The 72,089-nt window shown below is 34.5% G+C and overlaps 2 protein-coding genes across 3 annotated transcripts; both read right to left on the bottom strand.

Annotated features, from left to right (window-relative positions):
- Positions 1-31,962: 31,962 nt before the first annotated feature.
- LOC139883811 (nudix hydrolase 19, chloroplastic) lies at positions 31,963-35,211 on the bottom strand. Of its 2 annotated transcripts, XM_071867942.1 has the most exons (7): positions 34,573-35,211; positions 33,960-34,100; positions 33,756-33,860; positions 33,460-33,559; positions 32,639-32,731; positions 32,305-32,531; positions 31,963-32,216 (listed from the first exon to the last, which is right to left on the bottom strand). In XM_071867942.1, exons 1-7 carry the CDS (start codon positions 35,197-35,199, stop codon positions 32,211-32,213), a joined length of 1,299 nt encoding a protein of 432 aa, XP_071724043.1. In that variant the 5' UTR covers positions 35,200-35,211; the 3' UTR covers positions 31,963-32,210. The 2 variants fall into 2 exon arrangements, with proteins under 2 accessions (XP_071724043.1, XP_071724037.1); XM_071867936.1 differs by lacking the exon at positions 31,963-32,216 and having other exon boundaries at positions 32,223-32,531.
- Positions 35,212-41,421: 6,210 nt separating this feature from the next.
- On the bottom strand, positions 41,422-42,917 carry LOC139847206 (zinc finger CCCH domain-containing protein 39-like). Its single transcript, XM_071836848.1, has 2 exons — positions 42,320-42,917; positions 41,422-41,654 (listed from the first exon to the last, which is right to left on the bottom strand). Exons 1-2 carry the CDS (start codon positions 42,915-42,917, stop codon positions 41,422-41,424), a joined length of 831 nt encoding a protein of 276 aa, XP_071692949.1.
- Positions 42,918-72,089: the final 29,172 nt, after the last annotated feature.

Below are 72,089 nucleotides of genomic sequence, written 5' to 3'. Positions count from 1 at the left end.
TAATATTAATATATAATATATTTAATTTATATAATTAATTATATATTATATTTGTAGCGACCCGACAAAATCGTCATTGACGGCGCCGTCTACTTAGATCCCGTTACGTGGTCATAAGTCTTTAAAACAACGTTTGACCAAAAGTATGTCGCATTCATTTCAAAAGTAAAGATGTTTCAAGGTTTACAAAGTAGTTCGACAACTAGTTACATAACAAAGTGTAAAGTACAATTGAAACATATGCGACACAATTTAAAAGTAGCCAAAAGACGCTCCACGTATACATGTATACTCGACATCTAAGCAAGTATCAAAAGTAATGAGCGGAAGCATGTATCACAAAACGTTCAAGGACCTGAGAAAAACATAGAAATCCGTTAACGAAAACGTTGGTGAAATCATAGGTTTAAGTAAGTAAGTACAAGTGAACCACAAGATTTGTAACATTGATATAATAGTAATACATTCCAAAAGTTAATATTCACGAGCACCCAATTATCAATGCTTAACATTCCTTCCATAGAACCCCATCACAATAGTGTTAGAACATACACTGTTTCTCGAAAATATATTCCATTCGTAAACGGTAGCGAACCGTCTGAATGAGGGTTTGTCAAACCCATATGGATCCATACAACATAAGTTCTCGCTTACACCCGGTAAGTGTAACTTATGATAATCGAATTGAGGATTTTGTTCTAAACTCGTATGTAGAATGTTTGTTTTCCTGTACTTGTGTTCACTTAGTAAAAAGAAACGTTTATGTTTTCTCATCCCAAATGTAAGTTCAAAAGAGTAAAAGTGAGACTATGATCTCACCTTGAGTGCACGTATGTAAAAGTACTTCAACAAGTAAACTTGTGCAAGAACGAATGCTAGTCTTGACCTAAACAAGTAGGTTTGTATCAATAATGGTAACACGATAGGTCAAAGATGTTCAATTAGTCCTATGGCTCGTTACGACTCGGTTATATAGCATGTGAAATCAAATTGTCAAGTTTCATGCAAGATACTAGTATAGAAGCATGTTAGGACGATTGCACAAACATTTGGTTAAGTTTGATTAAAAGTCAAACTTTGGTCGGGTCAAAGTCAACGAAAAGTCAACAGTTCGGGTCGGGTCCCGAACTATTTTTCTGAGGTTTTTAATCATATATGAGCATGTTAGAACAAGTTACATGTGATTCGGAGGTGCGTAGCATAGCAAACATTTTTCTAAAAATTGTAAAATAAAACAGAAATTGGCAGTGTAACTGGATGGCATCCAGCATTGAAGGCCTGGACAGTGTCCAATAATCTGGACGGTGTCCAGATTGGTATGCAGACCCTGTTTCTGCTGCAATAACAAATGCACGAACCAAACTTCAAACATTCCCAATTTATGACCCGCAAACAACCAAAACATGTATCTTATATCATCGGGAAGGTATTTTGAGGAGGAAAACAACTAAACACATTTCAACAAACAATTCAATACTTGCAACAACCCAATTCACATTCAATGCTCATCATTTAATGCATTCAAGTTCATAAATGCAATTTAATGATTCGAGCAACCAATTTACACGAAAGATGTGTCGTTTCGAAGATAATTAAACACGCAATACAACTAAACACTTACTAATAACATCTCATGTCATTCAAAGCATCAAAGGTTCATTTCAAGTTCATCAAACCCTAACCCAAATCCACCAAAATCAATAATCAAGTTTATGAAGTTTTCTAAAGCAACCTACACATCAAATTGAAGCTAGTGATACTAGGAACACATTTAATACTTGCACTTTCTGATAACAACAACATTAAATCATCCAAAACTCAAAATCAAACACACACTTTTCATGTTCATGCTAGTTACACTAAAACAACGAGATCGAGCATATAAATCATATATTCATGTTAGACTTGAGCCATAGACACTAACTAACAACTTTAAAAGTTAAAAACATCAAGAACACAAAATATAGTGATTTTAGAAAGTTACCCAAATGTAATGAAATCGGTATGGAATCGAAGAGGAAGTTGCAAGGATTCCAAAAATGCACTTTGTTTTGATGGACACTTGCTAGAACGAAAATAGATAATGAATCTTTGGATTTGGAGTTTGAGAGAAAATGGAGGAAGTAGTAGAGAGAAAGAGATGGATGAATGGATGAGAATGAATATTGACCACTTTGACCTAGTAACATCTTTGGTCATTTGGCAAGTCTAGTCCCTCTAGTTTCATTCGGGTGCGTGAATTACCTAAACGAGATAATTTAAAACGCGTATTAGCGGGATATGTTATAAATATATAACGGACTTTAAAATGAATAAACGAAAAGTAAACGAAAAAAGGCGGGATGTTACATTACCTACTCCTTAAAAGAAATTTCGTCCCGAAATTTAAGTAGGCGTAGTAGTCGTTGTTTCTTCCTCGGGATTTTGCGTTTCCAAATTCGAGAATAGATGAGGATACTTCCTTTGCATTTGATCTTGTCTTTCCCAAGTAAACTCGGGTCCCCTTTTGACTTTCCAACGGACCTTGACAATTGGAATTCGGCTTTGTTTTAACGTTTTGACTGAGGTGTCCACAATTTCAACCGGTTCCTCCACGGAATGAAGTTTGTCATCAATGGTATGCTCCTGGAGAGGGATGAAGATATCGGGTTCGGCAAGGCACTTTTTCAAGTTGGATATATGGAAAGTAGGATGAACGGAGCTCAATTGAGGCGGAAGATCTAAACGATAAGCAACGGTTCCAACACGCTCCAAGATTTCGAAAGGACCAATATACCGCGGATTTAGCTTCCCCCGTTTCCCGAAACGAATTACACCTTTCCAAGGCTCGACTTTTAACATTACGCGGTCACAGACCTAAAATTCAAGGTCGTTGCATCATTTGTCAGTATAGCTCTTTTGACGACTTCGGTCCGTCCTAAGCCTATCTCGGATTTGAACGCTCTTCTCGGTTGTTTCATGAATGATTTCGGGTCCAGTGATTTTTGTGTCGCCTACTTCGGCCCAACAAAGAGGTGAACGACATTTTTGGCCATATAAAGCTTCGAATGGTGCGGCGTTAATACTCGCGTCATAACTATTGTTGTAGGAAAATTCGGCGAGAGGCAAGTGCTTATCCCAAGCTTTTCCAAAGTCGATAACACAAGCTCGTAGCATGTCTTTCAAAGTTTGAATTGTGCGTTCGCTTTGTCCGTCGGTTTGTGGATGATATGCTGTGCTCATGTCTAAACGCGTTCCTAACGCTTCTTGTAAAGTACGCCAAAATCTAGAAACAAAACGGCCATCTCGGTCGGAGATAATCGATAAGGGTACACCGTGTCGGGCTACGATTTCTTTAATGTAAAGTTGTGCGAGTTTCTCCATATTGTCGGTTTCCTTCATGGCTAGGAAGTGCGCGGATTTGGTGAGACGGTCAACAATAACCCAAATAGTATCATAACCGCCAACCGTCCTTGGTATTTTGGTGATAAAATCCATCGTTATCCTTTCCCACTTCCATTGCGGGATTTCGGGTTGTTGAAGTAGTCCGGACGGTCTTTGATGTTCGGCTTTGACTTTGGAGCAAGTTAGGCACTTTCCAACATAAGTAGCAACGTCCTTTTTAATGTTCGGCCACCAATATTGTTCTTTGAGGTCGTGGTACATCTTATTAGCACCGGGGTGAATCGAATATCTTGACTTATGGGTTTCGTCTAAAATAAGGCTTCGCAAGTCCCCATAACTAGGCACCCAAATTCTTCCGGAGAAATATCGGAGTCCGGTTTCTTTAACTTCGAATCGAGAGGTGAGGACGTTCAAGTGTTCGAGAGAGATGTTTTCATCCTTGAGAGCCTCGTCTTGGGCTACACGAATTTGACTATTGAGGTTGGTGTGAATGGTGATGTTTAAAGCTCAGACACGAAGAGGCACCGCTCTTTTCTTTCGACTTAAGGCATCGGCTACTACGTTTGCCTTCCCGGGATGGTAACGAAGCTCACAATCGTAATCATTTAAAGTTTCAATCCACCGTCGTTGTCTCATGTTTAGTTGCTTTTGATCGAAAATGTGTTGAAGGCTTTTGTGATCGGTGAAGATGGTACTTTTGGTTCCATAAAGATAGTGTCTCCACATTTTAAGTGTGAAGACAACGGCTCCGAGTTCGAGATCATGTGTCGTGTAGTTTCGTTCATGAATTTTGAGTTGTCGAGAGGCATAAGCAATGACTTTCTTTCGTTGCATCAACACGCACCCAAAACCATGTTTTGAGGCATCGCAATATACAACAAAATCATCATTGCCTTCGGAAAGAAACAAGATAGGAGCGGTGGTTAGCTTTGTCTTCAAGATTTGAAATGCAGATTCTTGTTCGGTTGACCAAATGAATTTCTTTCCCTTGTGAGTTAACGCGGTTAGAGGACGAGCAACCAAAGAGAAATCCTTGATGAATCTACGGTAGTATCCGACGAGACCCAAAAATTGACGAATGTGAGTAGGAGTAGTAGGAGTCTCCCATTTACTAATGGCTTCGATTTTCGTGGGATCGACTTTAATACCTTGATCACTTACAACATGACCAAGAAATTGAACTTCCTTCAACCAAAATTCACACTTGGAGAATTTGGTATAGAGTCGTTCTTGTCTCAAGAGCTCAAGCACAAGTCAGAGATGTTGTTCGTGATCTTCTTCGCTTTTAGAATAGACCAAGATGTCATCGATGAACACAATAACGAATTTATCGAGATACGGTTTGCACACGCGGTTCATAAGATCCATGAACACCGCCGGTGTGTTAGTGAGACCAAATGGCATACCAAGAAATTCATAACTACCATAACGAGTCCGGAAAGCGGTTTTGGAGACATCTTCCCCCTTAACCCTTAATTGATGATAACCCGAGCGGAGATCGATTTTTGAATATACACAAGACCCTTGTAGTTGATCAAAAAGGTCATCGATGCGAGGGAGAGGATATCAATTCTTAACCGTCAATTTATTTAGTTCACGATAATCAATGCACATTCGTAGGGATCCGTCTTTCTTTTTAACAAACAAAATTAGAGTGCCCCATGGTGAATGGCTAGGTTGGATAAAATCACGGTCAAGTAGTTCTTGGATTTGACTTTGCAATTCTTGCATTTCGGAGGGGGCAAGTGTAGTGACCCGAACTTTTCCATGTTTATATATATTAATTGAGATTGATATTTACATGATTAAATGTTTCCAACATGTTAAGCAATCAAACTTGTTAAGACTTGATTAATTGAAATATGTTTCATATAGACAATTGACCACCCAAGTTGACCGGTGATTAACGAACGTTAAAACTTGTAAAAACTATATGATGACATATATATATGGATATATATATATAGTTAACATGATACTATGATAAGTAAACATATCATTAAGTATATTAACAATGAACTACATATGTAAAAACAAGACTACTAACTTAATGATTTTTAAACGAGACATATATGTAACGATTATCGTTGTAAAGACATTTAATGTATATATATCATATTAAGAGATATTCATACATGATAATATCATGATAATATAATAATTTAAAATCTCATTTGATATTATAAACATTGGGTTAACAACATTTAACAAGATCGTTAACCTAAAGGTTTCAAAACAACACTTACATGTAACGACTAACGATGACTTAACGACTCAGTTAAAATGTATATACATGTAGTGTTTTAATATGTATTTATACACTTTTGAAAGACTTCAATACACTTATCAAAATACTTCTACTTAACAAAAATGCTTACAATTACATCCTCGTTCAGTTTCATCAACAATTCTACTCGTATGCACCCGTATTCGTACTCGTACAATACACAGCTTTTAGATGTATGTACTATTGGTATATACACTCCAATGATCAGCTCTTAGCAGCCCATGTGAGTCACCTAACACATGTGGGAACCATCATTTGACAACTAGCATGAAATATCTCATAAAATTACAAAAATATGAGTAATCATTCATGACTTATTTACATGAAAACAAAATTACATATCCTTTATATCTAATCCATACACCAACGACCAAAAACACCTACAAACACTTTCATTCTTCAATTTTCTTCATCTAATTGATCTCTCTCAAGTTCTATCTTCAAGTTCTAAGTGTTCTTCATATATTCTACAAGTTCTAGTTACATAAAATCAAGAATACTTTCAAGTTTGCTAGCTCACTTCCAATCTTGTAAGGTGATCATCCAACCTCAAGAAATCTTTGTTTCTTACAGTAGGTTATCATTCTAACACCAGGTAATAATCATATTCAAACTTTGGTTCAATTTCTATAACTATAACAATCTTATTTCAAGTGATGATCTTACTTGAACTTGTTTTCGTGTCATGATTCTGCTTCAAGAACTTCGAGCCATCCAAGGATCCGTTAAAGCTAGATCCATTTTTCTCTTTTACAGTAGGTTTATCCAAGGAAATTAAGGTAGTAATGATGTTCATAACATCATTCGATTCATACATATAAAGCTATCTTATTCGAAGGTTTAAACTTGTAATCACTAGAACATAGTTTAGTTAATTCTAAACTTGTTCGCAAACAAAAGTTAATCCTTCTAACTTGACTTTTAAAATCAACTAAACACATGTTCTATATCTATATTATATGCTAACTTAATGATTTAAAACCTGGAAACACGAAAAACACCGTAAAACCGGATTTACGCTGTCGTAGTAACACCGTGGACTGTTTTGGGTTAGTTAATTAAAAACTATGATAAACTTTGATTTAAAAGTTGTTATTCTGAAAAAATGATTTTTATTATGAACATGAAACTATATCCAAAAATTATGGTTAAACTCAAAGTGGAAGTATGTTTTCTAAAATGGTCATCTAAACGTCGTTCTTTCGACTGAAATGACTACCTTTACAAAAATGACTTGTAACTTATTTTTCTGACTATAAACCTATACTTTTTCTGTTTAGATTCATAAAATAGAGTTCAATATGAAACCATAGCAATTTGATTCACTCAAAACGGATTTAAAATGAAGAAGTTATGGGTAAAACAAGATTGGATAATTTTTCTCATTTTAGCTACGTGAAAATTGGTAACAAATCTATTCCAACCATAACTTAATCAACTTGTATTGTATATTATGTAATCTTGAGATACCATAGACACGTATACAATTTTTCGACCTATCATGTCGACACATCTATATATATTTCGGAACAACCATAGACACTATATATGTGAATATTGGAGTTAGCTATACAGGGTTGAGGTTGATTCCAAAATATATATAGTTTGAGTTGTGATCAATACTGAGATACGTATACACTGGGTCGTGGATTGATTCAAGATAATATTTATCGATTTATTTCTGTACATCTAACTGTGGACAACTAGTTGTAGGTTACTAACGAGGACAGCTGACTTAATAAACTTAAAACATCAAAATATATTAAAAGTGTTGTAAATATATTTTGAACATACTTTGATATATATGTATATATTGTTATAGGTTCGTGAATCAACCAGTGGCCAAGTCTTACTTCCCGACGAAGTAAAAATCTGTGAAAGTGAGTTATAGTCCCACTTTTAAAATCTAATATTTTTGGGATGAGAATACATGCAGGTTTTATAAATGATTTACAAAATAGACACAAGTACGTGAAACTACATTCTATGGTTGAATTATCGAAATCGAATATGCCCCTTTTTATTAAGTCTGGTAATCTAAGAATTAGGGAACAGACAACCTAATTGAGGCGAATCCTAAAGATAGATCTATTGGGCCTAACAAGCCCCATCCAAAGTACCGGATGCTTTAGTACTTCGAAATTTATATCATATCCGAAGGGTGTCCCGGAATGATGGGGATATTCTTATATATGCATCTTGTTAATGTCGGTTGCCAGGTGTTCACCATATGAATGATTTTTATCTCTATGTATGGGATGTGTATTGAAATATGAAATCTTGTGGTCTATTGTTACGATTTGATATATATAGGTTAAACCTATAACTCACCAACATTTTTTGTTGACGTTTAAAGCATGTTTATTCTCAGGTGAATACTAAGAGCTTCCGCTGTCGCATACTTAAATAAGGACGAGATTTGGAGTCCATGCTTGTATGATATTGTTTAAAAACTGCATTCAAGAAACTTATTTTGTTGTAACATATTTGTATTGTAAAACATTATGTAATGGTCGTGTGTAAACAGGATATTTTAGATTATCATTATTTGATAATCTGTGTAAAGCTTTTTAAACTTTTATTGATGAAATAAAGGTTATGGTTTGTTTTAAAATGAATGCAGTCTTTGAAAAACGTCTCATATAGAGGTCAAAACCTCGCAACGAAATCAATTAATATGGAACGTTTTTAATCAATAAGAACGGGACATTTCAGTTGGTATCAGAGCGTTGGTCTTAGAGAACCAGAATTTTGCATTAGTGTGTCTTATCGAGTTTGTTAGGATGCATTAGTGAGTCTGGACTTCGACCATCTTTACTTGAAAAATGATTGCTTAACAAATTTTGTTGGAAACTATATATTTTTAACATGTGAATATTATGTGATATATTAATCTCTTAACGTGTTTGATATTATGTGATAGATGTCTACCTCTAGAACAAGTCCCATTGACTCACCTAATAATAATGAAGAGTCAAATGTAAATTGGAATGATTCGTGGACTGATTCACAAGTTCTCGAAGAGGAACCGGAAGAAGAGTCAGAACCGGAAGAAGAATCAGAACCGGAAGAGGAGGAACCAGAGGAGGAAATAGAACCGGTGGGGGAAATAATAAAACAGTTAAGTAAAAGAAAATCCTCATCCAACCGACCAAGGTTAATTATGGTCAACGGTGTTTTCGCCAAGGAAGCAAAATATTGGGAGGATTACCAATTCTCCGATGAATCGGATTCCGACGAGAATTCCGATGATGTTATAGAAATTACCCCAACTAAATTTAAAAAGGCAAAAGAAAATAATCAGGTAAAGGGCATAAAAATAGAGAAATCTAATTCCAACCCCGATGAACTTTATATGTATCTTCAACCTCCGAAGCCCTTAAGTTGTAACAATGACCCGGGAACCTCTAAACCACCAGGTTTTTCTAAACCAATGTGGAAAACGACGGCTCGTATTAGGGGAACATCATATATCCCTAGAAACTTGGCAAAACGAACCAAAACCGAAGAAGAAGAAACGAGCGAGTCGGAATAAGATAGTTGTATTCGTGTGGTGTAATATATGTAATATAGTGTGCTTATGCTTTATGATATATGTAAAAATTGCTTGTATTAATAAGTAATTTTTTTATGAATCTAACTCTTGTCTATTTTACAGTTTAAAAACACAAAATGGATAGACAACCCAATATTTTAAGAGACCTACCCGGAGACATGATTGATGAAATCTTGTCTAGAGTCGGTCAGAATTCCTCGGCACAACTATTTAAGGCGAAATCGGTTTGTAAGACATTCGAAGAACGTTCCAAGAATGTCTTGGTTTATAAGAGACTTTCGTTTGAAAGATGGGGGATATCACATTGGGAAACCCATAAGTTACGATGTGTTTACTTTGACGCATATATTGCGGGGAACCCAAATGCTATTTTACGCAACGGGTTAAGAAATTATTTTGACTCAATATATCCGAATATTGGACTTCGTGATTTAGAAAAAGCGGCTAACATGCAACATAAAGAAGCATGTTATGCTTACGGATTAGTAATGTTCGCTTCTCACCAAAGTGAGAACAAGAACATCGGGCTACAACTATTAAACAAAACGTTCCCACAAGTGACGGAGTCGGTAATTGGGGTAAGAAATGAGGTTTTTAGACTGTTACGGGACTGTTGGACATTATGTAACCCTCGTCCCTTTGACGACGTTACAACACGCTGTCTTATCAACAGCCATAACGGTTATGTTCCACAAGACCAAGGATGGGAAGTAATCCTAGTAAAACCAGAATGCATGACTTGTTTCTGGACGTATGAATTACGTGTCTTTATTGCCTTTGCTGAACGACTTGTGTACTAGCTAGAATTATCTTCACAACCATCTTGTATCAAATTTATTGTGTGCTATATTTCATGCTATATGTAAAATAAGTGGTATTGTAAGTTTGTAAAATATTGTGTAAAAGTTTGAACGCGAAATATTATTATAATCAGTTTTTCATATAGAATTGTAGCAGTTGAATTGTATATTAGCTACTAAGTATGAACTTAACGGGTAGGTACTACCCGAATTTAAACTTATAAAACGCTAATATGAAGAAAAAGCTTTTATAAATGAGTTCATATTATGCTATGAAATACTATTAACTACTCTTAATATTCTGTATGATTAACTTGTTCCATTTGACTATTTTGAAGGAAATGGCACCGACTACTCGACACACTGTGAATATGAATGAAGAGGAATTCCGTACTTTTCTAGCTTCAAACATAGCCGCAGTACAGGCTGCGCTACATACCAACAATAACCTTGGATCTACCAGTACAGGAAATCGTGTAGGATGCACCTACAAAGAATTCACTGCCTGTAAACCTTTGGAATTTGATGGAACCGAAGGACCGATCGGATTGAAACGGTGGACTGAGAAGGTCGAATCGGTGTTTGCCATAAGTAAGTGTACTGAAGAGGACAAAGTGAAGTACGCTACGCATACCTTCACAGGTTCTGCGTTAACATGGTGGAATACCTATCTAGAGCAAGTGGGACAAGATGATGCGTACGCACTATCGTGGTCAGCATTCAAGCACTTGATGAACGAGAAGTACCGTCCCAGAACCGAGGTCAATAAGCTCAAGACAGAACTTAGAGGGTTACGAACCCAAGGATTTGATATTACCACGTACGAAAGACGATTCATAGAATTGTGCCTATTGTGTCCGGGAGCGTTCAAAGATGAGGAAGAGAAGATCGACGCGTTTGTGAAAGGATTACTGGAAAGAATCCAAGAAGATATAAGTTCACACGAGCCCGCCTCCATACAACAGGCATGTAGAATGGCTCACAAACTAGTGAACCAGATTGAGGAAAGAATTAAAGAACAGACGGCTGAAGAGGCTAATGTGAAGCAAGTCAAAAGAAAGTGGGAGGAAAACGGTGATAAGAATCACCAATACAACAACAACAGCAATTACAATAATAATCGCAACAATTATCCCAACAATCGCAACATCAATCGCAACTATAACAAACGGCCCAACAACAACAACAACAACAACAACAACTACAACAATCATCCCAACAACAATAACAACCGCAACAACAACAACAACAACAACAACAATCAGAAGCAGCTATGCCAAAGGTGTGAAAAGTATCACTCGGGGTTCTGCACCAAATTTTGCAACAAGTGTAAAAGAAATGGTCATAGCGCGGCGAAGTGTGAGGTCTACGGACCAGGGGTTAACAGAACGAAAGGAACAAATGGTGTCGGAACGAGTAATGGCGGAGCAAGTAGTGTCGGAGCAAGTTATGCCAATGTAGTTTGTTATAAATGTGGAAAACCGGGCCACATTATTAGAAATTGCCCGAACCAGGAGAACACGAATGGACAAGGCCGCGGAAGAGTTTTCAATATTAATGCGGCAGAGGCACAGGAAGACCCGGAGCTTGTTACGGGTACGTTTCTTATTGACAATAAATCTGCTTACATTTTATTTGATTCGGGCGCGGATAGAACTATATGAGTAGAGATTTTTGTGCTAAATTAAGTTGTTCATTGACGCCTTTGGATAGTAAATTTTTACTCGAATTAGTAAATGGTAAATTAATTTCAGCAGATAATATATGTCAGAATCGAGAAATTAAACTGGTTACCGAAACATTTAAGATTGATTTGATACCAGTAGAGTTAGGGAGTTTTGATGTGATAATCGGTATGGACTGGTTGAAAGAAGTGAAAGCAGAGATCGTTTGTTACAAAAATGCAATTCGCATTATACGAGAAAAAGGAAAACCCTTAATGGTGTACGGAGAAAAGGGCAACACGAAGCTAAATCTTATTAGTAATTTGAAGGCACAAAAACTAATAAGAAAAGGTTGCTATGCTGTTCTAGCACACGTCGAGAAAGTACAAACTGAAGAAAAGAGCATCAATGATGTTCCCATTGCAAAAGAATTTTCCGATGTATTTCCGAAAGAATTACCGGGATTACCCCCACATCGATCCGTTGAATTTCAAATAGATCTTGTACCAGGAGCTGCACCAATAGCTTGTGCTCCTTACAGACTCGCACCCAGTGAGATGAAAGAACTGCAAAGCCAATTACAAGAACTTTTAGAGCGTGGTTTCATTCGACCAAGCACATCACCGTGGGGAGCTCCTGTTTTGTTTGTCAAGAAGAAAGATGGTACATTCAGGTTGTGTATCGACTACCGAGAGTTGAACAAACTTACCATCAAGAACCGCTACCCACTACCGAGAATCGACGACTTATTTGATCAACTACAAGGCTCGTCTATTTATTCAAAGATTGACTTACGTTCCGGGTATCATCAAATGCGGGTGAAAGAAGATGATATTCCAAAGACTACTTTCAGAACACATTACGGTCATTACGAGTTTATGGTCATGCCGTTTGGTTTAACTAATGCACCAGCTGTGTTCATGGACCTTATGAACCGAGTGTGTGGACCATACCTTGACAAGTTTGTCATTGTTTTCATTGATGACATACTTATTTACTCAAAGAATGACCAAGAACACGGTGAACATTTGAGAAAGGTGTTAGAAGTATTGAGGAAGGAAGAATTGTACGCTAAGTTTTCAAAGTGTGCATTTTGGTTGGAAGAAGTTCAATTCCTCGGTCACATAGTGAACAAAGAAGGTATTAAGGTGGATCCGACAAAGATAGAAACTGTTGAAAAGTGGGAAACCCCGAAAACTCTGAAACACATACGCCAGTTTTTAGGACTAGCTGGTTACTACAGAAGGTTCATCCAAGACTTTTCCAGAATAGCAAAACTCTTGACTGCATTAACGCATAAAGGGAAGAAATTTGAATGGAATGATGAACAAGAGAAAGCGTTTCAGTTATTGAAGAAAAAGCTAACTACGGCACCTATATTGTCATTGCCTGAAGGGAATGATGATTTTGTGATTTATTGTGACGCATCAAAGCAAGGTCTCGGTTGTGTATTAATGCAACGAACGAAGGTGATTGCTTATGCGTCTAGACAATTGAAGATTCACGAACAAAATTATACGACACATGATTTGGAATTAGGCGCGGTTGTTTTTGCATTAAAGACTTGGAGGCACTACTTATATGGGGTCAAAAGTATTATATATACCGACCACAAAAGTCTTCAACACATATTTAATCAGAAACAACTGAATATGAGGCAGCGTAGGTGGATTTAATTATTGAATGATTACGACTTTGAGATTCGTTACCACCCGGGGAAGGCAAATGTGGTAGCCGATGCCTTGAGCAGGAAGGACAGAGAACCCATTCGAGTAAAATCTATGAATATAATGATTCATTATAACCTTACTACTCAAATAAAGGAGGCGCAATAAGGAGTTTTAAAAGAGGGAAATTTAAAGGATGAAATACCCAAAGGATCGGAGAAGCATCTTAATATTCGGGAAGACGGAACCCGGTATAGGGCTGAAAAAATTTGGGTACCAAAATTTGGAGATATGAGAGAAATGGTACTTAGAGAAGCTCATAAATTCAGATACTCAATACATCCTGGAACGGGGAAGATGTACAAGGATCTCAAGAAACATTTTTGGTGGCCAGGTATGAAAGCCGATATTGCTAAATATGTAGGAGAATGTTTGACGTGTTCTAAGGTCAAAGCTGAACATCAGAAACCATCAGGTCTACTACAACAACCTGAAATCCCGGAATGGAAATGGGAAAACATTACCATGGATTTCATTACTAAATTGCCAAGGACTGCAAGTGGTTATGATACTATTTGGGTAATAGTTGATCGTCTCACCAAATCAGCACACTTCCTGCCAATAAGAGAAGATGACAAGATGGAGAATTTAGCACGACTGTATTTGAAGGAAGTCATCTCCAGACATGGAATACCAATCTTTATTATCTCTGATAGGGATGGCAGATTTATTTCAAGATTCTGGCAGACATTACAGCAAGCATTAGGAACTCGTCTAGACATGAGTACTGCCTATCATCCACAAACTGATTGGCAGAGCGAAAGGATGATACAAACGCTTGAAGACATGCTACGAGCATGTGTTATTGATTTCGGAAACAGTTGGGATCGACATCTACCGTTAGCAGAATTTTCCTACAACAACAGCTACCATTCAAGCATTGAGATGGCGCCGTTTGAAGCACTTTATGGCAGAAAGTGCAGGTCTCCGATTTGTTGGAGTGAAGTGGGGGATAGACAGATTACGGGTCCGGAGATTATACAAGAAACTACCGAGAAGATCATACAAATTCAACAACGGTTGAAAACCGCCCAAAGTCGACAAAAGAGCTACGCTGACATTAAAAGAAAAGATATAGAATTTGAAATTGGAGAGATGGTCATGCTTAAAGTTGCACCTTGGAAAGGCGTTGTTCGATTTGGTTAACGAGGGAAATTAAATCCAAGTTATATTGGACCATTCAAGATTATTGATCGTGTCGGACCAGTAGCTTACCGACTTGAGTTACCTCAACAACTCGCGGCTGTACATAACACTTTCCACGTCTCGAATTTGAAGAAATGTTTTGCTAAAGAAGATCTCACTATTCCGTTAGATGAAATCCAAATCAACGAAAAACTCCAATTCATCGAAGAACCCGTCGAAATAATGGATCGTGAGGTTAAAAGACTTAAGTAAAACAAGATACCAATTGTTAAGGTTTGATGGAATGCTCGTAGAGGACCCGAGTTCACCTGGGAGCGTGAAGATCAAATGAAGAAGAAATACCCGCATTTATTTCCAGAAGATACGTCAACACCTCCAACTGCTTAAAATTTCGGGACGAAATTTATTTAACGGGTAGGTACTGTAGTGACCTGAACTTTTCCATGTTTATATATATTAATTGAGATTGATATTTACATGATTAAATGTTTCCAACATGTTAAGCAATCAAACTTGTTAAGACTTGATTAATTGAAATATGTTTCATATAGACAATTGACCACCCAAGTTGACCGGTGATTCACGAACGTTAAAACTTGTAAAAACTATATGATGACATATATATGGATATATATATATATATATATATATATATATATATATATATATATAAATATAGTTAACATGATACTATGATAAGTAAACATATCATTAAGTATATTAACAATGAACTACATATGTAAAAACAAGACTACTAACTTAATGATTTTTAAACGAGACATATATGTAATGATTATCGTTGTAAAGACATTTAATGTATATATATCATATTAAGAGATATTCATATATGATAATATCATGATAATATAATAATTTAAAATCTCATTTGATATTATAAACATTGGGTTAACAACATTTAACAAGATATGCTAACTTAATGATTTAAAACCTGGAAACACGAAAAACACCGTAAAACCGGATTTACGCCGTCGTAGTAACACCGCGGGCTGTTTTGGGTTAGTTAATTAAAAACTATGATAAACTTTGATTTAAAAGTTGTTATTCTGAGAAAATGATTTTTATTATGAACATAAAACTATATCCAAAAATTATGGTTAAACTCAAAGTGGAAGTATGTTTTCTAAAATGGTCATCTAGACGTCGTTCTTTCGACTGAAATAACTACCTTTACAAAAACGACTTGTACCTTATTTTTCCGACTATAAACCTATACTTTTTCTGTTTATATTCATAAAATAGAGTTCAATATGAAACCATAGCAATTTGATTCACTCAAAACGGATTTAAAATGAAGAAGTTATGGGTAAAGCAAGATTGGATAATTTTTCTCATTTTAGCTACGTGAAAATTGGTAACAAATCTATTCCAACCATAACTTAATCAACTTGTATTGTATATTATGTAATCTTGAGATACCATAGACACGTATACAATGTTTCAACCTATCATGTCGACACATCTATATATATTTCGGAACAACCATAGACACTCTATATGTGAATGTTGGAGTTAGCTATACAGGGTTGAGGTTGATTTCAAAATATATATAGTTTGAGTTGTGATCAATACTGAGATACGTATACACTGGGTCGTGGATTGATTCAAGATAATATTTATCGATTTATTTCTGTACATCTAACTGTGGACAACTAGTTGTAGGTTACTAACGAGGACAGCTGACTTAATAAACTTAAAACATCAAAATATATTAAAAGTGTTGAAAATATATTTTGAACATACTTTGATATATATGTATATATTGTTATAGGTTCGTGAATCAACCAGTGGCCAAGTCTTACTTCCCGACGAAGTAAAAATCTGTGAAAGTGAGTTATAGTCCCACTTTTAAAATCTAATATTTTTGGGATGAGAATACATGCAGGTTTTATAAATGATTTACAAAATAGACACAAGTACGTGAAACTACATTCTATGGTTGAATTATCGAAATCGAATATGCCCCTTTTTATTAAGTCTGGTAATCTAAGAATTAGGGAACAGACACCCTAATTGACGCGAATCCTAAAGATAGATCTATTGGGCCTAACAAGCCCCATCCAAAGTACCGGATGCTTTAGTACTTCGAAATTTATATCATATCCGAAGGGTGTCCCGGAATGATGGGGATATTCTTATATATGCATCTTGTTAATGTCGGTTACCAGGTGTTCACCATATGAATGATTGTTATCTCTATGTATGGGATGTGTATTGAAATATGAAATCTTGTGGTCTATTGTTACGATTTGATATATATAGGTTAAACCTATAACTCACCAACATTTTTGTTGACGTTTAAAGCATGTTTATTCTCAGGTGAATACTAAGAGCTTCCGCTGTCGCATACTTAAATAAGGACGAGATTTGGAGTCCATGCTTGTATGATATTGTGTAAAAACTGCATTCAAGAAACTTATTTTGTTGTAACATATTTGTATTGTAAACCATTATGTAATGGTCGTGTGTAAACAGGATATTTTAGATTATCATTATTTGATAATCTATGTAAAGCTTTTTAAACCTTTATTGATGAAATAAAGGTTATGGTTTGTTTTAAAATGAATGCAGTCTTTGAAAAACGTCTCATATAGAGGTCAAAACCTCGCAACGAAATCAATTAATATGGAACGTTTTTAATCATCAGAACGGGACATTTCAGCAAGTCTATATGGTGCACGTGCTATGGGTGCGGCTCCCGGAATAAGATCGATTTGGAATTCTACAGGTCGATGAGGTGGAAGACCCGGCAATTCATCGGGAAATACATCGAAAAAGTCACTAACAATTGGCACATCATCGATATGCTTCTCATCGGACTCGACTTTCTTAACGTGGGCAAGGATCGCAAAACAACCCTTACGGAGTACTTTTCTAACTTTAAGGCACGAAACGAGGTTGAGTCCGGTGCAACTCTTATCGCCATAAACAATCAAGGGTTCACCATTCTCGATAGGAATTCGGATTGCGTTAAGATCATAAAGGATGTAAGATTTCGTTTTGGCTAACCAATTCATACCGATTATTACATCGAAGCTTCCTAGTTCCATGGGTATCAAGTCAATTTCAAACTCATTACCCAAAATATTTAACGTACACCCCCGGTAATATGTGTCGGCACTCAATAGATTCCCGTTGGCTACTTCAATGGTATAAATAGTATCTAATGGAAGTGGGAGAGTGCTAAAAGAATGGGTCAAAGTCTTGGATACAAAGCATTTATCGGCACCCGAATCGAATAAGCAAGTAACAAAAGTGTTGTTGAGAAGAAACGTACCCGTGACTAATTCATTGTCATCTCGGGCTTCCTCGGTGTTGATGTTGAAAGCTCGGCCGCGCGTGTTGGGGTTATCTTTCTTATTCGGGCATTCATTTCTATAATGGCCCGTTTGGCCACATTCGTAACAAGTGCCCGTCTTTGGTGCATTGGGCCCCTTTCGAGTGATGGGGGTGACACTTTTACATACGTTGGCCTTATGACCAACTCCTTGGCACCGATGGCAAATTAGCTTGCCACATTCACCAAAGTGGTGCTTGTTGCATTTGTTGCAAAGAGGTAGGTTTCCGGCATAACCCTTCTTGCCGTCGGAGGTGAAAGGCTTCTTGGCAAAGTTGTTGTTGCTTGATTGAGGGGATTCCCATTTTATTTTGTTGTTATTCGACTTGTCCTCGGCTTTAGGTGCCGGCACTACAATTTCGTCCACCGTTTCTATCAATTTGCGGGCCATGTTCAAAGCTTCTTGATGATTAGTGGGTTTGGATGACATTACCCCGTGTTTGATGCTCTTTGGAAGACCATCCATGTAAAGTTCAACCCTTAAAGCTTCGGGGTTCACAAGGTTTGAGCACATCAAGGCTAGTTCGGAAAATCGTTGATTATAGGCCTTGAGATCGTTTTCAACCGCCTTTAAAGTTCTTAGCTCTTGTTCGAGCCTTCGGGTTTCTTCACGAGGGAAATATTCGACGATCATTTTTTCCCTTAAGTCGGCCCAAGAGAGGGCGTGAGCTTCATCGGTACCCACCGATTGTACATAGGTGTTCCACCATGTGAGGGCGACACCGGCGAAAGTGTGAGTGGAGTATTTGACCTTATCTTGGTCCTGACAACCGCTTATGCTAAAAACGGCCTCCGTTTGTTCGTACCATCGAGTGAGAGTAACCGGTCCCCTGGTCCCATCAAAAGTATGAGGTTTGCACCCCATGAAGGCTTTGTAGGAGCACCCTTCGCTTGAGTTACCGGCCCCTTGATTGTTGTTGTTGTGGTTGTTGTTATTGTTGTTGTTGGAGGAATGACCGGCCATGGCCGCATCCACGGCGGTGGCTATCATCTGTTGAAGGGCTTGTTCGAGAGTCTCGTGGCGTGGTACACGGCAAGGAGGCATTGTTCCTTCAAAACACAAGGATACCGTTGATTAGTATTTTCAATAATACTAATCATGATATGGAATAAGGATAAAGAGAAAAATTTTCCTTCACTCGCCTTAAATTCTTTGTGTCATAATGTCGGAACGTTCATATGAGTCACCGTAATATAATCCCGGAAATTATATTACCCTAATTCATATGTGCATTCGACATTATTTCACTAAGTCAAGGTGGCGCGTTAATCAAATTAAACATCGTGGGATTAAGATGAAATAAGAGTAGATATGAGTAGAAACGTTCGAGTATAAATGCACAAGTAGTCAAGTAATTCCTACTTCAAGTCTATATGCCGGTTGTAGTCTAGACTCACTAATGTACCCTATGACTCGGGGTTGACACCAATGAACTCTAAATCCCTACAACCAACGCTCTGATACCATCTGTAGTGACCCGACAAAATCGTCATTGACGGCGCCGTCTACTTAGGTCTCGTTATGTGGTCATAAGTCTTTAAAACAACGTTTGACCAAAAGTATGTCGCATTCATTTTAAAAGTAAAGATGTTTCAAGGTTTACAAAGTAGTTCGACAACTAGTTACATAACAAAGTTTAAAGTACAATTGAAACATATGCGACACAATTTAAAAGTAGCCAAAAGACACTCCACGTATGCATGTATACTCGACATCCAAGCAAGTATCAAAAGTAATGAGCGGAAGCATGTATCACAAAATGTTCAAGGACCTGAGAAAAACATAGAAATATGTCAATGAAAACGTTGGTGAAATCATAGGTTTAAGTAAGTAAGTACAAGTGAACCACAAGATTTGTAACATTGATATAATAGTATACATTCCAAAAGTTAATATTCACGAGCACCCAATTATCAGTGCTTAACATTCCTTCCATAGAACCCCATCACAATAGTGTTAGAACATACACTTTTCTCGAAAATATATTCCATTCGTAAACGGTAGCGAACCGTCTGAATGAGGGTTTGTCAAACCCATATGGATCCATACAACATAAGTTCTCGCTTACACCCGGCAAGTGTAACTAATGATAATCGAATTGAGGATTTTGTTCTAAACTCGTATGTAGAATGTTTGTTTTCATGTACTTGTGTTCACTTAGTAAAAAGAAACGTTTATGTTTTCTCATCCCAAATGTAAGTTCAAAAGAGTAAAAGTGGGACTATGATCTCACCTTGAGTGCACGTATGTAAAAGTACTTCAACAAGTAAACGTGTGCAAGAACGAATGCTAATCTTGACCTAAACAAGTAGGTTTGTATCAATAACGGTAACACGATAGGTCAAAGATGTTTAATTAGTCCTATGGCTCGTTACGACTCGATTATGTAGCATGTGAAATCAAATTGTCAAGTTTCATGCAAGATACTAGTATAGAAGCATGTTAGGACGATTGCACAAACATTTGGTTAAGTTTGATTAAAAGTCAAACTTTGGTCGGGTCAAAGTCAATGAAAAGTCAACACGTTCGGGTCGAGTCCCGAACTATTTTTCTGAGGTTTTTAATCATATATGAGCATGTTAGAACAAGTTACATGTGATTCGGAGGTGCGTAGCATAGCAAACATTTTTTGAAAAATTGTAAAATAAAACAGAAATTGGCAGTGTAACTGGACGGCGTCCAGATTTGCTGGACGGCGTCCAGCATTGAAGGCCTGGACGGTGTCCAATAATCTGGACTGCATCCAATAATCTGGACGGCGTCCAGATTGGTATGCAGACCCTGTTTCTGCTGCAACAACAAATGCACGAACCAAACTTCAAACATTCCCAATTTATGACCCGCAAACAACCAAAACATGTATCTTATATCATCGGGAAGGTATTTTGAGGAGGAAAACAACTAAACACATTTCAACAAACAATTCAATACTTGCAACAACCCAATTCACATTCAATGCTCATCATTTAATGCATTCAAGTTCATAAATGCAATTCAATGATTCGAGCAACCTATTTACACGAAAGATATGCAGTTTCGAAGATAATTAAACACGCAATACAACTAAACACTTACTAATAACATCTCATGTCATTCAAAGCATCAAAGGTTCATTTCAAGTTCATCAAACCCTAACCCAAATCCACCAAAATCAATAATCAAGTTTATGAAGTTTTCTAAAGCAACCTACACATCAAATTGAAGCTAGTGATACTAGGAACACATTTAATACTTGCACTTTATGATAACAACAACATTAAATCATCCAAAACTCAAAATCAAACACACACTTTTCATGTTCATGCTAGTTACACTAAAACAACGAGATCGAGCATATAAATCATATATTCATGTTAGACTTGAGCCATAGACACTAACTAACAACTTTATAAGTTAAAAACATCAAGAACACAAAATATAGTGATTTTAGAAAGTTACCCAAATGTAATGAAATCGGTATGGAATCGAAGAGGAAGTTGCAAGGATTCCAAAAATGCACTTTGTTTTGATGGACACTTGCTAGAACGAAAATAGATAATGAATCTTTGGATTTGGAGTTTGAGAGAAAATGGAGGAAGTAGTAGAGAGAAAGAGATGGATGAATGGATGAGAATGAATGTTGACCACTTTGACCTAGTAACATCTTTGGTCATTTGGCAAGTCTAGTCCCTCTAGTTTCATTCGGGTGCGTGAATTACCTAAACGAGATAATTTAAAACGCGTATTAGCAGGAGATGTTATAAATATATAACGGACTTTAAAATGAATAAACGGAAAGTAAACGAAAAAAGGCGGGATGTTACAATATTATATTTACGTACATAGTTAACTTGTAAATTTAATTCCAAAGACTCGTACGTTGACACACGACTATAGTCTCGGTTTCGGTTTCTCGAACGCATTTTCGTACGTTTAGAAAACTAATACTTTATGTTTCGTATAGTGTACCTTTATACATAACAAGACTTAAATCAATGAAAAACAATCCAACTCAAAGTGTAACTTATTCATTTGAGTGTTTAGTTCGTTTGCTTCTTTAAATCGTCGTTTCGATATATATACATATATATATATATAATAGTATCAAAACGTTTATATATTAACGTTAATATTATATTTAATCATTTTGTAAAATATATATATATATATATATATATATATATATATATATATATATATATATATATATATATATATATATATATATATATATTACATACATATTCATTTAGAAAAATTAATTTATATATATTAGGAATATTTATTTAATAATATAATATTTAGTTTTTCAAATACTAACTATATTTCAAGGTATAATTTAGATCGTTTACATAATAAAAATCATTATATCATATAATGTTTTCATTTTAAAACTTAATAGATATAATTCATTTATGTACTAACATTTTAAATATCAATCGCATCACTAAGCGAGTGTTACTATCGTGTTCTTAACTAAATTGAAAACATATATATTTAATGAACACGTTTTAAATACACGTTGCAAGTTATCTATATATATTTAATTCTAACAATTAGCATTTCGACTTATTGTATATATTCAAATTCATTCTTTAAAAGATTTCAGCTATGTCATAAAACGTTTTCAATATTATGAAAACTAATAATTGTTTTATCAAAAGACTCGAGGAAATCATTGTGTTGAAAGTTAATCTCTACTAACCTTTGTCCAGTTATCGTTAATTAACCTATTTGTTCTTAGAGGGTGTTTGGGAATGCGATTTGAAGATGATTTTTCGATTATTGCGTTTTCAAGATGCAAATAATCAATTTATAGTGCTTGGTAAAATAAGTTTTATAATCAATTATTCACGTTTTGAACATATGAAAACGCAAATATGGAGAAGTCAGTCATGGGTTACTGCAAGAAAACGGCGTTTTAATTTATTAGTTGTGTTCACAAAGAATTACCGAGATGCCCTTCTTTCTTGGTTACTCACGCTTTACTGTTTTACACATAACAAAGCACGTATGGACTTTGCCTACCTGACGTATATTATTATTTATTTACTCATATGTTTTGTATTAAAATTTCTAATTAGAATTTGATAATAAAGCCTTGTATTATAACTCCAAATAATAACATAATGTGTACGAATTGATTCATTTTAAAAATTAATCATAAACATTCACACCCCTTAATAAATTACTACGGTAATAAATAATACTCCCTGTATGTTCAAAAGGTTTATTTTGGCGGAGAAACCCTGACTCCGTGTGACTATGTCACCCATACCGCCCACCCCGCAAGGGCTAAGTAAGCCGTGTAAGACACCTCCCCCTAATACCCAACAGGAAGTTGCAAGCCGAGATTCGAACCTGCACCTCTCAGTATTCAATAAGGCCCTCCTGCGGGCCCAGGGATCATAAGCGACGGGTACCACTGAAGCACTGCTTCGTTGGTACTCCCTGTATGTTAAATGAACGTATATGTGAAAGAAATATAATTCTTTACCAGTTAACTTAATTATAACATAACATGTCTATTTTAGTCATTTTATCAAATGAGTATTAGATAATATGATTTTTCCAAACACTCAAAAAATCGATTATTTGATTATTGCGATATCAAACTGCATAATCTAATCCAAACACTATTAATTTACACCACATTTTAATGTAGCTGATTATTTGATTATAATTATCTAAAACGCATAATCAATTTTAAAAATGCAAATCCAAACACCCCCTTACTTGTAAATCACTTTACCATTTTTCCGAATATTGTTAAAATGGAAAGATTTCTCAAATCAATGTGGACCTCACAACAGAGACTCGTAACCATATCACATTATATCTGATAATTCAATCATTTGATATTTTTATCTCATCGATAAATATATTAAACATATATTGAAACAAATACGTTTATGTAAAGTATTATACATCTAATACTTTGTTAACGTTTTCAAGTTAATATATATATATATATATATATATATATATATATATATATATATATATATATATATATATATATATATATATATATATATATATACATACATACATACATATATAATTATATCCATTCATTTATTGGTTCGTGAATCGTCGAAATTTGGTCGAGGTTAAATGAATGTATGAACACAGTTTAAAATTCTTGATATTTAACTTAACAAACTTTGCTTATCGTGTCGGAATAATATAAAGATAAAGTTTAAATTTGGTCGGAAATTTCTGGGTTGTCACATCTTTGGACGAACTTGAAACGAATACTTACATTAAAGTACTATAATAACTGGGTTCTAAGTGTTCGTTAGTTGTGTGTGCTTATTTATAGTGTTTGAATCATGTATAAATTTTAGAGGGTAAAAGATGTATATCACGCACACATCATGTTAGGAATTATGGACCCAAACAAGACCGGTGATCTAAACCAATCACCAAACCCACAACGACAAACAATAAAATAAAGAATGAAACGATAAATAAACGACACGAGATTTAACGTGGTTATATCCCAACTCCAAAACACGGAGAAGGGTTTACTCCACGGGCGCAAACCAGAGATTCTTCACTATAATTTTCGTGCACACATGTTAGGGTTACAATATAGGCAAGGAAACAACTTAGGGAACAAGAAAACTTGATTCTAGATTTTTCAGCCCGTCAGGCCCTAGACGCGCCGCGCCCAGGAAGGGCCGCGCCGCGCCTCCACGACAAAATCCAAATCAGCCTTTTTTATCTTCTTTTCCTTGTTGTTTTGATATCCTTCACACATCCAACAATCTCCCACTTGAAGGATGATCTAAACACAACCTTCGCCAACCCGTCACTATGTTTCTTCAACAACCCACAATAACTCCAGATTAGCCGATTACCAACTCCTTTTGATACCGCCGGATGAGACACCCGAACCACGCCGCACTTCACTCGTTATCCTACGAGCAAGTGAAGTCTTTCGACACCAAAAACACCGCTGAGCGATAATCCAATCTCTTAGTTACTAGCTTGAGCCATCTCGGTTTCTTTTGCCACCATCTTCTAACACGAAGATCATCTTCTTACACTAAAAGACCAACTGAAGTATGCGACTCTTCAGTTATAAGATTCTTCATGAGACTACATCGCCTCACCAATCACTCTAGACATGTCCAATCCTGAACACACATGTCAATGATCACCCTCGTACAGGATTTCACCGTCTATCTATGATTTTCCTTTCCAGCAATCAGAAAATCCAACAGACGCCCTCGTAGACTCTTCATCAAGGCTCTAGTGAGAACACAGTCACAACCTCGAAATCTACTAACTTTTCAACTTTCCGCTTTCTCGCTGATACACTAACTTCCTCATAGCTATGAATTTCACAAACCCATCTTCTCATCCCAAGCACGCTCCCACTGTACGAGTAAGAAATAAAACCGCGGCTACTCGAGAAGAAACTTGGTTCGTACCACCAGTCAGTCGTAAATTTCTTTGCCATCGGAGAGTAAAACAAGTACTCGAAGCCCTAGTGTTACCCGGAATCATCACACTAATCTTGAGAACTTTGAAGAATAACGTCGCACAAACACAGTGGCGATTCCAGAAACAAAATACAATGGGGTCCTGATTTTTTTTCTAGTACCAATTATATTTGAATGTTATTTCAATAGTTGTTTACTTTTAAAAAATTACAAATTCAAAGTATATATGAGATCCGATTAGTTAAATTTAGTGGTATTCTATAGAGTTTAAAGGAAATACAATAAATTCGAAAAATATATGGGGTCCTGTAGTTAAATTTAGTGGTGTCCTATACAACTTGAATGGTATTTTTCAAACAAAATTTTTAAACTAGTGGTGTCCCGTGACCCCACGGGCCAAGCTATAGACTCGCCACTGCATAAACATCTCCACAACTATACTAGTTGACTAACTCCCACTACCTCGATAACTTCCGTCGATTACTAAACTCAACCGAGTTCCCGACACCCTCAACGATCCTAGAAAGCTCAAGTTCCATAATATCCCAATCATCTTGGAATATCCGACCATACGCTTGGTCACCCAGTTTCATAACCACGCAAGTAACAAACTTCCCCGATAACTCCCACTGTCAACTTCGACTCGATGCATCTTGTTCGTTATCCAACTGCTCTAACCCGAGATAAAAACAACCTCCTGAGCTCCCATAACAAACCCACATCCCCGAAAAACACAGGTCGTATCGCTCGAAGTTTCACGAGACAAAAAAAAAACCGTCTCGCACTCGCGTCATCAAACCCGAAAAAGTTCAACCCTGAAACTTTTCAAATTCGAAAAATCATATCTGAAAACCCAACGGTCCGATCAGTCTGGAATTTTTACCACCACTAGATCTATGTGTGTAGAATCACCAGCCCAAAAATCAAGTCGATCCAACGGTAGACGAACCCACAAGTAATTTTTTCGCACAGCTGCGCAAACAAACCCTAAAAGGGTTTTTCCTGGCGGCTGCAAAATTCAAAAAAATATAACTCCAAATTGAACGGTCCGATCGTTACGAATTTTGGATATGTTTTAGAACTGCATGTCTACCACCTACAGAAAAATTTCAAGATGATCCGACGGTTAACGAACCCTCTATGAATTTTCGGCCACAGCTCTGCAGTTAAACCCTAAATCGAGTTACTGCAACTTCGGAAAATTGTATCACCCAATCCAACCGTCTGATCACTTTCAAATTTGGTACACGACCAGATCTATGAGTCTTCCACCTACGGTTAAAATATCATGGAGATCCAACGGTTAACGAAACAGCTACGAATTTTCTACCACACCTGCGCCAGAATTCCGAATTTTTGAAAAAATCTCTCTTCTACAACAAAACCTATCAATTCGACCACCGACCATGTTACCGCCGCGAACCACCACGATAACCTATTATAACCATAGACCAATTTAATAGATTATCTCAAGAGTATATAGACATACCCGTGAGTTCTTCGCGATCTCTTCAACTAAGCCCTATGATCTCAATACATGTTGTACAAAACCCGTCGTTCGTTCACCATGCTTTCGAATCGCCATCGCTCCCACTCGAAACAATGAGCTCTTGATACCACTTGTTAGGAATTATGGACCCAAACAAGACCGGTGATCTAAACCAATCACCAAACCCACAACGACAAACGATAAAATAAAGCATGAAACGATAAATAAACGACACGAGATTTAACGTGGTCATATCTCAACTCCAAAACACGGAGAAGAGTTCCTTCCACGGGCGCAAACCAGAGATTCTTCACTATAATTTTCGTGCACACATGTTAGAGTTACAATGAGATGTTTATATAGGCAAGGAAACAACTTAGGGAACAAGAAAACTTGATTCTAGAATTTTCAGCCAGTCAGGCCCTAGCCAACACATCAAAATCCAAATCAGCCTTTTTTTTTCTTTCTTCTTTTCCTTATTATTTTGATATCCTTCACACATCCAACACATCAACAACCGGTTTGATGAGTTTCCCTCTCCACCCATAAGTAAACGAAAATTTCATGACATACTGATATGGCTAATGATTGCTATCAATACATTTCGATTTATTGAGCTTCCCCTACAGGACGAAAACTCCACCTTGCATACATACATGACATATTGGACATGCTCGTAAGTCATAACGAATTATAACTATCAATCTTTGTGATTCATTCCAAGATATAATCTTTAATGCAATAAGTCGAGGATTATTCATAATGAGACTATCATTTCTCTCAAATCTGTAAATTAAATATATGGACTTATAACCTAAAACTTTAATATAACAAGAAAATATTGATATTCCAAGATATAATCTTTAATGCAATAAGTCGAGGATTATTCATAATGAGACTATCATTTCTCTCAAATCTGTAAATTAAATATATGGACTTATAACCTAAAACTTTAATATAACAAGAAAATATTGACATGTACTGAATATACACTACGGAGTATAATTTACTTAAAGGTTGGACCTTTAATGTGTAAAGAAAGAAACTAGGGATTCTTTGTACATCAAATCTTTAACAGGCTGATAAACTAAAGTAACAAAAAGCAAAGATCATATGATTCATTCAACACAGCAATCGTGAAGCACAAAAAAAAAAAAACAAAAAAAACAAAAAAAAAAAAAAAAAAAAAAAAATTTTAAGAACAAACAGCAAATATATTGATATTTCTGTATTAATTATAATGTTTACATTCCAAAGTACAACTCTCGATGCATGAAGATATAAATTATTCAAATTGGGGACTCTTTTGACACACTCAGAAATTGGAGAGAAGAAAGAATTGTATACACAAACAATTACATCAACAAAAAATACACAAAAGAAACTATAATTCCACATAGCATGATTCTTATAAGTCCCAAACCCTATATATTTATGTCCATGTACAAATTAACATAACATAGATGTATAGAGATATAAAAATATAGAGATGTATCCCACAAAAACTAATCTAAAAGTATAAAAAAAGGAAAAATAATATTGACCCACAAATTTCAAAGTACCAATAGGATGCAATTTAAGACTCTAGTTGGCACCCAAATCAAGAATCTTAACAAGATTATGATTTGTGGGTTGCTTTTGATTTGTGCTTTTGGGTTGTGTTGTTGGTTTTAACTGGCTTCCCAAACATTGCACAACAACCAGAAACTTTAGGTGATGGTGGATCAATAGTGGATTCAACTTCAATAGATTTATATGGTTTTGGTTCTGATCTTTGTTGCTCTGTTTTCTCTCTTTCTTCTGTTGGTTTCGTTGGTTTTAGTTCTCCTGATAACAATTTATCATCCCAAACAAGCCCTGATGATCCTGATCTTCTGAATGATATTTCTGATCTAGGTAGTGCCTCCATCTTTGATCTTTAATTCTCAAAATTTGTAATATGTGGTTTGTGAGAGAGATTTGAGATGGTGTTTTATGTGTTCAAGTAATGGTGTTGAAACTTGAGAACATATAAAAAGGTTATAAAAATGGAATCTAGTGGTTAATGGGGTTTGTTTTGTAGCGAAGTTACAGTATTACCCCTAGTGGTATTTTAATAATTTAATTATTGTGAAATTTCGAGGCTTTATCTGAATAAAAAATGAAGAGGAGGAGACCGAGTCAAAGAGAAAGGCTAACAAATTCAACAATGTAAATAGCTACAGCAGGGCCCATGACAGGGATAATTTTGACCATTAGTTGAATGATTGCACCTATATTTAAGCTTGAAAACTGTGGGACCTTGATTATTTAAAATTATTCAGGTTTAAATAATTTTTTAGAGAAATTATTGAAACTTTTAAGTTCCTCGTATTTTTATTTCAATATTTGCGTCGACGCGTTAAGGTATTATTTATTTCAATATTTTTATATTAAAAATTATTTTAAAAGATTGGCCTAAAAAATTAGTGTGTTTGTAATCACATGTAATTCAATATAGTAATAGTCATGTGATAATCGCATCTGACTAAAATGTAATTACACATGCAAAATAATAATCAAGTGGAATTGAATGTGAATTGTCATTTATACCTAAAATTACCTATTAATCGAATTATAAAAGGTTAGCCCATCGTATGACATGTTAAAAAAAATTTATGTCACTTTAGTGAGGGTGTTTACATCATTTTATATTTAAGTCAGTTATCTATAGTTTCTATTAAAATCCTATAATGATGATATCATTATTAGACTAATTCATTTGTTAAGGAAAAATTAAAAATAAAAAGAAAAAAATCTAAATCACTTAGATGATGTCATTAATATTAAGTATTTTATTATAAAAAAATTGCACTTATAGTAACTAATTATTTAATAACTTAAATAATGATGTCATTATTATTTTATATATTAATTACTTAATTACAAATTAGAAAACAAATAATATATTAATTACTTAATTACAAATTAGAAAACAACAACATAAAAACAAATAATATTTTTAAAACATGATCTTTCCGTTGAAGTATTTTTGGTCGAAATAGTAAAGTTATGTTTTTATTCTAATTCATAGTTAATTCTTTCTTAATTAAAGATATGTAATATATTATACGGAGTGCATATATATTAGATATAAACAAATAAACCCCAAAGATTTTCTTGGTGTGTGAGATGTAAAAGATGAGCATAAACAAAAGGTCAAGTTTTAGTATTTATTTTCGTTCGATAAAGATAAAATATACGGAGTATTTGTTTTTGTACAAAAGAAAAGGGTATTGTAGTAAGTTTTACTTCGATTTTCAAAGTTACAAATAATATTTGATATTGTTTTCGGATTATATACGGACTAGCATTCGATTGGTGTTGTAGTTCATTTATTCTGACCAAGTTAAGTAAAACAATATGTTTGTAAAAACAATGACAAGTTTCTTAGTTGGAATCCGTGGTTTCACGGGTCATTAGACTAAATGACTTTAACATTTAAATTACATTGAACTATTTCGTTTAAATAACCCGTGATATCACGGATCATTTCACTAGTGTGACTTTATTTCTCAAAAAATGTTGAACACGTGATAACCACGTGATGTCAATTTGTTTTGAGATTTAAGCGTAAAAGTGTTTTCTTGTTCTTTGTTTTTATCTATATAGTTTTAAAATTTTAATAAAAGAATTTGACATTTTATTTAATTTGCAGTTTCAAATATTTTACTTTTACAATTACATATTATTTGCGATTTTCTTAGCGATAGCCCTAACAAATGCCGTTAACGTACATTACAGGGTTGTACATAATGATTACTATTGACTTCTGGTTTAACAATTATTTTTGCGTGCAAACATTTTAAATAACTAAATTATGTGTGTTTAAATTGTAAAATTATAGAAGTATAACCTTATTTGATGTTGTTAACGTACATAGATGAATTGTACATAACGATTACTATTGACTTTCGGATCTATTCAGAATTCTAACCCGCTTCGCCTGCCCCTCGGGATGGTTAAGGATCGAGTTCTTGCAATGCGATTCGAGTTTCCTCCCGAAAGTGAGTTTCAACATCAAGTACATGACAAATGAGAGTATTCAATGCCGACTGTTGCCTTTAAAAAAAATAAAAAACTATTGACTTCCGTTTAACGATTATTCTTTCATTCAAACATTTTAATAACTAAAATGTCTTTATTGGTTAAATTATAAATAACTAAAGCTTAAACATATTTTAACCATTCAAAAACATATACTCCAATAATTATGTGTGTTTGAACAATTTAAATTACACTTTTGAAAATCTCTAGTTAACACTGGAGTTCAATCCCAAAGATTACATAGTTTTTACACTTTAGTCTTTAAGTAAAATATTGTGCAATAATGAAAGCTTCTGGGAAAAAGCACTTTAGTCTTTAAGTAAAATATTGTGCAATAATGAAAGCTTCTAGCAACTTTTTCCCATTATTTTTAGAAGCAAGGCTTCAATGTGTAGTCATTGGAGTTTGGAGATTGAACTCGAGTTTACACGAGATTCTCAAGTCTCCACCACGTGAATACCTCTTCACGTTAAACTTAATGCACCTTAACTTATCGTAAAACAATATAACTCAAAATTTCAACCATGTGTTGTACAACATATTGAGGCGAAAAAAACTAAAAATGCACAATTACTATCAAAGGGCCATTAGCCTAGCGTCCAAGCAGAGTAGCAGTATTGAGGTAACTCTTCAATTTTGAGTTGCAAGTTCTAGTCCTGGGTGGGAGCATTTATTTATATTAGTGCTTTAGTTACACAAGTGTGCATTTGTTTGCCTTTCAAAGAAAAAGAAACTTCCGACTTCTAAACTTTAATTTAACTTGAACTCATCTACTAAAGGAAACTGTAAAACGTTGAAGAACATGTTGTCCAAGCCATTTTGTCAAGGTAACATTCATGTCCCAGACTCCCAGCGTTTGTTAGTTTGCAAACATATAATTTCGGTTAGGTCATATGGAGATGGCATTTTGTTGATGCACATGGGAGGTACAAACACTAGACATGTTTATACATTGTTCATGGTTGCCTAGAGTCAAGGAAGGATAAACAAAGCAATATTAAAATTTTTGGAGCTGAATCTGTTGTTGTGCGACATGGCACGTATAATTAGCATGGAACGAGACAGATTTCAACGATAAGTTGAAGTGTCGAAATCTTATTGACCTTATGTTCAGCCGAAGCCGAAGGAAGTAAACATCGGAGTCAAGTTATTGAGAAGCTCTATCAGTATAAATATAAATGGACACGAATAATTCGGTATATTATTTATCAACCGTTACTATTTTCACGAAATGTAATATAAAATGTGCAGGTGTCGAGTCAACAAAACCACTCGTCCGCATCACCTTGGAAGGATTTGATGATTAAACCTGGAAGAATCAAGAAAAATAAAGTGATTCTTTGTTACAATTTTGATAAAACACTCCTCGTTTGTGTTTCGATGGCATTTACGCTGACCTGATAGGCCCACGAAGAAATTAGATGATGAGCAATCGCAAACGGTCCAGGGACAAACATGGGTGCGAGCTCTCCACTTTCCACATTAAAATCCGTCGCAAGATTTTGACCTTTCTCAACCCCTTTGCACATTTGATCTACTTTGTACGCTGATGTCTTTTGTGCTTTTTCATATTCGGCAAATGTCAACGCTTTCTTCACTTCTTCTCTACTATGCCATTTTGCATCTAAAGGATTATAAAAATAATCGCGAGTGAACTTAGCACTTCAAAAAGGTACAAAATAAGCAAGAAGAATATTTAAGTCTCGAGATATATTGTAAGTTAAAGATTACCTTCTAACTCCCTCTTGTCCACATTTATTTCGAGTGATATTGCGTATGCTAAAAACCCGATCATTAATTGGCATGGCATGCTATTAGGTCCAACTGCAAACGAATTATATAATTTTAACCATTCTATTGTTCCAATTTGGTTATGATATGGAAAGCCAAAAAGTGTTTGTATCATATCTTAGCTAGAATAGTAAGTATAAGTGACATGTGTACTCATCGTACAAATACCATTTGAGTGAGACTATATAAGACTGTCTATACTTCATCATGTTGGTAATATGGAAACCCTATCGAGTCATGGTATGCCGTATGCATGGTTGCAAACGGTGGATGAGGCGGCCGTTGCGGCGATGCGGCTGTTTGGTGACTACCCAGCCCGATTCAAAGAAAAATGTAATAAGTCGGGCAACGATCAAAAGTCGGGTCAAAGTCAGTCAACGTCGATCAAAAGTCTGACATTTTGTCTGGCCTTGTTCTAGTGTAAATGAAAATGCCAAACTCATTTAAAATTAGCTAAGAAAAACACCGACTTACAATCCCTTAAAGCTAAATTAACAAGTACACTATAGTTATAGAAAACATTATAAAAAACCTATATATTATTTAAACTAACACCACATCTATGTGTATATCATTTATTTTTAAAATAGTTTTGTTCAAAATATTTATATTTAATATATTCATATTTAAAGTCAACGTTGGTCAACGTCCATTTCAAAGGTCCTGATCGACTCGTCTCCATCTCGCGTCTTTTTCAACCTTGATGGTATGGTAGCATATATCCGTAGGAATATAAATATAAGAATGAAGTTAAGGCTAACCGGGCCATGGTTGGGAACTATGATAGACCACTTCACCAACTTGGATGCCAGTTTCCTCCAATGTTTCTCTCCTCACAGCCTCTTCTAAGCTTTCTCCTGGCTACACAAATCAAACTAAATTGATAACGAACATAGTTTAACTTTAAATGTGAAAATGACTAATTCCAAATACGAATTACTTGTATGGAGTGCTTTAGGAGAAAGACAGTAATAAACTAATCAATAATGATAACAAACCAATAGTCGAAACAAGGTTCTTAATATAAAATACGTAACGTATGGAATTTAAGCCCTGCCTCTAGAAAGCCCGCGAGACAACTCCACATTCTAGGCACGAATCTCGACTGTTTACTTAAAAGTGCTCGATCATTCTCTTTATCTATGACCAGCATAATGACAACCTAAATTGATCCAGAAATAGAAGTTAGATAATACATATTATCAACAATCATCCTCGAGCTACTAAAGAAATAAAATATGTGAAAGGTCAAATAGCATACTGGGTCAACTCGAGGGTAGATTCTTTTCTTGCAAGAATCTTTTATACATTGCTTTCTTGTCCCTGCTTCGGCTGGAACCAACATTTCACCACAAGATCCACAAAATCGAGATGTATTATGCCATTCCAATAGAGCTCTGGCCTACAAATATGTTCCAACAATTGGTAATCTGAATCTTAGGGTGTTGCATATTATCGTTTCAAGATAGTAAAGTAAATTAGGCATGAAGATAATATATCACACGAGATCTATCTTTCACAATCCAAATTTAAGAATTTGATTTGTGTTATGATAAGGTTATTCGTTTAAAATTTTATGTTTCATTAAAAAAATTAGTAGCATATACATTAGAATCCCAAATTAACTAAATATCAATATCAATGTTCTTCAACAATTATTAGCCTTCCATCACATTCTTTCTTACCTATACAAGTAACTTTATTCATAGCCAATTGGTTTCAGTTGGAACATTCAAAATCATCAGTTACATTATTTCATGATCATATATCACAATTAATTATCTACAGCGAACTATAATTCTATATTAATCATATAAATATATATTTCACCACAAATAAAAAAAAAAAAAATATACAAAAAAAGGGAAACTTACATGACCAGCTATAGCAAGTTCACCCATAGCACTATCATCAGCCCAATCAGTAGCAACCATCAAAGTCCTTAATTCTACAAAACAAAATTGTCTACTCCCAAATTTCTCAACCAAACTAAACCCTTCAGAAACATCAATTGCCCAATATACAACACCATCATCATCATCATCATCATCATCATCATCATCTTCTTCTTCATTTTCTTTATTTTTACAACCCAAATAAACCAACAAATCATCACATAGTTTTATCTCACTACCCTCCAAAACATCCTTGAAATCAACAAAATTCAACCAACCCAGATGCCATTTCTTGACTGAATCACCAGTTGACCCAGTTAAAGGTCTGCCCTTTCTAAAAGGTAGGACCTTGAATTTTGGGGAAGATGGTTCTTGGATATGGGTATCACCCGAAAGAAGAATCTTTAGGGTTTGAAGAGCTGAGGTTGGTGAAACCGGGTCGGTTGGTTTTGGGGTTTTGGATCTTATTGGGTTACCTGCAAAAACTGGTGATTTCAGGTTTATTGACATTGTGGAGATATAACAGGGATTGCTGGTGGTTATTGATCTTATTGGTGATGGTGATATTAAAATGGTTTTAGAGATAAAAGTTAATTTTGAAAACATGTCTCCCTATTCTTCCCATTTTTACAAGAAAAAGACTTCAAAGAAAGAGTGCTGAGTAACACCACATTGTCAAGAGGCACGTGGAGCTTTCAACCACCTAGTAATACACAAAAAAATCTTTACTTTTATTATTATTATACTAGATTTATGAGCTCGTGCGTTCCACAGGGACTCATCCGCAAACATTATTGGTTTTTAAACTTATATATTAAATAACGATTTTATAGGAAAAGGGTCAAAAGTATGGTTGTGGTCGAATTGGTAAAAAAATGTTTTTGTAAATAACACATTAGTAAAACTCTGATAAATTATTTTATTCATAGATTGATTACAAAACATAAAGTTATGAATTGATGTAGACATGAAATACCATACTATAAAAAGTGTGTAATAAGTTAAGTGAAATTAATGTTGCCTTAAATGTATCAAATTGAAGTTTATCCAAGTAAAATTCAGCATGTTTTGCTCAATCCTTTGGACATGTTTCCGGTTGTTTTTTATAAATATTATGAATAGCAAGAGATAAACTGCACCCATTTGATCAAAGCCTACAATGAAACAATTACAAAGTGTTAACAAATAAATTTAATCAAAGTCTACAATGAGACACCACTTCCATGTTTCATTAAAATTATCATTAAACAGTAGATGCATTTATTAAAATAGACTCGAAGTATAAACATAGATATCGAATTAAAATATCGGAGTGCTACAGTATCCAACTTGGTCAAACTATCATTGATACAAAACTCGACAAAAAATAATAATTCTCTTTTTATGACCTTATGAACTGTTAAGGCTAGTCTATATCATATTGCAGTTGTACATGTTACGTTAAGTAAAGGAGAAAAGTGAAAAGCAATAACTATGCAATATCAAGTGGTTTTTTATCCAAGTTCCTGCTCGGTCTGATAGTACAATGCTGATGCATCCATGAATCTATTGTGTTAGTGCCCTGCCCATTGGGCTACAAAGTCTACAGCCTAAACGTGTTAGATAGTCATGTTAGTCATGACCAACACATTTGGTAAATGCTTAGTAAATTAGCTTGGATACTGCCTGATTTATTTCAAATAAAGGTCTTTGGTGCATTGTCTACACACCATGTATTTGGCTACTTATTAGACATACATGGTACTTAAGGTAGATTAGCTTTTTAGAATACAACAGTAGTTAATATAAGTCTTATTAGACACCAAACTAAAACTAACAATGTTTATAAAAGAGCCAACCATAATAATAAAATCTTGATATGGTCGTTTATCTTTAAATGAGCAGTTCAAGTTGCCAAATGTGCTAAAAGTAAGATTGTCTTCTATTACTAATTAGTCAAAGTGTGACAACAACAACAACGATACCCTATTCCATCAAAGTGGAGTATGGGTATTAGTCAAAGTGTAACAACCCATAAGTAAAAAATAAATAATAAGTTCAACTAAATGTTTCTGATCCGTCAATTTTAGTAACGGATAAACATACCTGCTTGAATGCTTGAAAGTTTGCTGAACTGCATTTGTAACAACTTAACTGCATTAATTTTGTAACTCTCAATATTAGGTATAAGTTATTGACACAGTGGCAATGACACCTAATGTTGTATGATATATCAAAGTTTATAACATCCAGAATATACGAACAACGAATACATGGGAGAATCTCAACATATATAATTGTAGTGTGAACACAATGTCACACATATTATAGATGGTTATTTAGTTGGTATCATGTTTTGATAGTGGTTGATAAACAAACACTTTTTGACTAATAGATATTTCACATCTAATTGTAACTTTGTCGATATGTTGACCGGATGGGACAAGTTCATTTTTGCTTTATATAGCCCGGTGCAAAATCAATTTTAATGGCCAAAACCTCTTGCTGAATTCATGAATTTGAGAACTTGAATAAACTTCTCTGAAACTCAACGTAACTCAAGTGGTTATTTCAACCCAAAAGGTCTGTTCAGTCAAGTGATTCGTTATAACATATTTGAAGTAAGTATATTCAATATGTTCATTATGACTTTACTAATAAGGCAGTAAAAGAATTAATTAGTGTGAATTTACTAACCAATGGGACTTGAATCATCCTTGAAATTAGCTAGTTGAAGAACACGCCGTCGGAATTGAAAATTTAGATGTTCTCGAAAAGTAGGATCACCCGCCCTTATCGTCATAGGAATAACTATCAGAGTCTTTAGTGCCACCTGTCGAAAAACCAAACCGTGAATAAACAGATAAGAAAGATGTAACTAACGATGAAACAGATTACATGGGCTTTATCGGGTCAAACGGGGTCGAAAGTTTGGCTAACGTATATTCAAATGTTTACATTGTTCCCAAATACTTGTATTTGCAAGAAATCATATTGATATTTTAATATTTTAGCTTATTAGCCATTTTAATACATTCATTAATTACAAAATCCAATGAGATAGATCAGAACTCCAATCGGTCAGCCCAAATTGACCCGTCGAACCCCGTTTGACCCGTCAACAACCATTCAGTACATCACATCAGAAGTAGTAAGTCTTTGCCTACACTTGCGCTTCTGCATGAAAATGTCACCGTCATGTACCACACAAAGCATTAACGACTCAATAATTTTGACAACCAAGCGTCAAAGGGTACATGTTTGCCTAGTTTTGACCTTATATGACCCATTTTGACTTGCATTAGACAGTTAGTTGATCTGCAAAGTGGAGAAAGTGTAGACAAAAGGTTCAAACTGAGTGATATACAAACAGTTTGAAAATGAAAACCTGACCATATATATATACTTTTTATATTCAGTTAAAAATAACTTACCACCAAACTTCTTGGTCTTTCCAAACTGAATGATTAAAAACGCAGATTCTTCAGGTCTAGATGCTTTCAGAGTATCTAAAAAAGCTTTCATATATTTTGCCCACAATGTGTAGGACAACACATTACCACTAAGAATATGAAAAAATAATTATTAATATAAGTGGGTAGTAAAAATGCACAATTTAATGTTAAATCATATAACAAATTAAAGTTTAATTAAAAGAAAGGGTAGTTATTACTCTAGATCCTTCAACTCTAAATTGATATTTGTATTTTTTCGGATCATCTATGTTGCCATACTGCTTCTCTTCACTGTAAGTCTGCACTCTACCAATTACATCTGCACTTTGATGTTACAATTAATATATGTCAATTTAAATAGACATCAAATAGTGTAAGTTTAATATGTTTTCTTATTGTAAACAATTACTGGACCTGCAGTAACTCCTCCTTTTAACTGGCAAGTGATAAGATTAGTAAATGGGATGAATTTGAAACCATCCGGACCAGTCCACTCATTTGGTTCAAAGATGACCTATAAGTGATCATCAACTTGGAATCGTGAGACCAATGGATGGTTTTACGTTTATATGGAATGTACGACAAATCCCTTATATAGGAGGTAGTGGCCCTGCTCTTTTAAGATACTTTATATCTCGACTTTAGAATATTCTTAATGGTAAGCCCAATCCGTTCTCCCTAAAAGTTTCAATAAGTAATTGTTTATATTGTGGATACAACATGGCTGAGTATGTATTTTTGACAAATTTTATGTATGTACATTTCTCTACTCAAAACCTCAGGTCCGAGGTTCCATGGATCGCCACTGTCCACGAAAGCGTTTAAGACCCAAAACCGGTATGACCATATTCTGCTTGGACAAAGGCCTTTTTTACACTGTGACCCAAAACCATTAGACCATGAACCTGTTATAGTGTTATGACCTTATTCCGTTGTGAACACATGATCTGTAGTTCTTTAGGGCTACTCATCTCATATTAAATTATTCATGTCAAATTGCAATAAGTTTATTACATGTGTGCAATACCTTAATATATGTTTAACCTCGAGAAGGTGCTTGTACAATACATCATAGCCTCCATATATTCATGCTTCTTAAATTCTAGTGGAAAAATCTGCACACACAACACCATTTACTTTAATACACCTCGGACACACCATTCGTATGTAGGTAAACCTCTTATAAATTTAAATAAAAAGAGAAATTGCAAAAAAGTTGAATCTGCCAAACCCAAATTAAGCCTGTTCATAGAACTCATGTGCAGATCATAAATCAACTATAATTGATTACAAAAAAATAATAATAATAATAATAATAAGTACTCGAAATCAAAAAGAAGAAGAATAGATTATTGTATCAAAAAAATAATACCTGCAAGTATATGATCATTCACATCGTTTGATGATAAAATAGAGAAACTTGCGTATTTTATGAAGTAATTTACAAACATGAAGTAAATTACCTAAAAATTTGTGAAGTTGTGATTTTCTTATCGGATTCGTTAGAACCAGAATGTTGAAAGGGATATTTTATCAAGAAATAAGAATACCTTTAAATGTGCATCGTTGGAAACCCTAATCATCAGCAGCTTAAATCAAAGAAAGAGATGGAAAGATCGAAGAATCACACAGCGCATAATCAGTTAGTATTCGTATTAGGTCCTGCAACAAATGAACCTGTTATTTATCAAAAGATAGTAACGATATGACAAAAACCTGTAAAAAAGATAGTAACGATAAAGCAAACCTGTAAAATTCAAACTGCTTCTATGTATTCATATTAACTGCTCCTTACAATTGTTAAATCACGACAAAAATCTAGTAAAATCATAAACCCTTACCAGAAAAAAAGAAAAAAAAATGCAAAAACTATTTTCCTTATTTATAGATCAAACTTTAAACAGAAATTACAGAAGCCAAAACAACCTCTAACACTACCAAATGTGAACAATCGAATAAACTAAATATATATGCAAACATTGATTAATAATTATTGAAAAAATTGTCATCAAATATATATGCAATTAGAAAACTAACATGTATTAGCTGAAAAAAAACCCAAATAATGGCCGCTCAAATCAGTGCTTAATTAGGGTTGACGAACGGCGACACACCAAAACAATAAAACACCTGCAGCAGCGTCGATTTATGCTTGAGGATGAATACAATGTTCAAGTAAATAAGATTTACTTTACCGAATGAATGATTTGGCGATGATTTTGATAACCCTAATTCAGCATCTCTAGTAAGAAAACCCTAAATCGCGATGGAGAACTAATGAAGTAATCATCAACATCCATATCCATATTGTTGTTGAAATCTGTGGAAGATGAGAAATCACCATAATTTTTTGAAAAAAATATCAAAGGAGGCGGTTTTGATAAAAATGAGTAAATAACTAAATATGCCTGAAAATTTGGGGACACGCGTAAGTTGTTGGATTTTTCTGAATTTTTTAATTGTAAACTCTGACAAAAAGGTATTGTGTGAGAATGAATAATGGGCTGACACATGGCTGTTTTATGCCTGTGATTTATCAAGATAAAAGATTCGTATAAATAAATTATAGGATTAATGTTTTCTAGGCCTAAATGGTTTTAGAATTTGTTTGTTTAGCTTTGTAAAAATTTTATTAGGGTCAATTTAATACATGTTTGTATTTGTATGCCAATTAGATTAACGGATCTAATGAAGCATGTTTGTTAAGGTCTACACCACTTTGTGACTCAATTGATTTTGGATCTTTTTAATTTTAGTATATATTTTTCATGAAAAAACTACTCGTATTAAACAAGTTGTAATATTTTTCCTACTCGAGTTATCCGAGATGACGAGTAATACAAATTCATACACTATTCTGGTTATTCTCTGACTGTTTTCAACCTTTTTCTAGCCACTACAAAAATTCGAATTTGAAAACTTTTGTAAGGATATCAAAGCCTCAACCATCGAGCTATCTTGTAATGGTACAACCCATGATATATTATGTTTATATTGAAAATCCCTAACGGCAATGAAGAAAGTGTTAAGTAATACTAAAAGCTTAAAAATGTTTATTGTCGACAACTTTGAAATAATGTTTCTTAGTTAAAGAGGCCAAATTGGTTGGGTGAAATGAGCAAAGAACCAAAGAGTAACACAAACATACATAACAAATTCATGCATACAAAACAGAGATATTCAAAGAACCAACTTCCAGATTTATATTATTCAAACGTCTAGTTGGCAAAAAAGACATGTATATGATTTCCATCCCACTATACAAGTTTTTAAGTAAAAAAAAAAAAAGCAACAAAAAGAAGAAAAAACCCATCTTAAAGAAATACCAAAAAAGACTAAAAGTTGAAATATCTAACTCCACATCATTTAGTTGTCGTTTCAATGATTTTCAGGCTTAGTTCAGCTCATCCTCTTCATCATTAATCCAATCTCCATAAATGCGCTTCACCTTCTTCCCTTTTAACTTCGAAAAACCCCTTCCTACACCTCGCTGTACACCAACATCAGTAGCGCAATCAGTAATTACCGGAGGTTTTGTGATGGGACCATGCACCACATTAGTTGCAACCGAACTGCCAACATAAGGCTGCACAACACCATCCGCACGTGCAACTGGGGTATTTATCTCTGAAAAATGAAGAACAAGACAGGTCAGACCAGTTAGCAATTACAAATGCATGACGATAAAGGTGCATCATCGTTGTACATTCATGATGCAATTTCAAGAGTTTAGCACACATGTTGTATATTATTGAATGCACAAAAATGTATAAACATACACATATATGAACCGAATAACGACACTTATATTACTAACAATTTGAATTCTACTTGCCATTTTAGCGGGTCTTATTTTGTTGGTCCCTCTCATTCAAGTAATGTAAAAGTGATCATTTATATCCTTTAAATAGGACCCACAAAAATGAATTCATAAAGCTCTCACTTTGAGCTGATTAACACTCTTTTTTGTATATATTGATCTACTGAGTAAACAGAACAAGAATCTAAGACATTGACTAATTTAAAGATTGAAAACCACAAAAGCTGGAATCTTTATACGCAAAAAGACCAAAAGCTCGCATCTTTATACGCAAAAAGACCAAAAGCTCCTACCTTTGCATACAAAATAAGCTTCTATATGAACCCTGAACTAAAGGTAAACAAAATAACAAAATCTCCATCTACAAATATGTGTAATTCATCATGATTATACAAAGTGTCTAATTTTCACATTTGTTGTATAATATCTCATTTATGCATAAACTATAAACAGAGTGAAAGTGGATGTGTACCTGCAACCTCATGAGCAATGCTAACAGAAGCTTGTCGAAACTCAGGCCTAGTTTGACCACGGTCAACCACAGGCTGAATGTGGATCATAGAACTCTCTCTTGTTTCGTTCTTGAACTTCGCAGGGCTTTCATGAAGAAAATTACACTTGTCTCCATACGGGCATTCATCTCCATTATAAAACTTCCTACAAATCCGCATTTGATGAATGATTTTCTGATCATCGTTCCAATTACAATTTCCATTTACTACTTTATTATTATTATCCCTCACATATTCTTGCCAATTTGGTGGTGGCTCACGTAAATCTTTAGGCCCGTGAGCAAAAGTACAATTATCGCCGTTACGACACATTCCATCTAAAAACTTCTGACACATTCGAGTCTTGTAAAATATATGAGTGGTTCCTCTGTTCATAGGGACGTGTGGGGCGTTGGGACGTTGACTTGGGAAGGTCAAAGGTGTAGACTTTTGAGGGTTTAAATTGACTTCTGAAATTCTAGACCTCTTGTTCGAGTTTTCAAACTGGGAGTTTGAGCCATTGTGTTGAGGGATGAATTCACCTTCACCATTGTTGACACCATGAAAAGGATATCGCATCATCTTGAGAGATTAGTCTGTAATTAAAAAGTTTTTAGTCAAATTTAATCACTACTGTAAATTGATCATGATACAATACTAGAAAAAACATGCAAAACTTGGCGAAAACAAAAAAAAAAACATCAAAGATATATTAGTAATGCAAGAATGTGGTTTAATTATATTATATAAACTAAGAGTAACATCAACAGACAAATACTGTAAATAATAAATTATAAATAATAAATAAAAATAATGAAAACAAACAGAGTTACATTACAAGCCAAAGATCAATAAAACAAGAAACAGGGTAACAAATAAAAAGTTATGATCAATAAAATTTTCAGATTTCAACATTATTTTTTGTGATGAATTAAAACCAATTTCGATTTCTAAGGCTACAAGACTACATATTACATATACAAAAAATATATTTAAAAAAAAAAAAAAAATCCCAAAAGTATTTTGGATACAATAATAATAACCTGGTAACGATGGTGACAGTTCATTCATTCATCATAGGTTAATAAATTAAAAAAAATCACATTCAAGATTTAGATATATCAAAATTTGGGCTTCAAACCAAAAAATAACTAAAAGACTACAACAAAAAGTAAAAAATCATTTATTTATTTATTAATTATATGAAAATAAAATATAAATTAAAATTTAACCTGAACAAATGCTGATGATCAGAGGACGTTCTTGAGGGGGACTGATGAATACCAGAAACAAGAATAATAATTTCGTAAACCCTAAAAAGATTGGAGAGAGAGGGATTAAGAAGTTTGTATATATATATACATAAAATAGTGAATTATATAAAAACAAATGTGATTAAGAATTAATTCTATGATTGTAGATATATATATATATATATATATATATATATATATATATATATATATATATATATATATATATATATATATATATATATATATATATATATATATATATATATATATATTAATGTTTATACACATATGGAAGGTAGAATTCATATGTGTTTGACCAAAGAGGGGTTTTAGGAACGGACTAAACCCTAAAATCTTCATCTTAAACGGCTAACCTTCCAATCGTTATCAAATGAGGATTTTATTCCTTAATTAAAATCTACATTTAAATTTAATTTAATTATTACTCCGTATATATATTATTATATATTTACATTTTATATTTATATTTATATTTTTTTTATATTTATATCGGTAGAATAACAAGGTGCATTAATCTTACTCATCCTAAAATTTACATAATTTATTTATTATTTATAACTTAGAAATTAGATAATGGTTCAAATATCTGATTTTATTTATCTATAATGTTTTAAGGAGAATGCTGAATATTTAACAATACCATATTTAAATTTATAAACTTTATCTAATTAATTATAAAGTGTAATTATTTTTTTATCGACTTTCCTTATTTGGTATTAATGTTATTTATGGTATGTTTGAGTTATAAATATGAAATTGTATTATATTTGGTATGCTTTTCATGTTTTAAATTTAAGATAACTATTTTAATGCTAGTTTATTTTGTGGATAATTTTATTAAAACTTACCGGCATTGTTATATCTTATAGTGGAGTGATATATAGATAAATAATTTTTATATGTACACAATTATATATGTTTAGTATTGTACAATACAATACTATAAAACATAATTTGTATACATATAAAAAAAATAGTTGTGTAAATATTATACCCTATTTTATATGACTTCCCTTTATTATTTACAAAAGTTAAGTTGTAAGAAATAATAACGAATATAATATAATAATACATCTTTGAATTTGAGATAGCATTTAAGCATTAATTGCTTCCCATATTTAATATCATCATCACTCAAGAAAAGATATGGTCGTGTTTCGTATTTATTGAGATGTTTTGTGTAGGAACTATTAGAGGCTTTTCTAATGTTGTTAAAATCCGACACGACTAACGAAAAGATCTATCTCGAACCATAATCGGATTTTGCTTTGTCATCTGAAGACTCGGTCTCGAGAATCCTCATTTATCTAAGTTATTCTCTCAACATTTGCATTTGCATCAGAGTAAACAAGATCATCATTATAGCTTATGAACCAATCATATTCCTCATCAGTAGTGCTCTAGATTGAGACTCTCTTAAATTTTAGAATCAGAATTCTTAGTCTCCATTGGCACTATCACAACCCTTATTTGATTGTGTTGTCCAGAAAAAAGGTTTTGATAGCATATTCTTTTAGGCTCAGAACAAGTTCTTGAAAAATATCCTAACTCGCCACGATTATAACATCTTACAGTCTTAATGTCAAAACCATAAGTTGTATCTTTACTAGCAGATAAATTCTTTTTTCAGTTCTTCTCGTGTACTCATTTGCCCTTTTTACGGCTTTCGCCATAGCCCACATGATATCAGTACGGTCCATCTGATCCTTATCTATATGTTCATAATCCTCGACCGTGAGATGGTTATTCCCTCTTAGCAGCAAGCAACTTATCATACGAGTTCACTACATGGGCTACCAAAGCCATATCCTCATCGACAACTTCAAAAGTTGTCCTTTTGAATTTCTCAGTCTTCAGCTTATTTGTGTTGGCTTCAGGAGCATGCAGTGGGGGTGGATATGATTGGTGAGTACTTAGTCCTACATTGTACGTATATTGTGGCTAACTATACCTCTCAGTACTTGAATCAAAAGTTGTCTGCAACGGAGTATGTGCAAACGAGGAAGTGGAAATTCCAGAACAATGTAGGGTAGGATCTTGGACTTCATTTAATCTCTTTTTCGGTTCTCATAATCCAACTCTTGCTCTTTCTGTTGGAATTCATCATATAAACAAGTTTCATGTACATATATGTCAAAACCCGATTTTAACATTAAGCGGAAGCATATTTAAAACCAAATTAATATGAAGTTTAACCTTTTAAACATGAATTCCAAAACCATATCAAGTCTAGAAAATGTGCTTACAAAGTAAAAGAGCTAGTAAAGAGGATATACCTACTCCAAGTTAGGAGGTTAAAAGGATGATGAAGATGATGAAGAAGATGATGAATAAGCAAGCTCCAAAACTATGAAACCTCAAGAGATAATACCCCAAACTTGTCACCAACACTTAGCCTTTGGTTAGGATTTAATTACCACTTGAAAATAAGCTTGCAAACCACAAAATGAACTCTCTTTCTCTCCCTATACCTCACGGCCTAAAGACGGCAGCAAGGAGCAGAATGTGCAGTTTTTTTGTTAGTTTAAATGTGTATTGCAAGCTCACATTGAGTCAAGGCCCTTGGTAAACTAATAGGCATGTACCTTGGCACTTGTGTGGTCTTAAAATAAACAAAACAAGCATGGGTGTGGCATCTTGGAGACCAAAATTCTGCACACCACATATATATTTTATAACAAGATTTATTTTATAAAACTTGTATATATTTTATAAAACTTGTATAAAATAAGCATGTATTTGTTATTTGTAATTATTTTATAAACCATTTTATAAAATATAACACAACATAATTATTTAAACCTATAAATAATTAAATCCACATCATATATAAATTATCCAAATAATTTATCTCAAGTGATCATAATTTAGAAAACCGATTTTCTAAAGTTCAAGTGTCGCGTATTCATTTAACAATCCAACCGTTAAAATAAATACGTATAAAGTGTTGGTAAGCTTGTTATTGGGTATGACCCGACTTGGATCATAACATAGTGGCCACGTTAATTTATTATGTCTCTCGGGCATACGAAATACCTTCAATCTCCCACTTGCACGAGAAACATAAGAAATTAATGCAAGTGATGGATACCACATAACGACCGTCCATCACCCCCAATATGTTATGACTTTGTGCCATTCAATAACATCATCCCTTTCGAGTTCCCGTCTCGAATATGAATAGGTGAATCTTTTCATTATATCCTTTTGTCCTAGATGTCATGTTAAATCCAAGAGACATAGAGTGATCACTCTCTTATAGATTTAACTTTATCAGGCCTTAGACATCTGACTCTCAACAAATAAGAGGGACAAATTCCATCTTGGCTACATACGTCCTAGACACTACACTTTGTACCATACCTGAAGCCTCCCTTATGAGCTACCTTTTCAGAATAGCGAAGGAAAGAATCAAGGTACGATATTCGGTGAATATCTGAACCCAATATGTATCTCAGGTCAGAGGATACAATGATATTCTCCTTTACTCAAGATTACATGTGATCAACCACAAAGGCTCCATACAGTAAATCATGAGAGCGGGTCTTCCAATATTTGTATCCCACAAATATCTATGAACCTTGGTTGCAACCTTGCCCTACATTCACCAATTGAATGTTAACCAATCCAAGTTCATAATAGTCTAGACCTCACACTTGTTCCCACAAATGTGATCAACTACGGAATTTAGAATAATTATTTATTCATGGATAAAATATGCAAAATTGGAACATAACTCAAAATTAAAATAATACCATAATTATATTAATGAGTTTGAACTTATTCGTTCTGTTACAATACATAAAATAGATCATTTCCAATCACTAGAATATCGAAGCCCTAATGCACAAACATGTCCCTCATGTTTTGGCCCATGTAAAATCTTCGTGAGTGGATCCACAACATTATGATCTGTGTGAACTTTGTGAATACATATCTTTCCTTTTCCAACCTCATCCCCGATGTAGTTGAATCTCCGCTCAATGTGACGAGTCTTTTGATGAGCACGAGGTTCCTTGATTTGAGCAATCGCACCCTCGTTGTCACAAAAGATCTCAAGAGGGTCCTGAATGGAAGGGACCACTCCTAAGTCGTCGATGAATTTCTTCATCCATGCAGCTTCCTGAGCTGCCAATGATGCGGCAATGTACTCCGACTCTGTAGTGGATAACGCAACAACATCCTGTTTTGAACTCTTCCAAGAGACCGCACCTCCATTTAACATGAAGACATAACCAGATTGTGATCGAGAATCACCTCGGTCAGTTTGGAAGCTCATGTCCACGTAACCTTTTACAGCGAGTTCCTCCTCACCAGACCCATATATTAGAAACATATCCTTAGTCCTCCTAAGGTATTTCAATATACTTTTAACAGCAACCCAATGACTGTTTCCTGGGTTATTCTGGTATCTACTTGTCAAGCTTAGAGTGCATGACACGTCCGGTCTAGTACATATCATTGCATACATGATTGACCCAATAGCAGATGCGTATGGGACATTTTTCATCCTCTCTTGTTCATCTTTTGTGGTAGGACATTGAGATGAACTGAGAACGGTTCCTCTTTGAATAGGTACCAAACCTTTCTTAGAGTTTTTCATCTTGAACCTTTTCAAGACTTTATCAATGTATGTACTTTGACTTAAACCTATCAATTTCTTGGATCTATTCCTATAGATCCCTATCCCCAATATATATTGTGCTTCTCCAAGGTCCTTAATGGAGAAGCAACTTTTAAGCCAAGTTTTGACTCCTTGCATTGTGGTAATATCATTCCCAAATAACAATATATCATCCACGTATAGTACGAGGAACATGATGGTGCTCCCACTAGCCTTCTTGTATACACAAGCTTCATTACCATTTTTAATGAAGCCAAATTTCTTTGCCTCCTCATTAAAACGATGATTCCACATTCTAGATGCTTGTTTCAATCCGTAGATTGATTTCTTTAACTTGCATACCTTTTTAGGATGTTTCGGATCAGCAAAACCTTCGGGCTGTACCATATAGATATCTTCCTCAAGATATCCATTTAGGAAAGCGGTTTTGACATCCATTTGCCATATTTCATAGTCATAGTGAGCAGCAATGGCAAATAATATCCTAATAGACTTTAGCATTGCCACATGCGAGAAAGTTTCATCATAGTCAATCCCTTGAGTTTGAGTGAAACCTTTTGCTACAAGTCTAGCTTTGTATGTATCCAAGTTTCCATGTATGTCAGTTTTCTTCTTGAAAAGCCATTTGCAATCAACTAGCTTAGAGCTAGGGGGTTGCACAACAAGTTCCCAAACTTGGTTTTCATACATGGATTGCATCTCGGCGTTCATGGCTTCCTGCCATTTGTCTTTATCAATCCTTGATAAAGCATCTTCGTAGTTTGTGAGTTCATCCAAATCAACCGTATAGCAACCATCCACGAGAAAACCATATCTCTCAGGAGGATTACTAATCCTACTAGATCTTTGAACATCTTGTATACTTTGATCAACCACTTGATCATTCTTAACATTTTCATGTTGAGTGCTTGTGTCAACCAATTGTGTATCATCTATTTGATCTTGAACCTCTTCAAAATCTATCTTCCTTTCACTATTTCCTTCCATTAAGAACTTAGTTTCAAGGAATTCCGCCTTTCGAGCAACAAATACATTTTGCTCGGTCGGATCATAGAAATAGTATCCCATATCATCCTTGGGATATCCTATGAAGATACACTTCGTGGATCGAGCGTGCAACTTATTAGCATTATAGCGCTTTGGATAAGCTTCACATCCCCATACTTTTAAGTATGATAGAGAAGGAGGTTTTCCAAACCACATCTCATGAGGAGTTCGTTCCACTTTCTTGGTTGGGGCCATATTTAAAATACGAGCCGCGGAGCTTAGACAATAACCCCAAAATGATAGAGGTAACGAGCTTCTTGCCATCATAGATCGAAACATATCCATTAGGGTTCGGTTCCTCCTTTCGGACACTCCATTAAGTTGAGGTGTCCCTGGTGGAGTAAGTTATGAGATAATTCCATAACTCCTAAGATGATCTTGGAAAGCATCGCTTAGGCATTCACCTCCTCTATCGGTACGAAGTACCTTAATTGTCTTATTGAGTTGATTTTGTACTTCGTTTTGATATTCTTTGAATGCTTCAAAAGTTTCGTCCTTGTGTCTTAATAAGTAGACATATCCGAAACGACTAAAGTCATCAATGAAAGTAACAAAGTATCTTTCACCATTCCTAGTCATGGGCTTAAAGGGTCCACATACATCCGAATGTATTAATCCCAATAAGTCTTTAGCCCTTTCATTGGTCCCTTTGAAAGGTGCTTTAGTCATTTTGCCTTGTAAACAAGATTCACATACATCAAACGAGTCTATCTCATTTGATTTTAAAAGTCCATTCTTTTGAAGTGTATGCATTCGGTTCTTATTTATGTGACCAAGGCGACAATGCCATAAGTAGGAATCACTCAAATCCCTTTTGAGTTTCTTGGTGCTTGTATGGTATATTGAGCTACTAGATGATGTGTCATCATGAACCAATTCATAAATTCCATTTGAAGGCGAAGCCTTAAAATAGAATACATTATCTAAATAAACGTGGATATCATCATTAACAAAATTAAGATTAAAACCACATTGTTTCAAACGGGAAACTGAAATAATGTTTCGACATAAATCCGGTGCATACAAAACATTGTTCAAAATAAGTTCCAAACCACTTGAAAGCTTTAACACAAAGTCTCCTTGAGCCTTCACTTTCACTTTGGCTCCATTACCCATAAAGAGACTCGATGTTCCCGCTTGCTTGCTACTTCTTTTGAACCCCTGCAATGAATTGCAAATGTGAGTTCCACATCCAGTGTCTAATACCCATGTATTAGAAGAAGTAATACTAAGCTCTATATATACCATATATATATTACCCGAGGATTGCCCTGCATCTCTCTTTTCCTTCAACTCCTTAAGGTAGACCGGGCAGTTTCGTTTCCAGTGACCCATTTCACCGCAACTGAAACATGGGTCTTCCTTGGGGTTTGCTTGTCCGGCAACCTTTTGCTTCTTATTCTTGTTTTTGGTTGGGGTAACCATCTTCCCCTTTCCCTTTCCTTGATGAGCGGGTCCTTTCCTCTTAGCCGCCTTAGGCTTAGAGGTGTTATTACCTTTAGACCCACCATCATTGATCATTAGCACGGGTGAAGCCCTTTTACCCATGCTAGTTTCGGCCGTCCTTAACATGCCATGAAGTTCACCAATGGTCTTATCCATCCCATTCATATTGTAATTAATTACAAATTGGTCAAACCTCTTTGATAAGGAGTTTAGGATAAGTTCGGTGGCTAGCTCATTGGATATGTTGAGATTGAGACGGTTAGCGCGATCAATGAGGCTTTTCATTTTGAGGACATAAGATGAGACGGATTGGGTGTCATCCATACGACATGCATGTAGCGCTCGAACCGTTTCGAAGCGCTCGACACGAGCTTGTTGAAGGAACATCTCCTTCAATTGAGTGATCATGTCATATGCACTATGATGCTCGAAATCCTTTTGGAGTTCGGGTATCATAGTCCCAAGCATCAGGCAAGCGACTTGCACCGAATCGGAACAATACTTATCATAATTGTAACATCCCGCCTTTTTCTGTTAAATTTATTTTTAACACCGTCTTTTTTTAAATAATACCTTTCGTTATTTAAATTCGTAGTTTCCGTTGACCAACGTTCTTAATTTTCCCGTTTTTTAATTATAACATCACTCGTTTACTCGAGCGTTTTTAAAATATTCGTTTGGTTAATTCCCGCACCCGCTTTGAAACTTGAGGGACCGAGGTTGCCAAGTGGGCAAACTAGTTGACTAGGTCAACTAGTCAACCCACCTTATCCATCCATTCATTTCACCTCCCACCTTTTTCCTCTTTTCTTTCTACTTCCCTTTCATGAACTCAAACACCCAACTCACAAATTCATCATCTAAATCCGACTGGAGAAGCAAACATCAAAACAAATTACATTTTCGTGATCCTCTCTTCATCCTCTTCGATTTGGTACCAATTTCATAGCTTGGGGTAAAGTTTCTAAAAACTCTAGATTTCTCTAAATTCGTGTTTTGACTTGAAATGGTGTTAGTTAGTGTCTATGGCTCGTGTATAACATGAATATATGTTTTGTTTGCTCGATTCGTTGTTTTGAGTAACTAGTTTGAACATTTGAAATGGGTGTGCTTAATCCTTGATTTTGGATGAGTTAATGTTGTTAAATTGTTAGAGTTTATGTTTTAAAAGTGTTACTAGCATCTTTAGCATCAATTTGATGTGTGGGTTGATTTGGAAAAACATCATTAACATGATTATTGGTTTTGTGATTCTTGATTAGGGTTTGATGAACTCTAAAAGGAAATTTTGATGCTTTGAATGCCATGAAATGTTATTAGTTAGTGATTAGTTGTATTGTATGTTTCATTACCTTCAAAACGGCATATCATGTGTGAATTGCATTCCCGAATCTTAAAATGCGTTTTGTAAACTTGGAACGATGGTTTTGAACATTTAATGACCACTTGACGAGATTTCGGCTATTGTAAATGATGTTTTTGCTTGATGAAAAATGGTTAGTTGTATTCCTTGTCAAAATACCTTTCTAACGATATAAGATACGAGTTCTAAGTATTAGCGGTTTGCGAGTTATGCTTGAAAGTGTTTGGAATTGAGACTTGGACATTTGAGACTGACCAGGTACCAGTTCCCGTGTATTGTCGCGGCGCGACAATTTGGGGCCGCGGCGCGGCCTAAGCCGTGTCCAGTTTCTGACCTCTTTGGTCAAAATACGAAAAATGTTTGGCACACTATGGACCTCCGATTCACATGAGACTTGTTCTAACATGCTTATATATGAATAAAAACCTCAGAAAAATAGTTCGGGACCCGACCCGAACGTGTTGACTTTCGTTGACTTTGACCGACCAAAGTTTGACTTTTTGTCAAACTTAACCAAATGATCATGCAACCTTCCTAACTTGTTTCTGTACTTGTATCTTGCATGAAACTTGACAATTTGATTCACATGCTACATAATCGAGTCGTAACGAGCCATAAGACTAATTAAACATCTTTGACCTATCGTGTTTACCGTTATTGATACGACCTATTGGTTTAGGTCAAGACTAGCACTATCCTTCGCACACGTTACTTTGTGAAGTACTTTTCATACGTGCACTCAAGGTGAGATCATAGTCCCATCTTTCAACAACTTTTATACTTTTAAATCATGGGATGAGAAACATATACGGTTTTATACTACATACTTTTACACTTTGAACACAAGTACGGAAATGAACATTCCACGTGCGGGTTTGAACAAAAAGCCTCAATTCAATTATCATTAGTTACACTTGCAGGGTGTAAACGAGAACTTATATTATGTGATCACATGGGCTTGACGAGCCTCATTCGGACGGTTCGCTACCGTTAGCGGATGAAATATATTTTCGGGTCTAGTGTATGTTCTAACACTACGCAAAGGGTGCAAAACAGTTAAGTTTGATAATTGGGTGCCCGGGATACAAATAACAACTTTTGGAATGCAAATGATTTTGATAATCATCTTATATTAAATCTTGTGGTTCAAATACAACGTTTACTAAAACACCTATGATTTCACCAACGTTTTTCGTTGACAGTTTTCTATATGTTTCTCAGGTTCATACTTGGCTATTTGATACATGCTTCCGCGTACACTCATACTTGCTTGGAGTCAAGCATGCATGCATACACTCTGATTTCTTGCTTGGGGTCAAGCATACATACATACATACGCTAGTGATAGCACCTTTGGATTCAAACATATTGTTTACATACTTACACTATTTATAGCAACCGAGATTTTAAACTAATTATGTCGCAAGTTATTTCATTTATACTTTATACTCTTGTAAACTTAAACTTGTCGTCGAACGGTTTTCTAAACTAAACTTTGAAAGCATGATACGTTTCAAAAGAATGCGACATAATTTTGGTCAAACGAGTCTCATATAGGGACTACGACCACGTAACGGGACCTAAGTAGTCGGCGCCGTCAATGACGATTTGGTCGGGTCGCTACAGATGGTATCAGAGCGTTGGTTGTAGGGAACTAGGATGTGCATTAGTGTGTCTGACAGAGTCGTTGGGACGCATTAGTGAATCTAGACTACAACCGGATAGTTAGCCATTGCATTCTGACATACATTTGCTATAGATAGCACTTACTTGACTACTTGTGCATTATACTTGAATCATTCTTAGGCAAACTTCTTGATGGTACCAAGCTTTCATCATATGAATCCGTATTCTGCCACTTTCTGGTAACACACGTAAATTCAAGATTCATACACGTATGGATGACGACGACTTCATTAGTCACACTTGTTCGGGAACTCTGTCTCCCGGATTGTTATTTGCCACTGTTTCAACTTACTATCGGTTTCCCACTGGTGTTTCTTACTATCTACTTTTTGGTGTTACTACCATCACTACTCTAGGTGAGTAGCGTCATCAACATTTATCACTACGGTTGCGTGCTACTCGTTATCATGACTCGTTACTCTTTTCATACCTGAATACATTATTGTCTGACTCGAACCGCTTTGACGTGAACAAACATTTATACACTTCCCTCGGGGAACGCTTCTTTAGAGTTGCAGAAATTCTTTCGATTTAATACGAGTCACGTTTGAGACGTCGTTACACTTTATTCATTCTAGATCTTCACAGTTACACGAACTTGATGTTATGGAGTGATGTGGGAATGGAGGTATGAGTTAGCGTAATATAACGACACTCGATCAACGTGGTTATATTACGGTAAGCCATACCAAAGTTCTAATGACTCGTGATGGTGATTGGACTCGATCAACCTAATCACCACCATGTGCCATGTACATGACTTCATTTTTCTTGTTTGAATATCCAAAAACTCCGAGAATGTTGATAACAACCATACCAGGGACACATCTTCGATTATTGTCGAACCATACCCTTGCTTCCGAAGGAATGACAAATTCTTTCATTTTCAAACATATGTTACACGTGTATACTATCTCATTTTCGCACAGTTTTATCGACGAACTACGATATGCTTGTTATGCTCATATCGGGGCGAAAACTTCTCCCGCATTACACTCGTACTTTCGTATAAAGAAACCTTCTACCTAAATTCTCAATGGAGAGAGAGACTCTTCACACTATACAAGCATTCGCCAAGAGGGTGAATAGTCCTAACGAACATTTTCGAAAATCGATAAATCTTCCGCGGTGCGAATTTCTTGAGAAACTTGTTCTATCTAACGTTTTCAAGTCCTAACAAACTTTTTCAAATATACCTTAAAGAAATGTACCTCGTTTTGGATCGAGATTCTCATTTCACTTCTAGATTTCGGAGTGCCTTACAAAAAGCCTCGGGACCACGCTTAAACATGAGTACAACACATCAACCACAACCCGACGGACCGAGCAAACATATGATTCAAACTTTGGAAACCATAATACGAGTTCGTGTTATCGACTTCAAATTTACTTGAGAAAAGTACTTGCCTTTAGTCAAATTCTCTTACTACAATAATTTTCATTCGAGCATTAACGTCACACTTTTCGAGGACCCGTATAGCCGTGAATGTCATTTTCTTAAATTGTTGAACTGAAGTAAGTGACAAGCGAACCACTGGACCCTAACTCATTCATGAAACAACCAGAAAATTTTTCAATTCCAGGAAAGGCTCAAGACGGCCCGTAGTCGCCAAAAGAGCCATACAAGAGTTAAACGTAAACCTCTCGAATTCCAAGTGGGAAACCGCGTAACGTTAAAAGTCGCACCTTGAAAAGGTGTAGTCCGTTTCGGAAACGTAGAAAGCTAAATCCGCGATATTTTTAGTCCTTTTGAAATTTTGGGGTGTGTTGTGCCCATTGCTTACCGCTTCGAACTTCCGACTCAAACAAATTCCGTTCATCCTACATTCTGTGTATCAAACTTAAAGGCGTGTCTTGCGAGACAAGAACTTGTTATCCTCTTCGATGAACTTACTATCAATGATAAACCTCACTTCCAAGCTGGTAACGTTGGTGAAACTATAAATCGTGGAACCAAACTTTAAACCAACGTAAAATCGCGACTGTCGAAGTTCGTTGAAATACCCGAGGGAGTACCTTCACTTATTCGTAGAACCGACAACGCAAGATCTCGAGGAAGAAACAACGACTACTACTTCCAACTAAATTTCGGGACGAAATTTCTTTTAAGGTGTAGGTAATGTAACATCCCGCGTTTTTCTGTTAAATTTATTTTTAACACTATTTTTTTAAATAATACCTTTCGTTATTTAAATTCGTAGTTTCCGTTGACCAACGTTCTTAATTTTCCCGTTATTTAATTATAACATCACTCGTTTACTCGAGCGTTTTTAAAATATTCGTTTGGTTAATTCCCGCACCCGCTTTGAAACTTGAGGGACCGAGGTTGCCAAGTGGGCAAACTAGTTGACTAGGTCAACTAGTCAACCCACCTTATCCATCCATTCATTTCACCTCCCACCTTCTTCCTCTTTTCTTTCTACTTCCCTTTCATGAACTCAAACACCCAACTCACAAATTCATCATCTAAATCCGACTGGAGAAGCAAACATCAAAACAAATTACATTTTCGTGATCCTCTCTTCATCCTCTTCGATTTGGTACCAATTTCAAAGCTTGGGGTAAAGTTTCTAAAAACTCTAGATTTTCTAAATTCGTGTTTTGACTTGAAATGGTGTTAGTTAGTGTCTATGGCTCGTGTATAACATGAATATATGTTTTGTTTGCTCGATTCGTTGTTTTGAGTAACTAGTTTGAACATTTGAAATGGATGTGCTTAATCCTTGATTTTGGATGAGTTAATGTTGTTAAATTGTTAGAGTTTATGTTTTAAAAGTGTTACTAGCATCTTTAGCATCAATTTGATGTGTGGGTTGATTTGGAAAAACATCATTAACATGATTATTGGTTTTGTGATTCTTGATTAGGGTTTGATGAACTCTAAAAGGAAATTTTGATGCTTTGAATGCCATGAAATGTTATTAGTTAGTGATTAGTTGTATTGTATGTTTCATTACCTTCAAAACGGCATATCATATGTGTGAATTGCATTCCCGAATCTTAAAATGCGTTTTGTAAACTTGGAACGATGGTTTTGAACATTTAATGACCACTTGACGAGATTTCGGCTATTGTAAATGATGTTTTTGCTTGATGAAAAATGGTTAGTTGTATTCCTTGTCAAAATACCTTTCTAACGATATAAGATACGAGTTCTAAGTATTAGCGGTTTGCGAGTTATGCTTAAAAGTGTTTGGAATTGAGACTTGGACATTTGAGACTGACCAGGTACCAGTTCCCGTGTATTGTCGCGGCGCGACAATTTGGGGCCGCGGCGCGGCCTAAGCCGTGTCCAGTTTCTGACCTCTTTGGTCAAAATGCTAAAAATGTTTGGCACACTATGGACCTCCGATTCACATGAGACTTGTTCTAACATGCTTATATATGAATAAAAACCTCAGAAAAATAGTTCGGGACCCGACCCGAACGTGTTGACTTTCGTTGACTTTGACCGACCAAAGTTTGACTTTTTGTCAAACTTAACCAAATGATTATGCAACCTTCCTAACTTGTTTCTGTACTTGTATCTTGCATGAAACTTGACAATTTGATTCACATGCTACATAATCGAGTCATAACGAGCCATAGGACTAATTAAACATCTTTGACCTATCATGTTTACCGTTATTGATACGACCTATTGGTTTAGGTCAAGACTAGCACTATCCTTCGCACACGTTACTTTGTGAAGTACTTTTCATACGTGCACTCAAGGTGAGATCATAGTCCCATCTTTCAACAACTTTTATACTTTTAAATCATGGGATGAGAAACATATACGGTTTTATACTACATACTTTTACACTTTGAACACAAGTACGGAAATGAACATTCCACGTGCGGGTTTGAACAAAAAGCCTCAATTCAATTATCATTAGTTACACTTGCAAGGTGTAAACGAGAACTTATATTATGTGATCACATGGGCTTGACGAGCCTCATTCGGACGGTTCGCTACCGTTAGCGGATGAAATATATTTTCGGGTCTAGTGTATGTTCTAACACTACGCAAAGGGTGCAAAACAGTTAAGTTTGATAATTGGGTGCCCGGGATACAAATAACAACTTTTGGAATGCAAATGATTTTGATAATCATCTTATATTAAATCTTGTGGTTCAAATACAACGTTTACTAAAACACCTATGATTTCACCAACGTTTTTCGTTGACAGTTTTCTATATGTTTCTCAGGTTCATACTTGGCTATTTGATACATGCTTCCGTGTACACTCATACTTGCTTGGAGTCAAGCATGCATGCATACACTCTGATTTCTTGCTTGGGGTCAAGCATACATACATACATACATACGCTAGTGATAGCACCTTTGGATTCAAACATATTGTTTACATACTTACACTATTTATAGCAACCGCGATTTTAAACTAATTATGTCGCAAGTTATTTCATTTATACTTTATACTCTTGTAAACTTAAACTTGTCGTCGAACGGTTTTGTAAACTAAACTTTGCAAGCATGATACGTTTCAAAAGAATGCGACATAATTTTGGTCAAACGAGTCTCATATAGGGACTACGACCACGTAACGGGACCTAAGTAGTCGGCACCGTCAATGACGATTTGGTCGGGTCGCTACAATAATAAGCCATGCCCTCTACATCTTCCTCGTCCGGTTGGTCGGGAATAGGGTCCTCCAACACATACGCTTTATCCTCATGTTTGAGGATAATTCTAAGATTACGAAACCAATCCATAAAGTTCGTATGGTTGAGTTTGTCTTTCTCGAGGAGAGACCTTAATGATAGGTTGTTTAGGTTAAGTGGTGCATTTTGCATGTTGTTGTTATTGGCGGCCATCTACAAAATTAACAAAGTTCATTTAAGTATCGATTTTAAATTTAATAAACAATACCCTTTTAAAATTAATTGTCTTATTAAATATTAGAATTCAACGGTAAATCAAATTTCGGTTAGGTGACCTTTATCCCGTTATTTGATTTAGCTAGGTAGTCATTTATATGACAATTGCAATCCTTTTGCAACTTCTAAATTATGGGATCATGCAATCCTTTTGCATGGCATATTTATCCCATCAACGCCTATTTGTTCCTCATGCTTCTGTGACCCTAAGTTCATGATTCCCAAATCAAGTCGTCCTATTTGTGTAAACATGTAAAATTAACATACAAGTGGTTAGGTGACCTTTATCCCACAAGCATGCGAATTTTACCTTAACCATATTAGTTAGATCATAACAGTTAGGTGACCTTTATCTCGTTATGAGTTCCCTACTATGTTCAAGTGTCCCACAAAAGGATGGCGTTTAACTTGTTTACCTTGTTTTAGTTAAGGGATTTTAAGTCTTCATAAATTCTAGTTTAAGAAAACATTTTGCCATACACCAACATGAATTTGGTGTATAGTACATTATGAAAAACCAATTATCATGTCTTAGTAGTAAAACCAATTTCTTGATATAAATCATTTTATATACATTGTCATCATGTCCTTAATAACCATTTATTAATGTCCTTTTGTTGTTTTAATTATAACCAATTATAATGTCATTTTGCAAGTTGTTTCATGTGATATTTCTTGTATCAACCAAGCATACAAACACAATAATCATACAAGCATGCATAACAACAATGTTCACAATCAAGCCAAAGTGGTGAACACTTGTTTAGCCAAAACAAGTGTTACCGGTAAGGGTTAAAACACAAAGTAAGAGATTTCAAATCTCTCACTAACTCTTGCATCCATATGCTCCATCTTGTGCTCTTCATTCATCTTGAACCTTCATTTCTTTTACAAAAAAATATACAACCTAATACATTTTTTCTAGGAAAAGAAAATTACAACCTAATCTATTTTACATACCAAATTAAAATAAATTACATTGCCAAATTACAAGATTATTACAAACCAAATGAATGAATAAATATTACAAACCATAAGAATGAATAAATCAACCAAACATACACACATGCAACCACAAGGCCAAGGCTTGATTGTGAACAACAACTAACAACAAAACATGACCAAACTTGAAGTTCCAAACCCCTTTTGGAACCCCAAAAATTCGGCCAAAATTATATCCCACCCAAAACCCAAAATTTTTACATTCTAGTTTCATGCATGTTACTAGATTGTAATCTAAATGGGTTTTCAAGCCAAATACAAGAAGCATATTTCTATGACCTCGGCTCTAGATACCATTGTTGGAATTCATCATATAAACAAGTTTCATGTACATATATGTCAAAACCCGATTTTAACATTAAGCGGAAGCATATTTAAAACCAAATTAATATGAAGTTTAACCTTTTAAACATGAATTCCAAAACCATATCAAGTCTAGAAAATGTGCTTACAAAGTAAAAGAGCTAGTAAAGAGGATATACCTACTCCAAGTTAGGAGGTTAAAAGGATGATGAAGATGATGAAGAAGATGATGAATAAGCAAGCTCCAAAACTATGAAACCTCAAGAGATAATACCCCAAACTTGTCACCAACACTTAGACTTTGGTTAGGATTTAATTACCACTTGAAAATAAGCTTGCAAACTACAAAATGAACTCTCTTTCTCTCCCTATACCTCACGGCCTAAAGACAGCAGCAAGGAGCAGAATGTGCAGTTTTTTTGTTAGTTTAAATGTGTATTGCAAGCTCACATTGAGTCAAGGCCCTTGGTAAACTAATAGGCATGTACCTTGGCACTTGTGTGGTCTTAAAATAAACAAAACAAGCGTGGGTGTGGCATCTTGGAGACCAAAACTCTGCACACCACATATATATATTTTATAACAAGATTTATTTTATAAAACTTGTATATATTTTATAAAACTTGTATAAAATAAGCATGTATTTGTTATTTGTAATTATTTTATAAACCATTTTATAAAATATAACACAACATAGTTATTTAAACCTATAAATAATTAAATCCACATCATATATAAATTATCCAAATAATTTATCTCAAGTGATCATAATTTAGAAAACCGATTTTCTAAAGTTCAAGTGTCGCGTATTCATTTAACAATCCAACCGTTAAAATAAATACATATAAAGTGTTGGTAAGCTTGTTATTGGGTATGACCCGACTTGGATCATAACATAGTGGCCACGTTAATTTAATATGTCTCTCGGGCATACGAAATACCTTCACTTTCAGCATAGCCACAAGCTGGTTGAGTGTGATTCTCCCTAGACTAAGTACTCCTCAAAACCATGGTATATGAATCCGACCTCTCAGGTAGTGCATCAGCAACACATTACTCCCTCTCACTATAAGTATGATAGTTGTTATAATTCTGCATCTTGGTCAACGGGTGATGGTAACGTTCAATCATTGCATCTAGACTCTCATTCTTTTAGCTCTCTATCATGCGACCGATCTCTGTCGTGCAAAGGACTCACACTGTCGTGTGATGATAGTTCATCTATAATATTCCATCGCCTTAACTCTTTCGTGTGAAAGAGTCTTCTTTCGTACGAAAGTCGTAGACTTTCATGCGAAGGACTAATCAGTTTAACTTTGGATTTAACTTTAACGATCTCATTACCTAAACAACTAACAATTATGTGAACATCAATTAAACTCAATCATTCAAGTAACATAAAAACCATACATCGAAGAGTTCATTGTCCATTTACAAATAACGTCCAAACCCAAATGACTAAAATAAGTACATACTCAATTACGATTTAGAAATAATAATGAACCATTAACCGTTTTCTTGGTGTTTCATTCATTTTAAGCGTTCAAATAACCAACAGTTAACCGTTTTCTTCAAACAGCCGTTTTTTAAACGTTCAAACTGTCAACTATTTTAACCATTCAATTAGACGATTATTAACCGACCAAACTTTTTTCAGCTCCTTTTTCACCTTCCTTTTTCATTCATTTATTTTTAAAACGTTCAATTAACCAACCGTTAACCGTTTTTTGTTGAAATAATTAACATTGGACGGTAGGTGGTAGTTGGAATTGGTCAGCATGCACATGTATATTGTGCTTCCTTATTTTGAAGACTTACTATTGTGTTGAAGGCTTCTGTGTTTCATACTTTACCAACCCCATTTTGAAGTACTATAAATAGAGACCACCTCAAGCTTATTAAGGCATCTCAAAACACATTCTCCATTGTATACTAAAAGAGTTAAATAGAGTGTTAGTGAGTATTAATCTCCTAATTACAAGAGATATAAAGATTAGTGCTTATCCTTGTAATTAGAGAGAAGTGTAATTTCTATTATTCTTATTAGTGAAACGTTTCTTTCTTTGCTCGTGGTTGTTACCCTATTGGGGTTTTTCACGTTAAATCTCGGTGTCTCTTTATTGTCGCTATTTCAATTATTACTAGCGGTTTGCTATAATTCGGTGTCGCTTTTCTCAACAAGTGGTATCAAGAGCTAAGGTCTAATATCTTGTGTGTATTAATCTACTTATCGTATGCTCTGTGGTTGCCACGGGAGTGGATCGTCCACATCAGAAAATAAGTAAGATTATTTTCACTCGGTAAAAGTCCTTGGGTGTTATTTCAAGAAAAATAATATTGTCGAAAAGAAGATTGTAATTATAGCAATGTCTACGAAATTTGAAATTGAAAAGTTCAACGGGAGTAACTTCTCGTTATGGAAACTAAAGATGAAAGCTATCATAAGAAAGGATGAGTGTTTGGCGGCCATCAGTGGACGTTCCGCCGAAGTCACTGATGAAAAATGGGAAGAGATGGGCGGCCATGCTATCGCAAATCTTCATCTAGCACTAGCAGATGGCGTTTTATCTAGCATTGAAAAAAAGAAAATGACGAAAGAGATTTGGGATCACCTCGTAAAATTGTACGAGACCAAATCACTCCACAACAAGATATTCCTTAAGAGGAAACTTTATGCGCTACTCATGAATGAATCTACTTCAGTTAATGAGCACATTAATTATTTGAATACTCTATTTTCTCAACTCGCTTCATTAAGTTGCAATATAGAGCCAAAAGTACATGCTGAACTTTTACTTCAGAGTCTACCTGACTCGTATGATCAACTCATTATTTACTTAACCAATAATGTTCTCTCGGAGTATCTAGTCTATGATGAAGTTGCGGCTGCTATTCTAGAAGAAGAAAATCGGCGCAATAACTGAAATGTCCCGTTCATATCGATTATAAACGTTTCATATTAATTGACTTCCTTGCGAGGTATTGACCTCTATATGAGACGTTTTTCAAAGACTGCATTCGTTTTTAAAACAAACCATAACCTTTATTTTATCGTTAAAGGTTTTAAAATCATAATGTAGATTATCCAGTAATGATAATCTAAAAGATAACATTTTTCACACGACCATTACATAATGGTTTACAATAATATTACACATCAATTTAAATCTCCGAATGCAGTTTTTAAACAATATATTACAAGCATGCTGACTCCAATTCTTGTCCTTAATTAGCATGCAACAGCAGAAGCTCTTAATAATCACCTGAGAATAAACATGCTTAAAAACGTCAACAAAAATGTTGGTGAGTTATAGGTTAACCTATATATATCAAATTGTAATAATAGACCACAAGATTTCATTTTTCATAAACATCCATCTCATATCAGGCATTTCGCATAAACTGCATAGAGATAAAAATCATTCATATTGTGAACACCTGGTAACCGACATTAACAGAACGCGTCTAGAATATCTCCATCATTCCGGGACTCTCATCGGACATGATAAAATTGAAGTACTAAAGCATCTGTAACCCGGATGGGGTTTGTTAGGCCCAATAGATCTATCTTTAGGATTCGTGTCAATTAGGATTTCTGTTCCCTAATTCTTAGATTACCAGACTAAAAAGGGTGATATTCGGTAATAATAATTCAACCATAGAATGTAGTTTCGCATACTTGTGTCTATTTTGTAAAACATTTATAAAACTGCATGTATTCTCATCCCAAAATATTAGATTATAAAAGTGGGACTATAACTCACTTTCACAGATTCTTATTTCGTTGAGAATTAGACTTGGCCACTGATAGATTCACGAACCTATAACAAATATATACATATATATCAAAGTATGATCGAAATATATTCACAATATGTTTTATTACATTTTAACGATTTAAGTTTGTTAAGTTAGCAGTCCAACGTTAGTAATCTACAACTAGTTGTCCATAGTTAGATGTACATAATTAAATCAATATATATTATCTCGAATCAATCCACGACCCAGTGTATACAAGTCTCAGGCTAGATCACAACTCAAAGTATATATATTATTTTGGAATCAACCTCAACCCTGTATAGCTAACTCGAACATTACTGCATATAGAGTGTCTATGGTTGTTCCTAAATAATATATATAGATGAGTCGATATGATATGTCAAAACATTGTATACGTGTCTATGGTATCCCAAGATTACATAATATATGTTAGAATACATGTATAATACAATATAAGTTAGTTAAGTTATGATTTGTATGGATTTGTTACAAATTTCACGTAGCTACAATAAGTAAAAATATCCAATTTTGTTTTACCCATAACTTCTTCGTTTTAAATCCGTTTTGAGTGATTCAAGTTGCTATGGTTTCACATTGAACTGAAATTTATGAATCTAAATAGAAAAAGTATAAGTTTATAGTTGGAAATATAAGTTACAAGTCATTTTTGTAAGAGGTAGTCATTTCAGTCGAAAGAACGACGTCTTGATGACCATTTTGAACATACTTCCACTTTGAGTTTAACCATGATTTTTGGATATAGTTTCATGTTCATAAAAAAAATCATTTTCCTCGAAGAACAACTTTTAAATCAAAGTTTATCATAGTTTTTAATTATCTAACCCAAAACAGCCCCCGGTTTCACTACGACAGCGTATGTCCGGTTTTACGGTGTTATTCGTGTTTCCAGGTTTTAAATCATTAAGTTAGCATATCATATAGATATAGAACATGTGTTCAGTTGATTTTAAAAGTCAAGTTAGAAGGATTAACTTTGTTTACGAACAAGTTTAGAATTAACTAAACTATGTTCTAGTGATTACATGTTATAATCTTCGAATAAGATAGTTTTATATATATGAATCGAATGATGTCATGAATATCATTACTACCTCAAGTTTAGTAGGTAAACCTACTGGAAGTGACAAGAAATGATCTAGCTTCAAAGGATCTTGGATGGCTTGAAAGTTCTTGAAGTAGAATCATGACACGAAAACAAGTTCAAGTAAGATTTCTACTCGAATTAAGATTGTTATAGTTATAGAAAGTGAATCAAAGTTTGAATATGAATTATACCTTGAATTAGAATGATAACCTACTGTAAATAACAGAGGTTTCTTGATCTTAGATGATTACTTGGAATGGATTAGAAAGCTTGGAAGTAAACTTGTAAACTTTAAAGTGTTTATGATGTGTTCTTGAGTAGTTGATTTGTATGTTGATCTAGGTTAACTAGATTGAGCTAGATTATGAAGAAAATGATGAAGAACACTTAGAACAATAAGAGAGGAATTGAGAGAGAGTAATTTGATGCATAAAAGTTAGAATGAAAATGTGTTTATGGTTGGTGAAGAAAAACATGATCATACCCTTGAATATAAGGTTCCATTAGTTTGTATTTTTGTTAGATATTTCATGCTAGTTGCCAAATAATAGTTCCCACATATTTAGGTGACGCATTAAGGCTGCTAAGAGCTGATCATTGAAGTGTATATACTAATAGTATATACATTTAGAAGTTATGTATTGTACGAGTACGAATACCGATTGAATACGAGTAAATAGTGTTACTGTAGTAAACAGTGTTTAATGTAGCAAATAGTATTTTACTGTAGCAAAGCGAAAATTTACTGTAGTAAATAGTGTTTTAGTTGTACATCTTTGATTTAATTGTATTTCTTCTTATATATATATAAAATAAAAACTTACATCATAAAAAAATAAAACGATTATATAATTATCACAAGTTATGACGTTCGTGAATCATCAGGCAAACGGGGTGGTCAATTGTCTACATAAACTCATTTCAATTAATCAAGTCTTAACAAGTTTGATTGCTTAACATGTTGGAAATATTTATTCATGTAAATATTAATCTCATATAATATATAATCATGAAAAAGTTCGGGTCACTACAGTACCTACCCGTTAGATAAATTTCGTCCCGAAATTTTAAGCAGTTGGAGGTGTTGACACATCTTCTGGAAATAAGTATGGGTATTTCTTCTTCATCTGATCTTCATGCTCCCAGGTGAACTCGGGTCCTCTACGAGCATTCCATCGAACCTTAACGATTGGTATTTTGTTTTGCTTAAGTCTTTTAACCTCACGATCCATTATTTCGACTGGTTCTTCAATGAATTGAAGTTTTTCATTGATTTGAATTTCGTCTAAAGGAATAGTGAGATTTTCTTAGGCTAAGCATTTCTTCATATTCGATACGTGAAAAGTATCATGTACGCCGGCGAGTTGTTGAGGTAATTCAAGTCGGTAAGCTACTGATCCGACACGATCTATAATTTTGAATGGTCTAATGTACCTTGGATTCAGTTTCCCCCGTTTACCAAATCGAACAACACCTTTCCAAGGTGATACCTTAAGCATGACCATATCACTAATTTCAAATTCTATATTGTGACGACCCGGAAATTTCCGACCAAATTTAAACTTTAATCTTTATATTATTCCGACACGATAAGCAAAGTTTGTTAAGTTAAATCTCAAGAATTTTAAACTGTGTTCATACATTCATTATAACCTCGACCAAATTTCGACGATTCACGAACCGTTATATAAATAGATATGTATATGTATATATATATTATAACTTGAGAATATTAATAAAGTATTAAACGTATAATACTTTACACGAACGTATTTGTTTCAAAATGATTTTCGACGAAATTAAAAAAATATATATTAAATGATTGAATTATCAGAAACATTGAATTATGATTACAAGTCTCTGTTGAGAGGTCCACTATGATTTGAGAAAATCTATTCCTCTTAACGATATTCAGAATAATTTGTAAAGCTATTTATAAATAAAAACAAAAAGTGTCATTTACGAAAGTTAGACAAAAGTTAGTGGAGAATTGGTTTCCATAATATTCTATTAATCTATTTTCAAACGTACAAAGACGTTTTCAGTTTAAAAAGAACTTTATTATTAAAACGTATATAACTTTTATAAATATCTAGAATCACTTTTGACAACTCATTACTTAACCAGTATAATAAATATAACGATATTTATATTTTATTTTATTAAATATATATAACGATTTAAATTAATATTATATATATTTATACGCGTACTATACGTATATAGTTTTATACTTTTACTATACTTTAACTTTACTTTTACTTTACTTTAACTTTAATAATTCATACTTTAATAATCCACTTTAATAATTCATACTTTAATGATTCACTTTAATAATTCATACTTTAATAATTCACTTTAATAATTCATACTTTAATAATTCACTTTAATAATTCATACTTTAATAATTCACTTTAATAATTTATACTTTAATAATTCACTTTAATAATTCATACTTTAATAATTCACTTTAATAATTCATACTTTAATAATTCATTTTAATAATTCAAAAATCTATTATAAATAGAATTCAATAGGTTTCATTATTTGATAGAAACTTGAAAATATTTTCTCAAAACTCTCTCAATCGATTTACATATATATATATATATATATATATATATATATATATATATATATATATATATATATATTTACTTCGTATTATTTCAAGATATTATTAGTATACATAAAATATTACGACGGAGTGCTGTCCGAGTGATTTCGAAATTATTTTTTTCGAGCGGGATAGAGCTAAGGAAATTATGGGTTAAAGCTATGGAGGTTATGGGTATGGTTCGGGAGTATTGCTCGTGAGTCAAACTAGTGTTTATCATCTCTGTTGTGTCTACGTACTTTTCCTGCAATATTGAATCTCAATATTGATACGTTCGAATCCAATGCCAACATTGCACTTGTTCAATGACGTCATATGTATTTTTACTATAAAATACAGTATTGTGAGTTTCATTTGCTCCCTTTTTAATTGCTTTTGCAATATATATTTTTGGGCTGAGAATACATGCGCTGTTTTATAAATGTTTTACGAAATAGGCACAAGTACTAAAACTAATTCTACGTGGGTTTAAACCAGAAATATACCCTTAGCTTGGTAACATTAAACTACTTGTCTATGTACGGTAGGCGCGAATCCTAAAGATAGATCTATTGGGCCTGACAAACCCCATCCTGACTATGGGATGCTTTAGTACTTCGAAGTTATATTAAACACACCTGATCTGGTGTACTTTAGAGGGTAAAACATGAACGTTAAGGCTTGTTACCGAGTGCCTACAACTTATAGAATACTTTTATACACTTGCGAGTGTACATATATTTATAAACGGAAATCTTGTAGTCTATTAATATATTGAAATGATTGTTATGATAAACCTATGAACTCACCAACCTTTTGGTTGACACTTTAAAGCATGTTTATTCTCAGGTATTAAAGAAATCTTCCGCTGTGTATTAGCTCATTTTAAGGATATTACTTGGAGCCATTCATGGCATATTTTGAAAGACGTTACATTCGAGTCATTGAGTTCATCAAGATTATTATTAAGCCAATTATAGATGGATGTATTATGAAATGGTGTGCATGCCGTCAACTTTCGTTGTAAAGAAAGTTTGTCTTTTAAAAACGAATGCAATGTTTGTAAAATGTATCATATAGAGGTCAAATACCTCGCGATGTAATCAACTATTGTGAATCGTTTATAATGTATATGAACGGGTCCTTTCAGTTGGTATCAGTGCGGTGGTCTTAGCGAACCAGGTCTTGCATTAGTGTGTCTAACTGATAGTTGTTAAGATGCATTAGTGAGTCTGGACTTCGACCGTGTCTGCATGTCAAAAGTTTTGTTTATCATTTTTAGTCGAAAATCATCTACTTACCATCCTTAGGAAATTACTTGATTATCATTCTTAGTCTAGACACGTCTTGCTGCATTGATTGCATGAATAGTGTATAGACAAAATTCATATCTTAGCGTATCTGCTAAATCATATCTTATCGTATCTATTACCGTAAACTTTGTCTGACATATTCCGTAAATTCCTCTGTAATCTATGAAATCTATTGATCTATATATACAGATATTCTATGTAGTTAGAATACCACCCGATAGCCGGAAAATCATTTCGTATCGAAAAATCCTTTATCAAATCGTACGAAATGGAATTCGTCATCAGTTCAAGTTCCTCGGATTCCGAAATGGAATCCCACTCAAGTTCCGAAAGCAGTGTGACCAGAATGGATCAACCAATTAGTCATCATCTATTCTGGATGAATTGGGGATGGGTTCGTAGCCTCCTTAATCATTGGAGACAAGAAGAAGGTGATCCTTTCCATCTACCACATTGCCCTCTTGGCGAAGAACCTGAAGCACTTACCGGCGAACCTATCCGAAACACCATTTTCTCTCTTATTTCTAGAGTATCTCGTCACGATTACATACTACACCAAATTCTAGATTTTATTTATCCGCTCCTCCGAACCGACAATCACCCCGGTGTAATAGAAGAAGTCAACGAGCTTCGCGCTCGGGTAGTGGCTTTGGAGAATATGGTGCAAAGGTTACAAACACCAGCAGCAGCACCAGTAGCATAAATAGTACCACCATCAGCAACACCAATAGTACCATCACCACCACCACCAACAACATCCACATCCCACACCGCAACATCACAATCTGTATCTCAAACATCAACGTCATACGCCCTGTAAATATCCAGGAATATCAACAATAACAAACGATGAAGTATTAATTCATAAACTTCATTGAAGAGATATCTCTGCGGCAATTATGTAATCTCCAAAATCTTAGAGATTATTTAATTCTGACCGTAAATCGGATGAGTGAACGGAGATGGTAGAGTAGAAACTTTGATCGAAAATGGTGTACGATTTACAAGCTAGAATTGTTTTACCAACATCATCAACATGACCGTAGCATCATCAACACAGTCAGTGCCGTCAATATCGTCAGAATCAACAGCACCTGTAACATCACAAACTCTGTCAGTTCAAGAATCATTGTGGACATCATTACGAATCAACAACAAATATATTGTATCAACGAGTTATGAAGTATTAACTCATTTCCAATCGAAAGATTTATATGTAAATTTTATATGTATAAATTTTTAAACCATAATAAATCTTCCCGTACTAAGCTATTATGTGTGAATCTTAACTACTCAGTTAATTCATATTACAAATATGCAATGATGTACGTCCTTCTTCCGTAACTTAACCATCGTTAATTACAATCTCTGTCTCAATTCAATAAAAATCCAAATCATAATAAATCAAGTGTATTATTCGAATATATGTTTGATTTTACACTTTCATCATCGATGTACTCGAAACTTTTCAAATAACATCATTCGTACCTTGCGAAGTTCACAAGAATTTCACGAAAACTAACAAATAACAAAGTAATGATTCATAATTTTAATATTATTGAAGAAATACTTATGCAATTTATAAAGTTTTAGGGATTACTCAATTCTAGTTCCAACCATAAAACAAATGAGTTTAATTTAATATTAACTCATTAAATCTATATTACATCTAAAGAAAATATACACATATATTTTCATAAAGACTGTAATAAACTTCTTTTGTACAAAATATTAATTGTGAAATTTTTTTTAACGGGTAGGTAATACCCGAGAGATATATAAATTCAAAATTAATATATTACATTTTTCGAAACTGATTCAGCAATCATCAACTATACTCCCTACTTTTACAATAATATCCACTCTTTCATATAAATCAAAACAATCATACTCATTCAAATTCAATTACATATTCTGATTTTGAAAGCGCATAATTCAATTCGAAATATAACCAGTATCATCACTCTTAGATTCCTATATCTTTCAAAGCTATACTTTAACTTCAAAACTGTGTTAGAACATCGTATGTATATTAACGATTATAATCTGTGTTCAAGCCCTTCGAAATACCTGAAGACACTTCAAATAATGAACAATCGAGATGATGATCCAACCACATGTTATCCACAGTTACGTACCTGAAAAACTCTTGAAACCAAAGTCATAATTTAACATGTATCCATGTCAGACCTTTTGGCATTTACTAGCTAAAATAACTTTTCAATCCCTTCTAAAATAGACGGTTTTGTCACAGCTCCAGCAAACTAACTTCAATTGTTCATTCGAATAAGCCTTATTATAATGATTACCCCTTCATCATTATTACCGGGGAACCTTTCATATCTCACCACATTAGCAGCAAACTTATTAACAACTTCATTGATCTTTGACTTTTCGAAAAATCTTTATATTTATCAAAACCCCATCATTTACTCATCTGCATCTTGTAACGAGAATTGCCATACGAATCATCTGAAATTAGCAATCAGTATTTTAAAATCTCGCAGCATGTATACGCCAACAATTATATGTGTCTATCTTCTGGACTTATATACTTTGAATGTGAAGTTTCTGAAAAACACCCTAAACTGCGAACTAGTTCTCGAAATACTGATGAAGCAGCAAAAACTATAAACGACCTTAACAGTAAAAAGTTTGATGATAAAGAGTAGTGTTTGGCAAAGCTCAGAAAAAGAGAAGATTTGGTACTGAAAAATACGGATTGAGCAAACCATGAAGAAGGCTGTGGATAAATCACAAGGACGAAATCTACCTTCAAAGAATCCAAATGATTCCATGTCTGCTGAAGTCATTATCGAATACCTTGCTCCTGACTCTAAACCCTTACGGACAATATTCTTCATCATCCTCTAATATTAGAAACTTTAAGATATCATCGTATCTTTCATTATAAATATCCTCCATATTTCTGAAGATATTTCCATAATTATTCTTATCTGAAATCATTTACCTCATCTCGCTATCTGTATTATATCATAAAAGAAACTATTTTACTTTCTAAATTCTGAAACATTCGAGTTTAAATTAGGAATATTCTTGAAGAAGTGTTAGGAGCTGAAGCATGAGTTAGTATAATATAATGACACTTGATCAACGTGATTATATTACAGTAATTCATGCTGAGTTTCTAAATGGAACATGATGATTCACAGATCATAACGTCATCATGTGCTATGTTACACGACTCTTGTATTCTCTTTGATCTCTAAATATCAAAAAAATATTTCTTGATGATTCGGCCTTTTCCGAGGTATTCTGGTAATTTGACAAGTTAAGATCGTGCCATTACAATTTCCTTCCTAGAACA

The sequence above is a fragment of the Rutidosis leptorrhynchoides genome, chromosome 1 (assembly GCF_046630445.1).
Source record: "Rutidosis leptorrhynchoides isolate AG116_Rl617_1_P2 chromosome 1, CSIRO_AGI_Rlap_v1, whole genome shotgun sequence".
NCBI lineage: Eukaryota > Viridiplantae > Streptophyta > Magnoliopsida > Asterales > Asteraceae > Rutidosis > Rutidosis leptorrhynchoides.
Note: the sequence above shows the minus strand (reverse complement) of the source record. Positions and strands in the feature narration are given on the sequence as shown.

Excerpts from the sequence above, each read along its gene's own strand:
- LOC139883811 (XM_071867936.1), bottom strand. The coding sequence starts at position 35,199 with ATGTTTTCAAAATTAACTTTTATCTCTAAAACCATTTTAATATCACCA. Across the intron at positions 33,861-33,959 it reads TCTACCCTCGAGTTGACCCA|GTTGTCATTATGCTGGTCAT; the intron begins GTATGCTATTTG and ends GGATCAATTTAG. Across the intron at positions 33,560-33,755 it reads GTCTCGCGGGCTTTCTAGAG|CCAGGAGAAAGCTTAGAAGA; the intron begins GCAGGGCTTAAA and ends TGATTTGTGTAG.
- LOC139847206 (XM_071836848.1), bottom strand. The coding sequence starts at position 42,917 with ATGCGATATCCTTTTCATGGTGTCAACAATGGTGAAGGTGAATTCATC. Across the intron at positions 41,655-42,319 it reads CATTGCTCATGAGGTTGCAG|AGATAAATACCCCAGTTGCA; the intron begins GTACACATCCAC and ends TTCATTTTTCAG.